We start from the raw sequence: 71,382 nt of genomic DNA on the forward strand, positions 1-71,382 counted from the left end.
ATAGACCAAGCTGGCCTTGAACTCACAGAGATCTGTTGCCTCTGCCTCTAGGATTAAAAGTGTGCACCACCACTGCCCAGCTAGAAGGCTAGACCACTTATTTTTTTTTTCTTGTTTCTTTTGAGATTTGAGGCTTTGCTTTGCACTCACTCTTGAGGATGGCCTTTAGATCCAGGTCCTCTTGGCTCTTCCTCTTGACAGAGAGGTTGCATGTCCTGTCACAGAGAGTCTCTGTAGAAATATCCTAACCACAGATGAAGGTACTAAGAGTCAAAGTAGTGAAACGCCTTACTCACGGTCCTCAAGACTAGGAAGATTGCTCTTATACCCCGGACCTTCCTACTCTGTGGACAGGGACTAATAGGATGGGATAGGCCCTTGATGGATACTTTAGCCCCTTCAGAGTGCCTGTGATGAACTTCTTTTTTTTTTTTCTTTTTTTTTTTTTTGGTGTTTCGAGACAGGGTTTCTCTGTAGCTTTGGAGCCTGTCCTGGAACTAGCTCTTGTAGACCAGGCTGGTCTCGAACTCACAGAGATCCGCCTGCCTCTGCCTCCCGAGTGCTGGGATTAAAGGCGTGCGCCACCGCCGCCCGGTTTGAACTTCTATGAGGATCTCAGGACAAGGGAACTCTATATTCACAAAATGTGTGGTCCCACAGCACAGACAGAAGCTGCAGCACAAGCTACGGTGTTATCCATGGTACCACCTGCTTTTCCTGGCTCTGCCTTGCTCTGACCTAGGTTCTACTTTCTCATTCTTTGGGTATCTCCTCAACAGTCCTAGGGGACTCATGTCTCCTGTTCCATTCCTCAGAACGGCCTTATTCGGCCTCTGAGCCTGTGCTGGGATCCCCTTCATTTATTTACACGTCTGCCCTTCTCTGTCCCAATCCTTTCCCCCTGGTCTCTCTCTGTCACTTTGACTCCATCTATTCAGGGTGCTGTTCCTTCCGTGCCTGCTACCTGTGTGTGTGCCTCTTTCCCTCCTGCTCTGCAGCTGCATTTCTGCCTCTGTGTTTCTCTGTCATTGTTTTTTCTGTTCTAGTATCCTTGCTGGTTACCCTCCCCCTTTTCATTCTGGATATTGAGAGAGGAACTCCTCCCACATATGACTCCAGGGTCCCCATCTCTGGCCCAACAGCAGACCTGGCTTCTAAACCTGCTACTGTAGCATGGCAGGGGGAGGGGTGCAGGGGACCCCAGGGCACCTTTCCCAGGACCTTTCCATCTGGGTGGCAGCACTAACAGACAAGATAGTAATCAGGCTCCGCTCTGCCCGGGCCTGAGCAAGGGGCATAGCAGGGCTATGTAGGGGTGTCTGAGCACTGCTCACCTTCACGTGCAAGCATGTCTGTGGCTGCTGCCAGCTCTCCCTGTGTGGGGTGGTCTGGTGTCTGGCTGAGTCTACATGGGAGCGTCTGGGTCTGTTTATGTCTGTCTGCAGGCATTTGGTCTGAATCTTCATGAGGTGCTGTCTGGGTAGAAACACCTTAGCTGGTGGATTTGTACTTCTAGGGTCCTCTGAGAATGTACCTATGTATGTATCCCTGGGGGTGATTGGAGTCACCGTGTCTGTGTGGCCACCCATTGGCCAGGCCCTCAGGTGGCATCCTCTACCTGGTAGAGAATGCATAGGTATAAAAGGTTATGCCCCTTGCCACTCTCTGTTCTTGCTTGCATGTGTAGCCATGAATGTGTGTTTACTTAAGTCTGAAGCTTGGGGTCTAGGACTGGCTGCGGGACCCTAAGCAAGTGAACTAATCTTGCTGAGTCTCCTTTGTTTATCAAAACCAAATAAAACTAATTAAAGGGCTGGAGATATGGCTCAGTGGCTAAGAGCATTGGCTGTTCTTCCAGAGGACTTGGGGTTCAATTTCCATCACCCACATGGAGGGCATCTGACAACCATCTATGACTCAGTCCCAGGTGATTCAACACCTTTTTTGACCTCTGTGGGCATCAGGCACATATATATTGCAAAGATACATATGCAGGCAAAATACCCATACATATACTATCAACAAATATATATTTTTAACAATTAAAAAACTAATCTCATGTGAGAAGTGGAAACGGGTGCTATCAGGAAGGAGTGATCAGGGAAGGGATCAACGGAGACTTGGGGTATGATAATGTCCCATGTTTTGGCAGCAACACGGGTGTGTTTACATGCAAAAAACATTAATCAACCTGTTTTGTTCAGGTGTATGCATGTTCTATTTCTAGAAGCCTCCCTAAACTTTATCAGATTCCTATTTGCTAGGTATTTAATAAAGGTACCAATAGTGATGTGTGTGCCTTTGATTTTGTTTGTTGTTTGGTTTTTTTGAGACAGGGTTTCATGCCTTTGGATGACCAAAGGAAGAGAGAGAGAGAGAGAGGAATGAGTCCTGGAAATACTCATCTGCCCCATGGCATCCACCTGTTCTGCAGTCACAGGCAGTGCCTGGATGCATGTACGCATTCCTGCTGCACCTGGCATCCAACACAAAGTGCTAAGACCTCACAACCGTCACATCTACCTCTGCTGTCGTCCAGCAGCCACCCGCCCGTCGTTCGCTGCGTTTTACAGCAGAAGAGACAGGATAGCTTTCTTTAGCTTACACAGCTCAGAGGACCTCGCTCCAAACCCCCATCCTTTGGGTGTCTCTTCACTGGATTTTTAAGGTTCCCTAAAGCTTTAGTAGAAAAACTAAATTTGCTTACTTTTGTGTTCTTGAGGTAATTTTGTAAATATTTTTTGTGGGATTTTTTGTTTCGTTTTGTTTTTTGAGATAGTTTCTGTGTAGCTCTGGCTGTCCTGGAACTCACTCTGTAGACCAGGCTGGGCCCAGACTCAGAGGTCTGCCTGCCTCTGCCTCCCGAGTGAAGATGTTACTTTTTAAATTTTATTAGATTGAATCATTTTATTTTGTTTTGCAGGCATCTATGGCTGAAGCACATGTGTACCTGGTGTTGGTTGAGGTCAGGAGAGGGCACGAATGATTGTGAGCCACCATGTGGTGCTTGGAATCAAATCCAGGTCTTCTGCAAGAGCAACAAATACTCCAAGCCACTGATGTATCTCTTTAGCTACTTTACTATTTTTAAATTACATGTATGTGTGTGAGAGAGTATAAATATGAGGGCAGGTTCCTGGTGGATTACCTGGAACTGGAGTTACAGGAAGTTGTGAACTGCCTGATGTGGATGCTGGGCACCAAATGCTGGTCCTCTGCGAGAGCAGCAAGTGCTCTTAACCATCGAGATGTCTCTCCAGTCCCATCTCTTTGGGGAAATTAAAAACAAAACAAAACTCTGAGAGAAGAGAAAGAGGAGAGAGAGAGAGAGAGAGAGAGAGGAGGAGAGAGAGAGGAGAGAGAGAGAGAGAGAGAGGGAGAGAGGAATAGAGAGAGAGAGAGGGGAGTGCAGGACGAGATGGAGGAGCGACGATAGACGGGAGAAGGAGGAGTTCGATGAGAGACGGAGAAGAGAGGAGAGAGAGAGAGAGAGAGAGAGAGAGAGAGAGAGAGAGAGAGAGAGAGAAGAGAATAGGAACATTGGGGCTTAGGTTGCTCTTGCGTGGCACAGCATTGACTTCTCCCAGGTAAAAGCTGCACATTTTCCATAGGTCTCTCCCAGCACTGAGTAACATTCCCATCCAATCCATGCTGGGGGCAGAAGAGGCAGGTGTGAGGGCCTCTGACCTCCAGCACCTACAAATAGAATAAACAGATGAATGGATGTTGAGACCCCACACACACATGCACACACGTGCATCACAGATTTAGCATGATGGCTTCTCTCTCCCTGCTGTCAGTTCTTTAAGTGCAAGACCTGGATGTCTTTGGAGTAACCAGCACACATCTTGACACAGAGAAAAGACCCCAAGAACATTTGGTAGGTGGGTGAACACCCTAACACTGGTCACTGGGCCTCAGAAAAGCTCTCCATCTCATTCATGAAACGGCACCAAGTCTTTTCCATAAGTGATTTTATTACTGGTTAGATTTTACAAATTCTGATATCCGAACAGACTTCCACCTTAAAATTCTAAAACAAGAAAGTGACCGTTGGAGGGGGGTTGATTTTTTTCTTATTTTTTTCTTTTTAGGGCTATTCAAAGTAACAAACGTTTTTGTTTTTGTTTTTTTGTTTTTACATTTTGCTCTGGTCATAAATATACAGAGAGAAAAAGAGGGAGAGAAAAAAAAAACAAACGAACAATTCATCCAAAGTATGAAGATAAAACAGTATTCCTAAGGCACGTGGCAGTCTTTGAAAATACGGAAGCTCTCAGCCAACTTAAATTATTTCTTGCTTCCTCGCTCGGTCCACAAAACTGTACAAGGACACAAATGTTGTGTTGCACATATATCTCCCAAGTAATTCCTCAGCACACACTGATGCGTTAGCCCGACGCACAAATCCTTTTTTTTTTCTCTGTTTCCAGGCGAGATCCTAAAACGTGGTTAGTTAGTTGCTCAAAGCCTCTATTTTTAAAATACACTTGGAATTCAACTAAAGATAATTTCTTTTTTAAAGAAATCGTGGGGGCTTGGGGAGAAGGAGGTGGCGAGTCATTAGAAAAGGCTGGTAAGAGTCGTTTGTGAAGGGCTGTGGGGCTCATGGCCCTCCAGGTTGCCAGGCACAGAAGTTAAGACTGACGTCACAGTCGGCAGGGTGGGGCTAGTCAAGTCTGTGAGGGTGGTAGGAGTGCTGGAGGGGCTGAGCGAGGCGTTGGACAGCTCCGAGGCGGGCCCCGACGGCGTCCCTGTCTGCAGCGCGGCTTCCGACGTCTTGTCCACGCCCGTGTTTTCCTGCCGTAAAAGGTTGCGTCTGAACTTGGCCCGGGCATTCTGAAACCAGACCTGTGTGGGAAGAGGGGAGGGCCAGTGAGGAGAAGTCGGGAGGGACTGGGGAAAGCAGCCGCTCTGGGCTGCTCAACCCTGCTCTCGGGTTTTGTGAGACTCAACCCAACTGTGGCCCAGCAGGAGGTCTAGAAAGTCCGTGCCACATTTTCTCCTTGCAAAAATAAAATTAAATTTTATTTTCCCTGGTGGCTATAATTGGGTCGCTCTTCCTGCCAGGAAATTTCAAAGCTAAGCCCCTTGCCATGGTACTGATACTGAAACCTCAAAATGCCACTAGGCAAATGTGGCCAGTGTAGAAAGGACAGCATGCAAAAGACTTAAAGATTTAGCAAGCAAGCAAGGAAGAATAAAACAAAGAAAGAAGGGAAAAGATTATTGACTTCATGTTTAGAAATGTTTTAGACACATTGGATTAAACAATAAATACTAAAATTCAATTTATCAGTTTCTTTGTACTTCTCAGTGTAACCACTAAAACTCTTTAAATACGTGGCTCTTGTCACATCTGTCATTGAAAATGCAAACCAGACAAATTTGGGCCATATGAAATTGAAAGACTGGGGTGGACAGTGTACCCTACAGGTTCCTATGAGTACATTTCTAACTGTTTCACAGTCAGTCTTCATAAACACTAAAATGGCCCGAAGAACATAGAAATGAAACAATAAAATAACTAGGAAGAAGGTGGCCCGAACCCTTTGCTCTCAGCCGGAGAAGCCCTAGAGTGCAGAGAACACCAGGTTTACTTTCACTTTTTCTTGGGCTCTCTCTGTCTCTCTCTGTCTCTCTCTCTGTCTCTCTCTCTCTCTCTCTCTCTCTCTCTCTCTCTCTCACACACACACACACACACACACACACCTGTATATATCAGTGAAGATGCACACAAAACTCACCCATATCCTCACCAGCCCTCTGTCCACAGCAATGCAGAGACCCTGAGGTACCCGGGGTCCACGCAGTGCTTAAGAGGAGGGGCAGGAAATCCAGGCCACTGTTGTGGAATAAGGTAGTTACTCCACCCAAAGGAAAAAGGTCCAAAAGGCAAGGCGGCTTCACTTCCTTCAGCGTAAGAGAACTCCTGGCCTGATGCTTCCCCATAAAACAAAGGGCCTTGTGGGTTCTGAAGGCTCCAGGATGTCCAGTTGCATGGTTCCAGATGTGTCTGCATCTGCCTGTCTTCCTAGTGTCTCCAGCAGGGGTGGGATGAGCCAGCTCCTGACTTCACCCTTAGGACCACCCCAGCTGCAAGAAGCCTGTGGCCTCAAGCCCCCCCTCAGACATCCTGACACAGTTTAGGCTCAATTAGCAGCCAAGTCCGGCAGGAAGAAGAGATGTTCCCCATGGCTCCCTAGAAGAGAGTCCTCTCAAGGAGAAAGCACATTTCTCAGCTCTCTGCCTAAAAGAAACTTATCAGTCTTTGGGGGGCTAGCAGAAGAGTGTGAGGTTTCAAAGACCACACTCGGCTTTGCCTATCTAGTCAGATCCTTCCCTGTTGGCTGGAGAGTCTGCAGTGGGAGACTGTTCATCTGGCCTTGGGGGAAGGGGGGCCATGGACAGAGACAGGCCTAAGACAGACTTCTTCATAGTCACATGAAGATCAAGCAATGAGAAAGGTCGGGGCCTGGTGCTGCTCCCCAGCCACTGCCCTGACCTGCACATGTGGGCGGGTCCTGGGAGTGAGTTCACTGTGCATCTCAGGAGCTCCAGGAAGCCCTTAGCTGCCCTTAGCCTGTTAGCTATTTCCCAGGCGTCATCCCAACAGCCCATGTGTAAACAATGACACCATCTTCACAGCTGCCTTCTCAGCTTTACAGGATCCCAAGCACTAGGAATCTGCTCAATGGAAATCTAAAGTCAACCCTAAACTTGATTACTCCATGTGGGTTTCACCAAAATTCAAACCAAAGAATGTAGAGAGCAAGGGATCCTGTCCAACCCTAAGTCTATGAGAGAGAAGATGAGGATTAAATCTTGGTAATATGCATAAATTGCTGCTGGGGCTCACATAAGAAATGATGATGCTAACATGACTTGTGTTGTGGATCAGGCACCTTGCCATCCTATACCCTCCCTGGTTAAAGGCTGAGATAAGCCAGGCATATGGTTTCTATTACTAGTCCAATTTTATAGATTTAAATGTTACCTATGATCACACAGGACTGTTTGCCATTAAAAAAAAAGTTCATGCTCTCCCTAGCATATAACCCTGAATGAATGGATGAATGAATAAATGGATGAATGAATGAATGAATGAAGCAACTTGGGCAGTAGAAAGAGCATTCATTCCAGGCCTAACTCTGACATTGACCAGCCTAGTGAATTTTGGCTAGTCCCTTTCATCTGGGCCTGCCTCAGTTTCCTACTTGTATGGAAAGAAGTTTGGAGCACACCACATTTCTGTGGCTTCTTGTGGTTTGGGTGGGCTTGGGATCTCAGAGCAGCTGCGAGTAGCACATAAATGATCTGCCCCACCTATCCACCCTCCTAACGCCAGAGCCCTGGCTGGTCTACTGACTCAAGTTCCACTCTACACATAGTGCCTCTGGGCTACACTCTAGGGACAGCAAGGTCAGGTTCAGGCATAGGATCATCAGGACACAACCAATGCCACCAACTGAGTACCTCAGCCTGGCACAGAATGGATCCTGGGAAGTGCGAGGAGAGTGAAGGTACACCACTGTGGTGTGCCTCTTGTCAGGCTCCAACTGTCCGAGGAGCTGTTTTTTGCTCACTAACCTCCTTCCTGCAGATTGCTTTCATCACAAAGGCCGAGAGAGACAGGCCTGATGGCACATGTCTGTAATCCCAGCACTTGGATGGCAAAAGCAAGATCATGAGTTGCATGAACAGCCTGGATGACAAAATGAGACCCACTGGACACCCCCAACAAATATTCTGGAACACTAAAGAATCCATCCAAAAGGTGAAGCCTCATACCCAAAGATACCCTGACATTTCTTAGCAGTCAGCGGTTGTATCCAGCGTCAATCAGATAGTCTGGGGAAACAGGACACAGCCACTCCACTGAGCTCTGGGAGAAATGTCTCACAACAGAAGAGAAGGAATGAAGAATTATAGCCTCTCAGGATGCAGGAAGCTGAGGAAAGAGGATTTCCATGGCTTTGAGGCCAGTCTGGGGTCTATGGGGTGAGTGCCAAGCTGGCCTGAGCTACAGAATAAGAAAGGACACACCCTAAAATCTGGGGACTAGCTCAGTTTACAGAGTACTTGCCTAGCATGCATTAAACCTGAGCTGGTTCCTCAGCATAGCATAAACAGATATCAAGGTCATCCTAGCTACGGATGGTGTTCAAGGCCAACCTGAACTAGATCACACCTCAAGCAGCAACAACAAAAATCTGCTTTGGAAATAAATAGTAACCCAATTACAGCCTCTGGTGTTACCATTCACGAAGATGATGAGAATGGTGGGCATTCTTACTTTGTAATAGTGTCAGGCACTGTCTGAGCAGAGCTCTAAGTGTTTGTGCCATCTTAACTCACACTTCTTGTAATACTCCTGTGAGGTGGGCTTACGATTAGTGCCAGTTTACAGGTATGGAGACTAAGGCACAACCAGGAAGAGGCAGAACTAAAGTGTGGATCCTTTTAAGCCCATCCTTGACCCTGACCGCAAAGCCTCAACATTATGGACCAGTGGGCCTGGGTTTCCACAGTGGCATTTCTCTCCTATTTGTCTTATGGGTTTGAATGGCGGTTCTATTATTTTGTGAACTTTTTTTTTTTTTTGAGTTTTCGAGACAGGGTTTCTCTGTGGCTTTGGAGCCTGTCCTGGAACTAGCTCTTGTAGACCAGGCTGGTCTCGAACTCACAGAGATCTGCCTGCCTCTGCCTCCCGAGTGCTGGGATTAAAGGCGCGCGCCACCACCGCCCGGCTTTTGTGAACTTTTAAAAAAGATTCTTCATCTGGGTGGCAGTGGCACATGTCTTTAATCCCAACACCCTGGAGGCAGAGGAAGGTGGATCTTTGTGAGATGGAGGCCAGCCTGGTCTACAAGAGCTAGTTCCAGGGCATGTTCCAAAGCTACAGAGAAACCCTGCCTCGAAAAACAAAACAAAAACTAACAAACAAACAAAAAAAAAGGATTCTTCAAGGAACTAAAAACTGTGAACATTGAGAGAACACAGGAACTCTTAGCTGTAGCCCCAGGTCTGTCCCTGGATGGCTGTGAGGCCTTGGAGAGTTTCTCCACCTCTTTGGGCAGAGGCCCTCTCCTTCACAGCTCAGTAGAAGAGCACTTGCCTACACGTGCAAGATCCTGGCTTGGATCCTTGTGATTGTAAGAAACAAAGCAAAAAATTCGAAGCAACCCTGTCTCGAAAAACCAAAAAAAAAAAAAAAAAAAAAAAAAAAAAAAAAAATTCGAAGCAAGTCACCTGTGAAACTCCCTCCCAGTGTGTCTGTGTCCATCCTGAAGTTGTCTAATGCCAGACAGAACAATCACCGCTTTATAAGTGAGGACCTGAGGCCCAAGAGATGAAGCACTCACCTCTCTTCAGGGAAGCCTTCACCACTTCCTGACTCGGCTCAGACCTCCCCGACCCCAACCATGCATGTTCTTACTGCACCACTCAGAATTACCCCTAACTAAGGATGGTTTGGAGCCATTGGCACTTAAATGTTCTTTAAAAGTCAGATTCCCCCATGTGTAAGTTTTTCTTCTTCACAGGTAGGGGCTCAGGATCAGAGAAGAAGAAATAAAGCACCAAACCCCAGGGCACATAACCTTGTGACCCTGAACCAGTCCACCACCCCTTACCAGTTGTCTCACCCCAAATCACTCCAACCCAGATCCCATGACGCCTGTGCCTAGATTCTGATCCCCACAGCAAGTCACTTCATCTTGCTAAAGTAGGCAGGGAAAGGTGCAGGAGAGACCGATGCACAACCATGAAGATGCTTTGCAGTCATGACCAGTTAGGCTCTTTTGGAATAGAAAGGATTTGTGCAGGAGATGGAAAGATGTCTAGAAGAAAGAGAGACCTTCCCCCAACCTGAGCGGGCCTGGGAGGCTCAGAGGAGAGGACAGTCACCAGCAAAGTGTGACTTTGGGGACCTTCATGTGCTCATCTGCACTATGCAGAGGGGAATCCTAACTGCTTGTCATGGAGTGCCTGGTGCCTCCCCCACCCCCACCGATTGTAATCAATGAGTAAGTACTTGTTTTTCTGTATCCAACAGGTAAACAACTTCAAGGCCAGTTTATCCAAGTGCCATAGCACCTAGCACCTGATTGTCAGATGCAAGAGTAAGAGATAGATAAACTGTAAATCCCACGTGTTCCTAAACCAGGGAATCCGGGCTCCTGCCTCCAAAGGCCAGCATGCTCAGACTCCTCTGTATTAAGAATGAACTGTGAACTTTCATTTAATCTGGACAGCTGGGAAAGAGTTGTGCCCTACTTGGTGACCTTTTTACAGATGAAAAAGCTATGGCTCAGAGAAGGTAACTGATTTGTCCAAGACACACAGCAGGTGCAATAAACCAGGGGGTCTCTCTGAGCCCAGGTTTTTCTGAATTCCAGATCTCTCCCCCTCCCCCCCCACCCCGTTTCCCAGCATCCCATAAAGGATCCGGAAAGAAAAAGTCTTTTGTTTTCAGGTTCAGGCTGGCCCTGAACTAAAGGAGGGAGGGCTTGGGGAGGGGAGGGGTGCCAAGAATGGTCCCTGACCTAGCCCAAGACCAGAAAGTCAGAAGGAACTTGAGTCATGACGGGAGCAGCAGAGGTTCCTTTGGAGTCCAGGCCTGGGGAACAAAAAGCTACAAAACACAGCCCAAACAGAGGGGACTCAGAAAGCAGCAGTGTGTCTTTGGAATTCTTTCAGCTCCCTTGCTAGGTCCATCTGAGAGCCCAATGCTAAAGGGTTGCCCAGACACTGCCCAGTGCCTACCTGGATGGACTCTAGGCTCCATGAAGATCCGCAGATCTACCCTCGTCACAATCACAGCCTGCCGCCACCGCCGCTGCCACCCAAGTTCTTTCATTTTATTTTCCTTTCTGACAGTTCGCTGAAACTTTCTTAGGAGAGGCTATGCAACCCTTCTGATTTTCACTTCCTCAGTGTCAACCCCTGGGGACCCGAGGCTGGACTGCAATCCCAGGACCTATCCTCTCTGTGATACCACATTCAGGTTACTCAGTCTCTCAGATTTTTGTTTGTTTGGGATTTTGGTTAAACTTCTTCTAAGGGTGGTGTTCTGCCTTGTATAATGAGGGAACTGAGGCCTAAAAGTCAGGACTGTTCTGAGAGGTGATCACATAACTTAGTTAATGTTCTTGTTAACTAGCATCCTTTGAGCATAAAGCGTATTAACTCAGTTGTCACCTACAAGACCTCAGCAGCACCTCCCACCTGTGGCATGGGTGAATGACTTCTTGTGTGTATTTTACATGGAGTGAACTGAGGCTCAGGAGACATTAGAGGTTTACCTAGCACTGGGGATGAGTATCAGAAGAGCAGAAAATTTGAAATTTGTTGTCCCACCACGTCCCAACATGGTGCAGCAAGTTTGGGCCCCAGACTAGAGTTTTCAACATCTTTGGGGATGTGGAAATCCCATGAAAATTCCAGGTCTTGTCTATCAAGAAAACACCCTTACACAAGTGTGATCCCATTGATCCCCAAGCACTAAGCTACTTCTCCCCATCTTATAAGGTGATGTCATTAGACAAGCCTCTACACCCAGTATATCTACAGGCATACCACGTCACTACCAAACCTTGTTTCCTGGAAAGTCTGAAGGACAGACAGCATAAAACAAACAACAACAACAACTACCCAGGAGACAAATTAGAGTTGCCAGAAGAAAATTCAATAAAGAATGAATGGAGGCCAAAGGAGATAGAGGAACAACTTGAGGCACTAATCATCCTTTGGGTGGGGACAAAGCAGGAGGGCTCTGGATTCATCTGAAACTCTTGAAACTCTTAAAACATGAGCAAGTTGAAGAGCTTTGACTAAGGAACGGTAACTAAGAATGGTTTACAACCATAAAGTGTGGAGACAGAGGATCACACAGAGAAAAAAAAAAGGATTAAAATAGGGAGTATGACAACAGGCGAAAGTGTTGACATTCTAAGACAGGCTACCAAAGTAGAAAAGGAAGACTGAAGGTAGACAGGCAGAAGGATCTTCCAAAGTCCTGCTCAGTGTGAGGTTCTGCCTCAGGCCCTGGCAGTTGCTCCCACCCGGCCCAGCTGACCTGGAGGACTCTCTTGGTGAGGCCGGTCTTTTGCGCTAGCTGCTTCAAGTCCTTGGCATCGGGATTGTGGTTAATGGCAAAGTAAGACTTCATTGTCCGAAGCTGGTGGTGCTTGAAGGAGGTGCGCATGCGCTTTGTCTTTTGGCTGCTGGGGTAGGGCTGGTCACGATCCAGGTGTTCTGCATCATTCTCGTTACAACTCAGCGCTGGGAAGGGGACACAAAAGCAGCAGGTAAATTTTCTGACTCTGTCTGGTCTGTCATTTCTGAGCTCCACACCCTCACTGCCCACTGACAAATGCATCTAGTCTGGGAACCCAGTTGTGTGCACACACAACGCTGAAAAAGGGATAGTAAACCCAATTTCGATGTAGAGAAAATGAAGCTCTCTAAAAATGTGACCTGCCTAGGAAACAGTGGATTCAAACCCAGGTCTTGGAAAAACAAAACAAAACACCCGGAAGTCATCCTATTGCCAGAGTAATTGAAAGGGCAGCAGCGGAGACTTGTTGATGGCTTTTAGGATTTCAGATGCACTAAAAGGCTTTCTCTTTATCTTTTTGTGTATTTATTTTGTGTGTGGGTTGGGGGGAAGGGGTTCTGAGATTGAACTCAGGTTCTACAAACTTGGCAACAAGCCCGTTGGCCCACTGAGCCAGTTTGTGGTCCCTGAAAGGATTTCTTTGCAAGTCCATAGCGGCTGGACACTTAAAGCAACTTTAAAAAAAAAAAAAAAAAAAAAAAAAAAAACAACAACAACAACAGATGTTGAGACTGTGGCTCACAAAGGCAAGTCCAGAAACAGCCTCTGAGTCTCTCTGATAGTGTTTGTGGGCCTGCACATTTTATTTCCCAAGCACCCACCAAGGACACCCCTTAGTAGTGAAAGGCACTAGCATCCAGAAGCTGTTGACTAAAGGCTTCCATCAACTCTCCCTCCCGAAGGACTGGGCGGGCTCCAGGCTTCCAGCATCAGGCTTACAGTTGAAAATTGCATTTTGTAGATTAATCTTCAGCACTGTCCTGTGAGCTGCTCCCAGTTTCACAGAGGCAAATGGGGTTCTGGGGAGTTAGGAGAAGCTTGGCCATCTCGGGGAGAGCGAGGAGGTAGACTCTTACCAGAAGGAGAGGAAGCCAAGATAGCAACACACATTAGATGCCTATCTTGCATTCTGACTTTATGTGTGTCACTGTTCCCATTTTAGAGGTGAAGAAACTCAGGCCAAGGAAAAGAAAGGAAGTCACACCCCCACACTAGTAAAGACTGAGCCCCGAGTCAACACTAGAGTCCCCCTGTTTCCTGCTGGAACACCTCCAGGGAAGGAGAGATAAAACCTGACTTCAGGAAGCCCACCCTATCCCAGGGCTTTATTGGGGTCTAGGGAGGGCTCTTGGTTGGGGAGCATCAGTAACTGCTCAGTTGATGAGGACACATGGGATCCCCCAGTAAGTCCCATTTCAATTCCCTCACCCCTTTAAGGAACCGGGAAAATATCTTTCACCATAGTGAAAGGCAACATAGTGCATGCCTAGAATAGAGGTGTCAAAACTAGCGAATAAATTGCAAATAGTGCCCAGTTAGATTTGAATTTCTGATAAACAGATAATTTTGATCATATGTCCCAAAGACTGCATGGGCCCAAAAGATATTAAAATTTTATCTAAGATTTATATGCTGCTTGGGACGTTTCTAAATTTTTGCCATAAATGCCGAATTAAGTTGCTATCCTGACAACACTACCTAGAACGCACCTTGAAGACCTCCCTCTCCTCTTGCCCAAATGCCACTGCCTCCCTGAAAAACTCAGACTATTTGGGTCCTACTTCTAAGTTTGAAGCTATAAACCAGGGGCAACACTATACCAGGGTTTATATCCACGTGTACCAAAGCATGAAAATGCCCCTTCTCCTCCAACCAGTGTTCCCATCTAGAACACCGAGAGTGAAGAATTTAAAAAGGATCAGACCATGACTCCCACTAGCCAGCAGCACTAACCTCACTCAGGGAATGGAACCTTTTCTTTCTCCCAGTCCTCAGTTCTGCCGGGGTGGGGCAGGCCTCCCCCATGGGGAATCTCTGGGCTCATCCCTCTGCCCAGCCCCCACCTAGGGCCTCACTGCAGTTAATGAGCTCCGTGGGGACCCTGGCGCCCTGCAGGCCCAAGGGAGGTGCCCTGAGCACGGCCTACCGTGTGTGGGGGGGGAGGTGGTATCCAGAGGAGGGAAAGAGGGAGGGAGGGAAGGAGGGAGGGAGTGGCAGAGATGACTGAGGTAGAAAGCTAGAGAAGGAGGAAGGGGGAGGGGCGGGAAGATGAACAGAGCCAAGGGAAAGAAGTAGGAAAATAGAGGGAGAAAATGAGAAAGCTCTGGTGACACGGGGGTAGGTGACTGGATGCGATAAATAGGGAGTCCCGGAAATAAGGGGGATATCCTCTGTGACGGGAAATTCTCCTGATAGAACTAATCCCGGGGCTCAAGGAGACAAGGACCCTAAGGAGAAGACTTTTCCAAACGGTTGTTGGCTAGGAAGTCGAGGCCAAGCCAAGGCCCTGCAAGCGGTGAAGGCTAGGAAGAAACAGTCGGACGCAGGATAGCAGAGGAGGCGCCCAAGCCCAGACCCTCCTCACTAGCACCCCGAAAGCCTCCAAGATTGTGTCTGGGGAGGAACGAGGGTCTGAGAGGAGGGAGAGGACCAGGGCCCCCCCCCCCCCCTTTTTTTCCTCTCAATTAGGCCTATTCAATGGAGCTAAAGAGCTCGTAAAATCATGAATAATTTACTCGTGATCTGTTATTAACCCATCGGGTTTCGAGCTCTTGTCGTTGGGACTGAACCTGTAATCAAATCTGACTTTGCCTCATTTTACTAAAGACGAGACTGTAGGTTCAATTGTCTAAATAATGGATTGGAATCAAATCAGTAATTACGCCGTCAGGCGCGAGCGCGCACGCACGTACACACACACACACACACACACACACACACACACACACACACAAGCGGGGTTTTGGGGAGGCATGGCCGGCCAGCGGATATGCTCGCAACTCCCGCGACCCTGAAGCGCGGAAAACGCGCCGCAAAGTGCAAGTCTGGGGCCCTACGCGGGCCCCGGCCGACCTGCAGCCCGGGTTCGGGGAGATTTGTGTACCGCCTCTGGGACGGGGGCAGCAGTCCAGGACCAGAGAGGGGCCTTGGGAGGAGGGCGGCCGCGGCTTCCGCCCCGGAAGGACTTTTCGACCCTGCGACCCGAAGCCTGGGTCGCCCTCCCACGGGCCCCAAACCCAGGGACTCTCGCTGCGCCCCTTCCCATCAAGTGCCCAGCTCCATCACCCTCGGCAAGACAGTCTACCCGAGCGTGGATTTGCAAAGTATCCATGTGTGTCTGGCCCCTGGCTGCGGGGCGTTTACAGAAGCAAACTGGTGTCCTCGCAATCAGAAGCACGCGTTCCCTTTCCACACGCACTTGCTCACACACACTACCCACAGCCTCACCCAACGGGTCCCTTGTTACAGCCCCAGCTGCCCCACGGCACACATTGCTGCCATTTCTCTCCTGCCAGCTCCAGGAGAAGAAGGAGGCAAAAGACAGATCTGAAAACTGGCTGCACTCAGCAAGCAAAAAGAATCACCCTCTCTTCCCAACTTAGTCCCGGTAGCTCCGAATAAGTAAGCCGCACAGCCAGCGCCTGTGAGCCGAACGCCGCTCCTCCCTGGACTGTGAGTCCGGGCGGGTCAAGGCCCAAGACCCCCGCACGCTAGAAGAGCTGACAAACTAGAAACACTTCGGCGGAAAGAAAAGAACAGAAAGGACAGACAGAAAAGAATGTGGGGGGGGGGGTCAAAGAGAAAAATGAGGTAACAGAGGGACCTCTCCGGAACCCAGCTACCAGTTATATCTTCCCGTTGCCTCCTGGGAAGAATAAGGCTGAGCAACAAAAAGCAAAATTAAATCTCGGAGCCTCTCATTCTTTTCGCACAATCACAACCGGGTGCTACCTGGTGTGTTAAAAAAAAAAAAAAAAAACAGACCACTCCACACACCATGTACCCTAGAGGCCGCTGGGTTTGGGTAGAAACGGGCCTGTGACGATTCTACTCTTTATTTTAGGGCTCTAAAGAACGGCTACTATAGCAGTGCTTCCGAGAAATTTCAGATCCCTGAACCAGTCACCGCTTTATCACTTAACCAACCCGGGTTTGCATTCCCCTCTCCCCGATCGGTCCCAGGACCAGCAATTTCGTTGGAGCGGAAAAAGGACCTACTCCACTTGTCCCCCATTTCCCTACCTAAGCAGTTCAGGCTATTTAAAATCATAAGGGACCTGACTTCTTCCTTTCCCGGCCGCAGGCACTCTACAGACTTGGTTGGTTTTGGTTTTGTGCACCCCCCGCCCAATATTGTGATTTAGACTAGAGGGAAAAGGAGGAAAAAAAAATCTCAGGATCCGATTTGTTGTTACAGACTTAAGAGAGGGTATAACTGCAAATAAACTAGTTCGGAAGCCAGGCATGTCCCTAAACCTTCCCGGGCCCTGAGGACTTCGGGCAGCTGTTGTGGGACTTTTAGAACCTCCACCACCTCCTTCTCCAGAGTCTGAATGGTGAGGGGGTGCAACAGGAAAGCGCCGCACTTCAAAGAAATGTGAATCGAGACCCCCGCAGCCCACTGTGAAGACCCGCCTGCCCCTGCTTCTTCGGTTGCTTGCTACAAGGGGAAGGGAAATCTCGGAGACCTGGTGGTGCCCCAGGATCCGGCTGGACAGAGGGACCCAGAGCCCTTGAAAGTAACAGCTTTAAGCCTGCCGCCCTGGGGACATTCATACGACCGGGCTGTAAGCCAAACCCAATGGTGCCCACGGCCACCACCAGACTTTTCTCTTGGGACCCTCGCAGCCTAGCTTTGGTAGCCTCCCTACCCTCAGCCATTCCGCAACTCTAAGCATGTTTGGTGTCGTTGCCGCCTTGCTTTCTTTCCCCGCACTTTCTGTACAGCAAAGCGCGCTAGACAAACCAAAAACAATTCCTAAACGATAAGATCCTGCATCTGAATCACCAATGAATTAATGCTTTATCACCTAGCACTTCAATCGAAGGAGCACCAACTGAAAGCCAGAAGGCTAACGTCCCTTCTACCAGGCACCCTGATGCAGTAGGGCCTGCAAGGCCAGGGGCCGGAGTACCCGCTGAAAGCCAAGCACACTGAAATCTTCCCCCCACACCCCCCAAGTAGCCAGGGTTTTCAGAAGGTCTTGCACTCACCAGCGTTGTAGGCTGCCAGATCCGCCCCAGGTCCTGGACTCTTGCGCTTTCTCGGCCTTCCTTTCTGCACAGTGCCCACACCGTTGTAGTAGGGAAGACCCAGAGGGTTAGCCCCGGCTGCGCCCAATCCTGAACTCTTAGCCGCTGCGGCTGCGGCTGCCGCTGCCGCCACGTCGGCATGATTGAAGTGTGCCGGGTATTCGCCCTGCAGCAGTGCCTCGAAGTGCAAGCGGCAATAGACCAGGCTGTCCTTCATGCCGAAGTGGTCGCCGGTGGTCAGCATCTTGTTACACGTGGTGCATGTGAAGCAATTGAGGTGATAAACCAAGTCCCGAGCACGCATCACCATCTCTGAAGCCGAGATGCCCAGGTGGCAGCGGGCGCAGCGCTGCACAGAGAAACGCCTGTGGGGACCATGGAGGGAGGGGCTGTGGGGACAAATAGTTGGACATCCCCCCCATATCTCTGTACTCCTCCTTCAGGTGCTGCTGCTACCGCTGGGGGTGGGGGCTCGTCAAGACGGACAGCCTGGACTTGACTGAGGATTAGTAGAGAGGGAACTAGATTTTAATCCAGGCCCGGCCTACCTGAAATAGTTTCCCTTTACTATTTTCACACCCACAAGAGATTCTACTTTATTCAGAACCTGAGCAAGTCTTAGCAAAGACTTTACTTAGAATGGGGAGAAACTCCCTCACTTACCCCTTCCTCAACTTTTGCCCCTGCCCTCCAGACCAGCACCTGGGAATCCTACACACCTCTGTAATTTGGAAGAAACAGAGATGGGGAAAGAGAGAAACAGAGACAGAGACACACAGAGAGAACACATACATAGGCCCTAACTCTAAAGCTGGGAGGAGAAAGAGGGACCTAGGCTCTTACTCTTCAACCCTGGCCAACTTTTATTATCACCCCCACCCCCAAAGACCCAGAACTCCTGCACCTGTCCTCTCTCACTCCCTCCAGCTTGGTTTCACATCAGCCAGGCTGCCAGAGTTTTGGGGTGTCTATTTCTATCACTTCTAGTTGAGTCAAGAAACTTCAAAAGAGAAAGGAGTGTGAAGACCTCCCTCACCCAAGCTGAGTTTTTAAGCGCCCTAAACTCAGAGAGGAGGGTTACAGCATTTCTGTTCTTATACTTCATGATTCTTTTCAAGAGTACCCCAAATTGCTAATGTAGAAAGTTGTTGTCAAATTTGGTAGGTGCTGGCTTGGAGAAAGAGGGTCTTGGGTAGGGCAACTTCTACTGGGAGCAAAAGAAAGGGAGATGGATGACTCAGTCCCTAAGGCCAGAGGGGTCTGGGCAGGATCTACCTGTAGTAGTCTTCTTTACAGTAGATGCTGCCGTCCTTGCTGAAGCAGGTGAGCTCTGACTCCAGGTTGAGCTTGCATTCACAGCACTTGAGGCAGCGCATGTGCCATTGCTTGTCCACTGCCAGCAGGTAGTATCTGTCAGAGATCTTGCCCCCACAGCCAGCACACAGCGCAGCTCGGTCACTGCTAATGGACGGCATGGTCTACAAAGGAAGAAGAGAGCCCTGTAAGCGGCAGTCCACAGCTGTGCTCCCACCGAGAAAACCGCCCCAGCTCCTTCCTTGGCCCAGACTAGACTAGCTTTGAAATTCACCTAGATGGCAGTATGGAAGGGCAGCCCATCTAACAGGCCTCATCTGAGCAGCTAAGGGCCCAAGCTATGCACTCAGCTCCAGGAAAGCACCGAGACAAACCGCAGCTCCAGTTTCCAGTTTTAAGTTGATCTCGGGCCTTAGGTCTCCCTATCCTTGCCCTCCAGCCTTTAGCCCCTCTATGTCCCTGCTGCTTTTAAATATTGGAATAGAGGGGGCTCTTCCCCCAACTTCTCCAAAGGAATTCCTCAAACTGTTTATTCACAGCGCTGGTTCCCAGGAAAGAGCTAAGGGTGAGTAAGTGAGGTGAGTATTAAAAGTCTTGCTGCACACACACATATACTCCTCTTCAGAGAGGCAGCAGGCAGGGTTCCTGGCCGCAAGCCTCGGTAGGCTCCGGATCCTTCAGCCAGGGCAGGTTCAGCAACTTCCGGCTCCTCTGCCACACTAGCTTTGGCCCGCTTGGGTTTTGGGAGGTTAAGAGGGACATAGGGCCACCTTCCAAGAGGGTGCAAGGCAGGCCCAATCCGAATCTACCTTCCTTTCTTTCTTTCTCTTTCTTTCTTTCTTTCTTTCTTTCTTTCTTTCTTTCTTTCTTTCTTTCTTTCTTTCACCAAACTGAGGAGCAGGGGCGTTTATCCAGAAAGAAGGGTTCAGGGGAAACCGGGAGGTCATTGAACTGTGGCTCTCCTCTAAAAGGGAGAAGCTCGGGCCAGGCTTCCCACCTCCTCTGTCTCTAAAGGTCACTCTGCAGCCGCTGCTGAGCGTCTGCTAGTCGGGCCCCGGGGGAGGCTATTTGGGGCCTGGACAGCGGAGCCAGGTACAGAGAACCCAGGCCAGAGCCTGAACTTCGAACTATTGCCTGGTCAAATTAAGCAGGCTAGGAGTACGAGGATGCGATCAACGAAAATTGCTAGCCCAGAAGTCCCAGAGCCCTGAAACTGAGCTAGGGAGAGAGCCCGACTGTCACGAGACTGAAAGCGACGCAAACCAGCCAGAGCCACAGGGCTCTCCCCTTTCCTGAGGCGCCAGCTGCAGCGCCAGCAGCCGAGTGGTGAAGGATTAGGACTGTGGACCGATGCGCCGGGCGAGGCGAGAAGAGAGTGGCCTTCGGCTCTCACTTCCAGAGCAATGTTCTGCTCTACCCTCTGGGTCCAGATTTGGGTTTCAACCTTGACTCCCTCCTCAGCTTCAGTAGCCAGGTTTCCTTTGAGCCTGGCCCCCGGGGCCTCGCACCCTGTCCAAGGATCCCCGGCATCAGTCCCGTGCGTCTCTAAGGAGTCTCCCCAAAGTTCGGGGAGAAGAGGTACTGGCCGACCCCGCTAGGTCCCAATTCTCAGTCCCAACTCCACAGCCGCGCGCGCCTACCGTCTCCGTGTCGCCGCGGTCGATGGCGGAGCTGATGGCCGGAGCCTCGCTCTTGGCTCTGCGGTCCATCTCGTCGATAACCCCGTGCACCTCGGGGCCCGACAGACTGTGGAACAGCATCGCGGCGGGACCGGGGTCGCGGCTGCCCCGAGGAAGGGCTTGCCCCCCGCCTCAGCTGCCTGGCGCTCCCGGCGTTAACCGGCCCGGTGCATCTCCACCGCGGCCCCGGCCCCGCCCGAGCTCGGCTGTGCCCCCAGGCCAGGCTCCGGGCCCCGGGCCCCCGCGGGCCAGGACGCCTCTAGCAGAGGCGTGGGGGCAGCTACATCGTGGGGTGCCTGAGCTGCGGCGCCAAAGCCAGGGTCACAAGGTCAGAGAGTGAGGTGGGGGCGGGAGACCAGGGCAGAGGTCGGCGCCCGCAGCGGGCGCTTTTACGCCGCGGGCATAGCTCACTAGGCTCCGGCGCCCACGGCGCAAATCAGGGGCGCTAACTCTGCCTCGGGAAGCGGCGACTGCAGTTGGGGTTCACCCAGGAGCAGTCAGGTGCTCGGGACGGCCAAGATGCCTGGACGTCTCTTTCCCTCGGGGTGTGTTCCCAACCAAAGGCGAATTGGAGTAGGGGTCTCTGCGAAGCCTGCGAGCTGAGCCGAGCCACCCAGAGAATTGAAGAAGAGGAGGAGGAGGAGAAGGAGGAGGAGGAGGCGGCAGAGGAGGAGGTGGAGGAGGAGAAAAAAGAGGAGGAGCAGAGTGGGAGGAGGAGCCGCGGGCCCTCTCCTAGCGCGCGCCGGGCTCAGCCTCAGTTCTGTAGTCCGCGCCAGCGCAAGCCTCCGCGCCTTTTCTACAGCCGCGCCTGACATCACGTCCTGCCGCTGTGCCATTGGTCGCGGGGAGCCCCAGGCCTTGGCAGCGCGTGCTCCGGGAAGGCGGGAGACCCAGAGGGAGGGGTGAGGCTAGAGGCGGAGAGGAACGGAGAGGAGGTGGTGGGAGCTGGTGGGCGAGGCTGGAGGAGGAAGCGGGAGGGGAAGGCGGGTGAGAGGGAGAAGGGAGAGCCCAGGGTTTGGAGTTTCTTAGCTGCTAACAGTTTCCTGTGTTTCTTCTGGAAGGAAAATTAAACCTTTCCTGTCGTCTCTATCCTAAGAAAGCGCAGCCAAAAAATGCTTGAGGAGGTCTCCTTTCTCCCCTTTTTCCTCTGGAACCAAGGGTGTAGGACCAGGGAAGTGTACAAGCCTAGAATACAGTTTCAAGAGCCTTAGACTGCTTCCCGCCCAGCTCCGCTTTGGGCGCTGCTCTCCAGACTATGTGGGGGCAGCGGCGCAGGCCTCCTAGGGACCAGGCTTATGAAACGCTCCTGCACTGACTCCCATGAGCAGAGGGCCAGCCAGCACATCCTTGCTCCAAGTGAGCTAGGGAATGTTCCGTCAGGTCAGGCTTGGAGCTTCTGGATTTCCCCTTGTCTCTCCAGTCTAGAAGAATAGGGGTAAAGAAGGTCTTTAGAAAGTCAGAAAGAGAAGCAAGGAGTACATAGTTATCCCATGTTTGTGCAATGTGATCTCAAAGTGACTGTTTGACTTTCTCAATGGGAAACAAGAACGTCCCCTCCTTTGGGGTGTTTGGGTGTCATGAAAGAAAGAAAAGTTCCGTGGAAAGTGCCTGGAACATAGTAGGTACTCAGCAAATTCCTTAATCTTTCCCTTTTCCCTCTCCTACTCAAAACTTTCTCACTCTGGGATACACTTGGCAAAGACCACAGATTCATTCTCTTTCTATGGTGCATTCTATTCCACTAGCACAGTCCGCCACCACCCCCCCCCACACTTTATGGTATCTGGGCCCATCCAGCCTCCTATCCTCCTGGTTGCCCAAGGACCAACAATAACGAGGCCTGCCCAGTAAATCACAACTGCCAGCCTGGACTGAGTCTCTTGGCTGAATATAAAACAATGGCCAGGTGTCTGGTGAACAGGGATTCAGGACATAAAAAGTGATTTTGAGTGGGGAAAAAAAAAGGAGAGGGCATGTCAGTTACAGAGACTCTTCTGGGTCCATTTGGCAAGCTGCTTTCATACCCTGTGATGGGTGGGGTGTCATAGAAGTGTAGTCTGAAATGTCTGCATGCCTGGCACAACCAAAGGCAAGCCAGGACCTCTGCAGTTTATCTCACAGGGCACACAGCTGGGGCAGCATGAAGCTACACTTTCCACAAACTGTGCAAAGCTTTTGCACATGAATACGTGTTACACTTGTGGTGCCCAAATTTGTGTCCATGTTCATCTCTTTTGACAAAAAGAAAGCCAGCACGAATTTTATTTTTGTTGGCAAAAACATAGGCAGCATTAATGCAGAGGGGATGTCTACAGGTGCACATCACACCCAAGAAGTCATCTGAACACCCAGTACTAACTCTTGTGTGCTCAGGAGAGCCTACTTAATCTTCTCGGAGTTCCTATCAGGCGTATTTGCAAAAATTCGTCAAGTTCTACATTTGTGTGCACACACTGCACGCATAATGATGTCCTAACTTGAGGCAAAGACCATCAGCATAAAGACAGGAATGTCCATTTCACACATTCAAATTCAGTGCCTGCATAGATTCTGAACCACACTCACCTCTAAGAATATACAAGCATGTTATACTGGGGTACCTGGTACACTTTTTTTTTAAGTAGGAAATGAAATTTGAATCTGGGATTCACAACGATTCATTAGGATGTTGCTCAAAGGGGTAGAAAACTTTTAAAAAACAAGCTTAGAGTGTATGTCCTTGGTGCTGGCTGGGTTCATGGGGCTGCTTCGCACCTTGGAAACTTGGAAGGGTGTACTCTGTGACTATCTTTATAGAGCTACCCAGGAAACAGGGATTTATACCCATAAACACCATTCGTTACCCATCTCTCTGACCAGCAATTCCCAAAAGTCCTTGGCCTGAACTCTCCGGCCGCCGTTGGGATCGCCACCCATGGCGCTTCTCTATTTATCCCTCCGCGTCCTAAAGGGACGCGAAAACGTCAGTTAGAGGCTCAAGCACATCTCCCGCAGCGGGGCGGCATCTGGGCATCCCGGCCCTGAGTTCAGAGGCCGATAACTTTGCTAATCACTAGGGGACATCGCGCAACTGCTTTGCCCTGTTCTCGGAGACTGAGCAAGGCGTGGAACAGGCTGTAAACACAGATCCTGACACGTGAATGACATTTACACAGTGCTAGGAGACGCAGCCTCGGGAGAGGCAGGAGGAATCAGGCGAGGACAGGTAACTGGGCTATTCACAGAGGCACGGAAGAGAGGCCCCTCGACCCCCTCCCTCGGTCAGGGGTAAGGCATCCTCAGCTTCCGGTACTCTAGGTACTCTCCGTTTCGTGGAAGGTGACAGGTGAACCGGATTCAGGTCTGGCCACAGTCGCTGCTGCCTACCTCGCCTCCATCTGCTTCCCCCGCAGACTAGCAGACCCAGCGCATAATGAGGTAGCAGCCTCCAGCCGGCCACCGTGACTAACTCAGAACAAAAGCTCTCCTTCCACGCCTTCTCCAACAAAAGGGCCACCAGCCCCGGCGCTCCCCAAAGGCTGCCGGGCTGCCGGCTGCCGGCTGCAGAGATGCCGCGCGCAAACTTCCCGGGGCTCCCGGGGCTGACGGCGCCACCAAGCCGGGGCCGCGGAGGGAGGTAGCGCCGAGCGCTGGGAGAAAGTGAGGCCAGGCCGGAGGAGGGGAGAAGGGGAGGAGGGCTCTGGCCGCAGCGGAACCAGGGTGATTGATCTGCTAGCTGTTCCCGGAGCTCCGTCCCGTTATTAGAGACGGCCAAAGCAGGGCCACGCAAATACCCTCCGAATCGCCAACTAATTGACGCTGCAGGCAACTATTTCATTGTGCGCGCTGGTTTTATGTCTTCATAGCCGGTGATTGACAAGGTGTAATTAGTCATCTCACTCGGTGATAAACATGGGCACCCTCCTCCTGCGGCATCAGGCCGAGTGTACCAGCAGAGGAAGCGATAGTTGACGCTGATATACCATTAAATCAAAATGAAGACGTTCAGAAGTGTGTGTTTGCTGTGACGCTCTCGTGGTTTATTTCTCAAATACGGCACCAACAGATTTACTTGATTTGCAAGTTAACTACAACATTAACTGGTTTTATTTATTTTGCCTCTTCCTTCCTCTTCCTAGGCAGGGATGTTACTCTTGGAGTATGTGAAGACAGTTTGCTTTTTGACAAGCGAGCAAGCGGCGCCCAGATTTCTGCAGCCTTTGGAGTCTCCCCGGAGGGAAAGGCAGATAGAGCAAACCTCGGACTAGGGAGCCGTCCCAGAAGGGCTCTGAGCAAGGGAACCGCCCCTCTTGGCCCCAGAGCCTCTCCAGCCTGGGGCTCAGGGCTTGGGTAGTACCAAAGGACTGCAGGAACTCTGAGGATGGAGCTGGGGTTTAGGGCTTCAGAAACCTTTTAAATGACAACTGTGGGGGAGAAAGAGGCTTTGCCAACATTTCTTCCCGGCCTTCCCAGCGGAAAAGACTGTTCTCTTAAAGCTGTTTGCGGCAGTCATAGGGCCAGTGGCCCATCGCTGTTGAGCCTGTTCCCTCTGTAAAGCATAACTTCTCCAGGCTGGCTTGTACCATTCAGCAAATTATACTCCTTACTAACTAAGATGGGTCTTGCTCAGGAAACATAGTTCTCTTTCTCTGTCTGTCTGTCTGTTACTGATACTGATGCTGGTTACGCATTTCAGAAACCTGAACGCTTACATTTTAAGAGGGAGGAGACCTGATCTGTTTTGAGAGCATCAACTAAACAAATTCACCAACATTTGAGAATCAGTCTCCAGGCTAAGCCCTGCGAACCCCTAGGAGACCCCAGTGGGGTAGGCTTCCTGCACTTTCCCTTCTTTCTAACCTCTGCTTCTTGCTTATGGAGTAGAGAAGTGAAATGATGATTTCCCCCACCAGGCAAAGGAATGTGGAGAGCAGGCAGCACCAGGAAATGGCGGGGTGAGGGTCACAGGGATGGTAGAAAAGCCCTGCACCTCAATGTCCTCTATTCTCAGGCTTGGAGGGGCGCTTGTTCTGGGAAGGGGGGAATCTGCTTTATGCTGATGGGCAAGGTTGTTTGCAGCCGCAAATCTGCTCAGGCATGGCTCTTTCTCTATGAAATCGGCTCATCGCTTGGGTCATACCACACTAGAGATCTGCTGATCACCAGTATTGACAATATAAGTCAATGAGACCTTCATTATTTCCAAGAGGAGCCCATGTCTGTGACATTAGAACAGAGAAGTAGCTTGGCCCATGATAAGCGGATAGGAGCCCAATTCTTCCTCCTCTTCTCCCTGTAACAACCTGAACAATTCTGAAATTGCCTCCCTGGGCATCAGCTAAGAAGGTTGGGGCACTAACCATTGTGCTCTCTCTCTCTCTCTCTCTCTCTCTCTCTCTCTCTCTCTCTCTCTCTGTTGGGTACTGTTAAATGCACTGAACTTAAAATGAAACACGAAGTGTGAATTTCAGGTTTGAACCTGATGCATTAGGAAACATGAAGGTTGGCAGCTCTGCCCCCCTCCCACCTTTCAGTAGCAGGTATTAATATTGTATTAAATGTTATGAGAAAGTAAGGACTGCGGAGAGGAATGTGCTCAGATGCAATTTTGTCAAGGTTTTTATCTATGATTATGGTTCCAGATGTAGAAACTCCCAGAGGAGGAAAATGAGGGGCTGCTGGCATGTGACATGTGTTTTAAGGTGTTTGGCAGTGTTTCTCAAAGTGGTGACAAAATGTTCAATTTTATTACAGGGAATTGGTAAGAGAAATAGGAATTCTAGGGTAGACATTGTTCACCTTCAGCAAAAACAATTTAACATTATTGATTAGGGTGTGGAAAGTTTTATCTGGGCCTTCCTCAAATCACACTGCCAACAATATAAATCTGTCAGATCAAACTATTCTTAAAGAATAATTGCAACAAAATACACAATAGTTAATTGCATTCCCACCCTCTCCAGCTAATTTCCACAAAAGATATACCCTGCCCTGAAATAAAAAGGAAAGTGAATATTGCAACAAGAGGTTTTCCTTGTATTTCATGTGCTACAACTATAGCTTGCACCTAGGTGGTCAGTTCTTTTTAATCTAGTCCAGAATAACAACCAGTTCTAGAAAGGACATTTTACTACCCCCTGCTCTTCAAATCTCTCTCTCTCTCTCTCTCTCTCTCTCTCTCTCTCTCTCTCTCTCACACACACACACACACACACACACACAGAGAGAGAGAGAGAGAGAGAGCGTGCTTTAAATTTTCTCACACAAGGAACCAAAGTTGCTTAAATGAGAAATCAGGAGTACTCTGCTGGAGAAAGTAGGGTGGTGGCAATGGGGGAGGAAGTAGATAAAGCACCAGGTGGCTGGCAACCCTTCTACTTCCACACACTTGATACTGGAAATATTTCCCACCAGCCTTTCTTTATTCAGAAGCATCTCTTCCTCCTTCTCAGAATGGAAGGCACCCTAAACTCCATTTTGAACACAAGTTTCTCTATAAATCTTTTATAGGCTTCACATACAGCAGCATTAATAGATTCTGGTGTCCAGCCATGGCTTACTAGCCTGAAGGTGGGGTTGGTAAATATTTCCATAGAACAGAAAGAGGCTTTGCTTCAAGATTCTGGGCCTGCTTTCTCCCTGGATACCCCCAACAAAGTCCAAGAGACTGTACCTACAAACTGACACCTCTGCTACTGTCATCCCACCCCTAGCACAGCAATTCAACCCACCCTTTCTGTCTTCCTAGCTGAGGAACTGCTTTGGGTTCTCCAGCTTCGAGATGGTTTTACCACCACAGATCATACTAGGCTTCAACCTAAATTACACCTTCCTTATGAATCCAGATACTTTTTCTTTTTAGTGTGGATCCAGGCATTTTTCCAACTGGAAAAGTGAATTTGGAAAAGAAAATGGCTAACATGACTATCATCTTATCCAGAGCTCTTAGCAAGACCCTTTCTCATCCCCAGCTCAACTTTCCCCAGGTCTGATTAGCTGTCCAGAGAAGTTGCCATTGTCTCTTTAGGTGAGAAATGAGTCATTTCCCACAGATGCTTCAGCAGAAGCCCAGCCCCTAGGCACCTCCCCCAGTATTTTTATTCTTTCATTAATTAAAACAACTAATGTCCCATTTTTTATCTTTGCATGAATGGAAATCATTAGAGCCCTTGCAGGTATATGGGAAATTCTGTTTGGTTAACTATTCACACTTTGATTTCCTATAGACTCATTTTTTCAAGCATAGAGATTCAAACAAAACAAAAACAAAATCTCTGACACCTTGCTATGAAATATCAAAACTAGTTTGCAATGAGCTCACAAGGATCTTTGGTTGGAAGAAATGTTCAGAGAGCCCTACACTAGCACCAAAGCTGACCCTTCAAAAAAGGGGTCCTAGACAGTTAAGACAGACATTCATAGGTTGGCAGACTCGGTTTTTTAATTTGTGCTTGTTTGGAGTTAGATGAGCTCATCCAAACTGACTTTCAAACCACTGTGTCACCCTCAAAAGTGAATAAGAAAAAAAGGCAGGGGACAATTGGGTCTGTTTGAAACTTCCCCATCAGTTGACCAGTTCAGCATACATCTCCATTTCTGGGAGCAGCCATAATTAGAGCGATCTATTTTGCATTTACTTCTCTTTGCAAGCAGTACATTATCCACTCTTCCCATGCTTATTAAACAGTGCCACCTGCACCAGATCCAGCACAGCTCTCCCATCAGTCAGGCCTCAGATAAGGGTCCCAGATCATATATTACCATTAACTAAAGCCCGGTTGAACCATTGATGGTGAGTAAAGGCAGCAGTTTCTAGGACCTGTTTATAAAAATCTTTTCAGCAAAAAAACTTAATTCCTCAAATTGTCATCTTTTATAAACCTGTTTCATTTTCTCTATATAGTAATTCAAGCAGCAATTAGCAAGTTGTTTAATTAATGAACTATCCTCTGCATGTCACCAAGGTGCCTCCAGCACAAACGTTCATAGGTACTAGCCAACGAAGTTAATATTTTGTCACTCAAAGCCTCTGAAGCTGACCACCTTGATAGCCCTAATGGCATAAAATAGGATCCAAGGAGTCCAAGACAAGGGTAAGAAGCAAAGAACAATTTTCAGGAAAACAAGCATGGATCCAGAGGAAGGGAAAGGCAGAAGACAGCAAGGCAAAAGCAGAGAAGAGAGTAGGGACAAATCTGGACATCAGTGGCTAAGAAAGGCACAGGAAGTTTCTAGCAAATAAAGGACCATTTCTGACATTCAAATCCAAAACTGATGATTTACATGGCTTTAAGAGCCTCAAACCTCATTGTGGCTCGTTCTTTTAAAAAGCTTCCTGCTTTGTTCCAAATACTGCTTATCGTTGGCATTGTCAACAGCTCTGCATCTGGGAGAGATTAATTAAGTGATAGGTCAGACACAATGAGGTGAAAGGGCATGTCCACCCAATCAGGGATGATTCAGCCATTTCAGGGTGGATCAACTTATTTTTTGGAGACACACACACACACACACACACACACACACAGAGAGAGAGAGAGAGAGAGAGAGAGAGAGAGAGAGAGAGAGAGAGACCAATTTTAGTTCCATCTCAAGGGGGATTTGTCCACAGGGATGTCTGAGCTCCTCTGGTGAGGGGTAGATAGCTGGAAAAGAATATTTTGCAGACAGAAAAAAAATCTAAAACTCTCCACTCTGTCTTTTTGAGGTATGAAATGAATCCCAACCATCAATCCTGTCTGCTGCTGAAGTTTTCCAGTCTGGGTGAGAGCATATTTTTGTAAATATGATTATCTTACAAAATGACTAATTGGATGGTTATAAATAAGATTGCTATATAACAATAAAAATTTAAAAGTTAATTTTCACTCTCTTCTCCTCTCCCTAAATGTTTGATGCAAGGCAACTCCTTCTCTCAAGCCCACTTTTAATTTCTAGAGGGCAAAATGAGAGAAAAACAGAGAAAAGAAAGAGACTAGGAGAGGCAGGAGAGGGAATAAAGGAGGAAAAGGGGGAGGGTCTGGGTATGGATGATATTGTTCCAAACCAACTAGAGATTATCTTTAAACCTTCATCCTCCACCCTTCCACACCTTTCTAAATAAATCTATAGATTAATGAGGAATTAGTTAATGGGGGAAATTCATGTGGTTAGTTAGCTTGGTTCCTAAGCAAAAGGGGTAGAGGACTTTAGATCCTACTCCCCAAAATGGTTCCCTCCCCATTTCTTCCTTGGTGCATCAGTGTGGGTCAAAACTGGTTGCAAAATTATGTGTGTGTGTGTGTGTGTGTGTGTGTGTGTGTGTGTGTAAAACAGAGAGATGGATTGACAGACAGACTGATGTAAACTCTGAGCCTGTGAACAAGGCTGGATCACATTAAAGTAAATTGCTCTGGGCAGACTCCAAATAAGAGAATTGGAATATTTTTACTTCATTCTTGAATATGTCTGCTAATAAAATTCCCATTTTCTAAGGTTTCTTTTCTTTTCTTTTCTTTTTTTTCCAGATGAGTGTTAAGCAGCCATAGGGATGTTATTCAATTGACTAGCCATTTCCCTTTGCCAGAGAAACTGAATGCTAATTTCTTAGTTATCCAATTATTTAAATCATCTGGGATCTATCTATAGTTCTAAAACTGAACAGAAATACTTAACAGCCTGATCAATAGCCATTGACCGTCAACATAACTCGCACCCTAACATGCACAGCTTGATCATGTATATTTGATCATTGTAAAATTCAAAGCGTCTTCAGCAGTAAGTATATCAAGCTTCCCATAAAACAGTTTGTCTCTTTCGGTGGTCTTAAAAAAGAGAGTGAGCTTCTCTCTCTCCTGCATCCATCTATCCATCCATTTACACACACACATTAAGAGAGAGAGAGAGAGAGAGAGAGAGAGAGAGAGAGAGAGAGAGAGAGAGAGAGAGAGAGAGAGAGAGAGAGAGAGCTCCTTTCTGGAGAATTTATGGCTCATATATTTGATGAAGAACATGGTGATTAACTGCAAGGCTGTACAACTGGGCAGCACTTCATATCCATTGCAATAATAAAACACTTTTTCCCCCCAGATTTTAGCAGAAGAAAGGCTTAGTCCTGCCCACAGATTCAGAGGACCCCAGAGTCTGTGTGTGAAACCTCCTTGTTATAAATCCTGCCTTCCTCTTAAGTGATGGCACACACAATTGCACCAAGGGGCACTAAGTTTACTGTGCAAAAGCATTGCAAGAAAAGCTGGTTCCTTCTCAAACCATGCAACGATTTGAAATATATACAGCTGGTTCTTCCACCTCCAATCTGCTTGGCAGCAAACTAGGGCAAGAGTCCAAGAGTCCTGTAAAGGGCCACAGGATCCTCAAGGCCGGTTTCCTGAATATGTGCCACTGTGATCTAGTTACCCTACAAGGAACCGTTTGCGTAGAATTTTCTCATATTCAGGGTTCAGAAAACTGTTTCCAAGTTTCTCCATAAGGGAACCCACAGATTCATTCAAATTACTTTGGAGATGTGACCCAGAGAATACATCTGGCAAAACTGCTTCGAGTTCCCCCGTACAAATTCTTAGAACCTCAACACCAGAGACCACCCCAACCCCCAACCTGGGAAAAAAATTACCTGCAAAACCTCCCATCTCTGGAGTCCCCTGCTCTGTATTGCAAACTGTGATCACCACAAATTATTCGGGGACCCTTCTTTCTAAAAGCAGCAGCATCTGGGCCAAGGCTCCCGCCTTTAAAGGAGGGGGGACTTCATATGATAATACGTGTAATATGATATGGAATGACAGAATGCATGACAGTTGCCCATAATACAGAGAAGTCAGTCAAAGGACAGAGGGGACATTTGGATAATTACCATCCATTGGCTAGTCAATCACTCGAACACAGAGAAACTGCACAAAACCCACAATGGAGTTGGGAAACAAAAGAGACCCGAGCCAGACTCAGGATTAACCGGTCTAAAGCGATCTAAATGCTTTTGTGTCTGAAGAACTGAGGATCCCGGGTTGTCCCCCCCCCCCCCACCTCATCCCAGGGAACTAATTGCTGGGATCAGAGATAAGGCTCTCTCCTTCCTTTCCGAGTTCTCTTTGTAGACTGCTCACCACGCAATGAAAAACAAATGATTTCTGTGTGTTCATTAAACTACTTTAAAGTTAAGGGGTGCTGGAGAGAATCTAGGTGTAGCCCACTGTCTTAAGGTTGAAAGGCTTCCCCCTTGGAAGGTGCTAGAACAGGCTCCCTTGGTCTTAATTCTTTGTTTGAGGGTAAAGTCTTTCCTTCTTGCCCCTTGGAAGCGAATGCTCCTGCACCTGACTGAGGCTGGGCAGCTGTCTTCGTTCTGGCCAGAGATGGACGGCTGGTACCCGGCTTTGAGTGAAAAGTCTCTCTGCGTTGCCCCCACACCAGAAAAACTCCAGGTCCCCTGTCCAGAGTTAAAGACTCGAACTGCATATCTAATTAAGTGGGGGCAAAGGGGTAACAGAAAAGAGCGTGTAGTCTTCAACATGGGAGGGTGCTGCCGACGGAGTGGTCAGAGAGAAATACTTTTTAAATTGAGGAGTGAGAAAGAAGGAACAAGCCTTTCTAAAGCGGGAAGGAGAGAAAATAGGCTTTTTTGGGAAAATGAATAGAGACCCACTTCTTGCTTAGGGAAAGGAGAAGAAACGGGGTGATTCCTCTAGAGACATCAGGAAATGGTGACTTCAGAGACCAAGAGATGGTAGAGAGAGAGAGGAAGAGAATTCCTTAAAAGATGTGGACACTAGGGCTCCCTACCGAAAGCCAGACACTTCACTCCCAGGACTGGTAACTATCACCCAGTTCTTTCCAGGGTCTCAATCCACAATTCATCTCCCTGGAAGGCCCTCGCAGGTTTCCGGCTGGTGGCAGCCGAAGATTCTATGCCGACCTGAGGGTGCCCGCGGTGACCCAGCCCAGCGCCTTGCAAGGAGCCCTCTCGGACCCTGCGCCTCTTACCTTGGTGAGCCCTCGGCAGCGGGTGTGGCAGACTCTGCGGGCAGCCCCGGGCCAGGGCCGGGGCGCGGGGGGTGGAGGTGCAGGACTTGGGGGCAGCAGCAGGGTGAGCACTGGCGGGACTGGCACGGTGCCCAGAGCGGGGACCGGGAGGAGGGCAGCCCCGGGACCTGGCGATGCCCGCAGGAGACCGGAGAGGGGCGCCGAGGAGCCAGCCGGGGGACCAGGGGCTCCCTCCTGGGGCCGGTGGGGCGCTCCAGCCTGAGGGGCCAGCCCGGGAGTCCAGGCGGCACAGCAATCGGAGAGGCTGCTGGCTCGCCTGGGCTGACAAATCAATCAGGGCCCGCGTAGCCCCGTGAGCTGCCACTGTGGCTGCGGCGCGCCGTCCCCGCGAGCCCCGCGCTGCCAGCTGACGGCCGCCTTGAGTGGGCTCGGATGGACCGCGGTCATTAGGCTGCGGTTTCTGGCCGGGCCTGCGGGGCTGGCGGGAGCGCCGGGAGGAGGCGACCGCGCCGCAGCGTCCTGGCCTGGGCGCGCCCCGCCCGCTGCCGTCCCGTGCCCGCTGGGCTCCTTGCTCCCCGCCCCCCTCTTCCCCCCCCCCCCCCCCCGCCCCGTCACCGGCTTTGCTGGCCCCGCTCCCCGTTTGGCTCGACCCGCCTCCCTCTGTCTCCATCCATCCCCAGCGGCGTCTGTAGATCTCTTGTCTAGTCTGTCCTCCCTGGAACCCTCCCTGTGTCCCCAGATCTTCTTCTCTGCCCCTCTCTTTCCCAAGGTAGGACTGCCTCTCTTACCCCTCGCCTCTTGCTCATTCTTACCATTTTCTCCCTCCCTCACATTTCTACGCCCCCCACCCCCAACTCGTTACCACTTTCTCCCTCTGCTCTGAAAGACTGGCTGTTCTTTCCTGTCCCTGTTTGGAACAGAGGTCCCCAGAATTCAACTCATTTTCCTGTCCTGGGACCCCAAACAAGTCATCCCAACCCCTCTGTTCAGTTTCATTATCTTTAATACAAGCTAATAAACGAGGGGCGGGGGAGAGTTGTGAAGCAGAGTATGGAAGCAGGATATTCCAGTGTCTCTGGATCCCCTCCTGAACCTCATACATTAGCAAATGCAGCAGCCACCGTGGCAGCTGCTTGGCGACCAGGGCACCCTGAGACCAATTTAGCGGAGCGTCAAGGGTTTTCTTCTGGGGTCTCCAAAACCCCTCCTGAATAGTAACTATGGTTTCTTAACCCCTGCTCCAGAATTTGGTTGGGCACACCCCAGAGCTGCCTCTGATATCCCAGGCTATGTTACCTGCTGGTTCTTTCTTACCAGGCCCTCTGATTGGCTTTTAAGTACCAAGGGGTGCTTCCTAAATGTGTGTCTTCAGAGTCAAACCGACGTGAGTTTGAGATGACTTACTTGGGCAGGACACACCTTCCCAAGCTTGTTTCCTCATCCTGAAAATAGAAACAATTACCACTTTTCTTTTTGGTGTTATGAGTTAGATTATTCGTCAATAATGTGCCAGTCTCTGGAAGGTTTCCATCCTGCCCTAGCTTTTATTCAGGTTCTGTGGAAGAGATGGCAGCTGACAAGGCAGGTGTGGTTTCTGCCTTTATGCACTGGCTCCTAACTGGTGAGGCAAACTGGAGTACAAAATACATATTGTGACAGCAGAAAGAGTGTGATGGGACCAAGTATCTTGGGAGGAGGGACTTTCTCAAGGTGTAGTCCTCAAAGCTGAGACCAGAAGGAGAGACCAGGGGATACAGTCAGCTAGAAGGGGATGCTAAAGTAATGAGTGAAGGATGTGTTCTAGGCATAGGCAGAAATGCCCTGGCCAGAAATGCATGTGTGGGAGGAGAATGAGGCAGAAAAGGTGGTCCAGGCTGAGAGGGTGGGTCCTATGGATCTTATGTAGGAATCTGAACCTCAGTGGTGAGAACTACCCACAATAATATTAATCTCCAACCACTTCAGTCCAGTTTCCTATTTCTGAACTGAAAGAAGCCAGGTCCAGCAAGACATGCCATTGCCATTTGCTTTTGGTCTTTTAAGGAGGTTACCATCTCTTGTCCTCCACCACCCTGCCCTAAGCACTGTCCACCTCAAAGTGTCATCTCTTTCTTCACCTAGGTGACCTGCCCAAGAGCACATAGCCAGGGTTAGTTCTCTTTGTCATCCCCTCAGGTACACAGAAGTTGTCCGCAAACACCTCTCTAACTTGGCCGACTGGGATCATCTACTGTGTGTGACAGGCTATGTGTTGGGCATTGTCCCAGCCCTTACAAGACAATGATAGACACTTTGGAACACAGGAAATCCATTACCATATATATGAGGGAGTCTCACGGGGTGCTTGAGACTGGAAGTTCTCTGAAGGTAGGCCAGCCTTGAATTGATTAACATATTAGTCCCACAGGGTGTGCTACTACTATTCCTGGCAAAAAGCAGACACTCAGTAACACATGCTGAGCGGATGGAAACAAAATAAAGCTTCCACACAGAGGGTTGAAAAGGAAGCAGGACTCAAATGAGCCACGGAGGAGACTTGCCTGCGAAGAAGTAGCCAGCAGCAGGCAAAAGGTCTTTAGAGAGCATGGAAGCTCTTCTTTAGTGCCAGGTAAGTAGGTTTCAGGCACTTTGTGCAGTAACCTCTGCCAGCCTTCAGGGCATCCCTGCCTCTTGGGCATGGTTACCTTCCCTTTTCTGATAAACTGCTAAGGTCCGGAAAGGTGAGCTCCCCTGACCCAGAGTCCTGCACGGCCTGTATTAGGGTTTGAACCCAGGCCTGCTGGTTCCTTTTCACTAAAAGGAAGAATCAAAAGAAAGAGAGGCAGAGTGAAGAAAGAGACAGCTGAGAACAAAAGAAAGACGGTGGTGAAGGAGTTAGCTCCGCAAGTAATATTTCTACTTAAAAACAATTCCCATTTCCCAGCCTTGCGGAGGCAGGCACGGCGGATCTGAGGCAAGGCCGGCCCTCTGACTCGCAGGAGCCTGCCGAGGGGCCCCCGAGAGCTGCTTCAAAGCCGGCCTCTTCGGCACAAGCGCTTTTAAACTTCACACGGGGAAACTTTCCAGGGCTGACTTTCTGCACTTTGTTTCCAAATCAAGAGATGGGGAAGTCCCTCTCAGCCCAGCGGGGAGGAGAGTTAACTTGCCCTGGGGTCTGGGCTTGGCTAGGGACTCCCCAGGCTGGGCGACCTGGCCCTCCCCCCCCCCAACACACAGATGGGGGCGGCGATCTGTCCTCTGTCTGTAGTAGTCTCCGGAAGAGAATCGGGACATGGACTGCCCCTGGTCTCTTAGGGGGTGATGAGGCCTCTCTTCCCCCCCCCCCCACATCTGTTTCTTTCCAGGTTCCTCTGGTGACAAAGTGGGACCTTCTCAGGAGGACCATAATGTCTTGCCTTCTTTACACGGCAGCAGCTTCAGAACTGGATCATTTTGCCTGCCATCCTCTGATTGCCACGTCCAGAGGCAACAAGGGTCTTTCTAAGCCCTGACTCCTTCTGATTTTTGGAATACAGATTTGGTTTTTGGATGTACATCAAGAGGCTGGCTCCGTGCATTTTAATTAAGCTGTCTTTTTTTTCATTTATTACTAATACACTCCTCTTAACTATGATTTATTTGTTAAACAAAGCACCATAAGCCGTCACTTATTCATCTTAATTTCAACAAAATTAAAGTAGTCGCTGTTAGATTGCACCTAATTGCACTTGCAATGAAAAGAACGGAGATGTTAATCAAAATAAATTGAAGACAAACAATAAAATCATTACATCTTTGCGATGGTAAGTGTAACTAATCAGTTTTGACTCGGAGCGACTGAACAGGAATAATGAATGTGTCACTGAAGGTTGGTTCATTAAGAGAAGCCACAGAGACCTGGTCCTTGGGGCAGCTGGCAGACACCCTGTCCATGTGGCCCCGAGGGTTCTTGCCCCTTGGGTTGGGCAAAGGGGCTCCAAGGAGCAATGGGAGCCAGTGGGTAGCTCTTAGGGTGGATGTCATGGGTGGAGGGGCTCTGAAGCTGTCCTGTCACAGAAAGGTTCTCTCATTCTGTTAAGGTAGCAAGAGATCCTAGAGCCATTCCTGGAAATACCGGATAGCATACCATACCATGCCAAGAAGGGAACAAATTGAGCTAGAAGACAGATAGGGAACAGCTATGCCAAGGGCACAAACAGGGAGACACACCCAGGCAATGCAGGAGAGAGGGCAGGTAGAAAGGGAAATGAGGATAGTAAGGGACCATGAAGAAGGAAGGAAAATCGAGGCAGCCTCTCCTCCCAGGGGTGAGGAAGAAAGAAGCAGGTGGCCGGCACAAATGGAGGCAAATGGAACAAGTGTTCAGGAAGTCTCAGAATCTCAGAATCTTCAGGAGTCCAGGAAGGAACATGACTGTGGTGATGGGACATGTAGGCTGTGCTCTGAAAGCCTGGGGGATGATGAGGAGTTCTGAGTGGGAGAGGCAGGTGCCACCTCGTGTCACAGGCTAACAGGTCCTTTCTCAGGGCATGTGGATCTAGCAGCAGAGCCAGAGAGGCCAGCTTCCAATGTATCCTCCAATGTTCCTTGACCACACCCTATTTTCAGACTCAGAAGTCCCAGAAGATGAGCTACCTTGGGAAACTGAAGATTTGGACACCTCCATGGGACTGGAAACAGCTAGGGGAAGCAACCCCAAAAAAGCATTAAAATGTTTGGATTTGAGTAGTGCTGGAATCAAACCTCGGACCTTGCACATGCTAGACACCATTCGACTATTGAGCCCTAAGGTTTGTCTTTTCAAAAAATATCTATCTTGTGCTTAGCCCTGAGCTTTTCATGGAAAATGCACAGATAAATTAGCTATGATGTCTCTGTGCCCCAGCTTCCTCATCTTTGTCCCATTTATTAACAGAACTGACTGCATTTGTTTACCATAAGAATTGCTTGCTTGCTTGATTTTATAGGGTCTTGCTGTGTAGCTCAGTTTGGCCTTGCACTCACAATCCTTCCTCATCCTTCTGAATACAGGCTTATAGGCATAGGCCCCCATGCCCAGCTTAAAACAGTGCATGTTTGTAAAGGCTCAGAATGCTGTTGAGCTCTTGGAATAGGATTTATGTTTGTTAAATATAGTTAAGTGAATTCATGCTCTGATAGGGTGTACGTCCCAGCAGAGGAGACTGAGTGATTAACAGTCAGTTTAGTCCAAGAAGTTAAGGATCATAATAGATGTTTTGAGGTCCAGAGTGGAAAAGAATACTCCTGTTGAGTAAATACTCTAAGAAATCAGAATTAATCAGATAAGGGTGAAGGGAAAGAAGAAAGAATGTAGTCAGAAGTAGCCATGTGGGCAAAGGCAGATGGCAAAACATAGCAATATGCTTGGGAGGTTGAGCAAATCAGAGTGGTTTAGTAGAGACCAAGGACTTGTATCTTGATCTCTTTGGCTGGGGTCACTAATGAGTATCAGAGAACTTCCGGGGAGACATTGTTGATTATTTTTAAACTTCATTGTTATTATTTGAAGTATTGCTTCCAATTAGTTTGTTATGCTTGAAAGGGAAGGTGAAACTTTCTGTGTCAAGCCTACTCCTTTTCTCCCTCCCTCCCTCAGTGCTTTTGGTAGAGGTAAATCCTTCTTGATAAGGGAAGGAACATGTGACCCAGACCTAAGCCAATCAGTGCATCCCATTCCAGTAGCTACAGTGATTGGAGGAGGGATGGTAATTCCACCCAATGGGAGCTGAGCCAGAGCTTTGGCTTGAGGACCTGGGAGAAGTCTTTAATCCTTTCTGCGGGTCTCTAATCTGACAGGATTTAGGCTTTGGAGCTGCTGTCACCATTTCAGGACCATGGGGATTCTGAGACCAAAGCCAGCACCGCAGAAGGCAGCGCATTGAAGCAAAAGGAGCCCCAGTGACATCGTTTGAGCCCTAGATCCAGCCAAGATGAAGGCAGCCCTAGCCCCTGGCCCTTTTGGTTTCACAAGCCAATAAATTCCTTTTTGTTCAAGCCAGTTTGGGTTAGGTTTTCTGTCACTTGGAACAGAGTGCAGGCTTCAGACAAGAACGTGACACAATCGTGTGTTTTAGTAACACGGCTCTGGCAGCCACGGCCACAGTTAGGCACAGGGGCCTAAGGGAGCAAGTTGTGAGGCAGTGAGACCATTCCAAAGAGGGCTTATGACAAAGAGTATGCAGAACCAGGAATGGCATAGCTTATCACCACAATGTGGGGTTCAAAACACGGGAACAAATTTTCCTGTTTCAGGTGCGTCCAAATGTCGCCCCCACCCCCGCCCGGGGGGGGGGAAGAAGGGAGTTGGAGCTCAAATATCTACCGCTGAGCTACATCTCCAGCTCTTGGTTCTATGTATCTCAAGCTGGTCTGGAACTCGAGATCCTCCTGTCTCACTCCACTGAGTGTTCATGGAGAGGTTTTCTATTTAATTTTGACAGCCAGGGCTCTGATTTGCTGTGCTTCAGGTGATCACCTTGAACTTTTGATTCCTCCTACCTCCACTTCCTGAGCTCTGAGATAACAGGCATGTGTTACCAAGCCTAGTATATGGGATGCTGGGAATTGAACACAGGGCATTGTGCATGCTAGACAATAACTCTACCAATTGAGCAATATCCCTAGCCCCAAGAGAGGGTTCCTTTTGTTTGTTTATTTGTTTTTTGTGTTTCTATTTATTTATTTATTTATTAAAAATTTCCACCTTCTCCCCTCCTCCCACTTCCCTCCTCCTTCCCCCCTCCCCCTCCCTCTCCAGTCCAAAGAGCAGTCAGGATTCCCAGCCCTGTGGGAAGTCCAAGGTCCTTCCCCCCTCCACCCAGGTCCAGGAAGGTGAGCATCCAAACAGACTAGGCTCCCACAAAGCCTGTCCATGCAGTAGAATCAAAACCCAGTGCCATTGTCCTTGGCTTCTCAGTCAGCCCCCACCATCAGCCACATTCTTAGAGTCCGGTTTGATCACATGCTCCATCATCCCCAGTCCAGCTGGCCTTGGCGAGCTCCCATTAGAGTGTTTTTTTTTTGTTGTTTTTTGTTTGTTTGTTTTTGTTTTTGTTTTTGTTTTTTTGAGACAGGGTTTCTCTATGTAGCCCTAGCTGTCTTGGAACTTGCTCTGTAGACCAGACTGGCCTCGAACTCATGGAGATTCACCTGGAGAGGGTTCTTTAAAAATAATTCCTCCTTCAGCTTCTGGAGTCTCGGGTGTAGCTTATACCTGGATAGCTTCTATTTCTGCCTCCATCCTCACATGACATTCACATTATGCATCTGTGTCTATCTCTGATAAGAATGCTTATTATCAGATTTATGATTTGCTTGTGTAATAGGATGATCCTATCTCAAGGTCTTAATTTAATTATATGTGCAATGACTCTTTATCTAATGATTTCTTATTCACAGATTCCACTTTCTTTGGTGGTGGGGGAGGCAGGGGTATCATATTTGATCAACCACAACTAGCATGGGCAATGGCTACTAGTTTCCAAAGGCCAGTGCAATGCTGTCCCATAGATACTTGCCTCCTAGGTAGTAAACCAGGCTGGCCTTGAACTCACAGAGCTCTGCGTGCCTTTGCCTCCCAAGTGCTGGGATTAAAGGAGAATGCCACCACTGCCAGGCCAGCTCAGCTTTTCTACTCAGAGTAGGCGACTGTTCCCTTTCATAGGTAAGGAAGTTGAGGATCTGGGAGAGCATGACTTTCGTCATGGGAGAGCTGCCAAAGTCAGGCTGTAGGATCAGATATGTCTGATCTCAAAACCTGTGCTTATATATAAGCTGTATCTACACCTAGGATACTGGCCTGCTTGGGAGCATTCTCTGGGGGTTGGGCAGTGGAAGTGGAAAGATGTTTTTGCCTGGGCCCCCAGGGTTAGTGGCAGGCAGAGGTAGTCACTGTAAACGGCATTCTCTAAGGAAGTGCTTCTGAGACATTTTCTGCTCCCTTTATACTAGAGAAAATTTTAATTAAAAATTTCACATTCACTTTTTATTTATTTATTTTGTGTGCATGTGCATGCAAATATTTGAAAGTCAGTGTCAGTTCTGAGTCTTGGTGATCAAACTCAGGTGGTTGAGCCTGGCAGCAAGCACCTTTATCCACTGGACTAACCCACTGACCTCACCTGAGAAAGTTTGATGGGATCCCATGTATATAGGTATATACATAGGTGTATAAGTCAAACATCAACTGATAATAAAACATAAGACATTTATTTTAAAATAGTTCTTCGCTATGTATGCAATGTTATCATTTATTAAAGAAGAAAGTAAAATTGCATTTATGAGTATGCTCATGTTTTTACTTAAAGAATCAATCTTAGTCAAATATTAGATACTGTGGGATGAAAACATTTTCAAAAATTTTCAGAATTGATTAATATTTTGATTTTATAATTGTTGGTGCTGAGAACATAGCTTCACATAAGCACATAGTACAAGATGACACAAATATCTTTAAGGTCACTTGAGAAGTCACTGGAAATTCTGTCCTAAATTCAAGCCAAATTTCATTAAATGTGTGTGTGTGTGTGTGTGTGTGTGTGTGTGTGTGTGTTTGTCTGTGTGTTGTATGTACAAAGAGGCCTGAGGTTGATGTTGGCGTCTTCCTCAATTACTCTTCATCTTAACTATTTTTAATTAATTAACTATGTGTGTATGGTTGTTTTGCTTACATAAAATGCTTGTGTACCACATGTGTGCCTGGTGCCACAGAGGCCAGAAAGGGCATCAGATCACCTGGAACTATGAACTTTCATATGGGTGCTGGGAACCAAACCTAGGTCTTGAGGAAGAGCTGCCAATGCTCTTAATCACTGAGTCATTTCTCCGGTTTATTTTTTGAGACAAGATCTCCCACTTGACCTGGAGCTTACCAATTGGCTAGGCGGCCTGGCTAGTGAGCTCTTGGGGTCTGCCTATCTCCATCCCCCAATGCTGAGGTTACAGCACACATGGCCAGACCTGGCTCTTTATATGTGTTATGGGGATTTGAACTCAGGTCTTTATGCTTGCAGAGCATATGCCCTTACTGAGCCATCTCCCCAGCCCTCAAATTACAATCTTTTATAAAAACCATAGCTTAAAATTTTGTTGTTAATGTGTATGAGTGCTTTGCCTACATGTATGTATGTACACCACAATCATGCCTGGTGCCTTTGGAGGTCAGATGAGGGTTTGTATACTAAGGAACTGGAATTATAGATGGCTGTGAACCAACATGGTGGGTTCTGGAAACAAAAGCCAGGTCATCTGCACAAGCAGCAGTGTCCTTAATGGCTGAGACATCATCTCACTAGCTCTCAAACAGCAATCTATGCATTTGTTTGTTTGTGTAGAGACAAGGTCTCACTGTGTAGTGCTGGCTGATCTACCCATTATGCAGAACAAGCAGCAATGAACTCTTTCTTTGCTTCCGGTATATTCTAATAGAAAACAAACCAAAGATACTTTCATGCTGCATAATGATGGTAGGAAAAATATCAGAAGTCTTTGTTTTCATAATTAATCATTATGTTTCTAATCATGCACATTATAGTAATAACACTGCAATCCATAACACACACTGTTCTCAGACCTGAGCTCTCGTATGATGTGGCAGTATGCACGGTGTACAAGCTATAGAAATCCACTTTCTTTTTTAAAATAATTTATTTTTATTTTTATGTGCATTGGTGTTTTGCCTGTGCATATGTCTGTATGAGGGTGCTGGGTCCCCTGGAATTGGAGTTACAGACAGTTGTGAGCTGCCATGTGGGCGCCGGAAATTGAACCTGGGTCTCCTGGAAGAGCAGTCAGTGCTCTTAATTACTGAGCCATCTCCCCAGCCCTAGAAATCCACTTTTTGTTTGTTTGTTTGTTTGTTTGTTTTTGTTTTTCGAGACAGGGTTTCTCTGTAGCTTTGGAGCCTGTCCTGGAACTAGCTCTTATAGACTAGGTTGGTCTCAAACTCACAGAGATCCACCTGCGTCTGCCACCCGAGTGCTGGGATTAAAGGCATGTGCCACGACCACTCGGCTGAAATCCACTTTCTAAGCAGGGCCGTGGTGGTGCACGCCTTTAATTCCATCATTTAGGAAGCAGAGGCAGATGGATCTCTGTGAGTTGGAGGCCAGCCTAGTCTACAGAGCAAGTTCCAGGACACGCTCCAAAGTTACACAGAGAAACCCTGTTTCAAAAAACCAAAATAGACAGACAGACAGACAGACAGACAGACAGACTCACTTTCTTACCTCCTAGTACTAAGGGGCACTGAGCACCGAGTCATTACAGATCTTTATGGTGACTTTGGGAAAGTTCATCGTGGAATTACCCATTCTTTCCCTCTAGAATCATCTCCTCCATTCTCCCCACTTCTGCCCCCAGCTCTGCTAGCCATGCTGTTTCTCACCCAGTCTTTGCATTTGAGCCTCCTCTACAAACTCACCACTATCTTGGTTGCTTTTTTATTCCTCAGGCCTCGGGCCCTAGCTTAAACATTGGTTGTGGCCACTTTAAGTTCTAAGTCTGTTCTATGGCCATATTAACCACACTCACCCAAAACTGGCCTTTGAGACCTTGCAGATACAGCTGGGCACTCCAGGATCCTTTTATTAAAGATATCCTTGGGAATGGCTTGAGGTGTCATCACCTGTGTCAATGTGGCTGCCCCAGGCAGTGACAGCCAGACTTTGTAGCTGCACATCAAAGGTGCCCATCCCTGGTCCAAGGTTTACGGCTGAGATGCTTAGGGAGCCATCCTTCCTGTCACCTGGATTGTCTGTCCTCCAGCTCACAGGAAGGACAGGCTTCTGGGTGAACTGAAGACACACGGGGTCCAGTTTTGAGGGACACTGTGATAGTTTCTCCCAACACTGTACTTGCACTTACCATTGCTCTTGCTCTCTGTGGTGTCACACTGAGTTTGTAAATAATCACATCTGTCACTCCAAGCTTTTCTGTGAATTTTCCTCATGAGGCGCTTCCCTTAGACCCTAAAGCTTAGAATATCTCCCTTTGCCACACTATGAAGTGCACACCACTGTCAGCCCCAAGTTATAGGTGAAGAAACTTAGGCCCAGGTCACATCATTTGTCAAAGTCATCTGGCTGAAACTAGTGGTCTGGCACTTCCCACAGTCAAACAAAGTTCCTCCCTCTACCCATGACCTCTGCTAAGCAGTTGCCTATTGACAATGGGACAAAGTCCAGATCCCTAAGGTGGTCCCTGCAGCCACTTTATGGTTGAGTGTTGGTGTCTCAGCTGACTCCTGCTACTCAGTAGCCTGAGGGCTTTGCATTTTGGGGAACCACAGGCCACTGTCCCCATTCATCTTGCCCATACAGTATCCTTTCTGCCTTACACAACTGAAGAACTCTGATGCAGTCTTTCTTCCCCTCCCTTTGGGTGGTGATGGGAACTAAACCCAGGGTCTCACACATGCTAGATAAGTGCTATACCCCAATTTCTCTTTTTAAAAAAATCTTTTAAAATTATGTGCATATTTGTGTGTGCCTGTGTGTAGGTTTGTATATGTATGCTGGTACCTACTAAGATCAGAGGCATTGGATCACTAGAACTAGAGTTATGGGAGGTTATGGGTTACCTTACATGGGGCACTAGAAACGGAACCCAGGTCCTCTGGAAGAGCAGACTGTGCTCTTAACCACTAAGCTATTTCTCAAACCCTCTCACCCTGCTTTTTTTTATCTTTCTGAAACAGAGTTTCACTATGTTGTCCAGACTAGCATTGAACTTTTTATTTCAGACTAGCCTTGAGCTTTTGATCTTCCTGCCTCAGCTTCTCAAGTAACTGGGATCACAGCCCTGTGCCCAAGGAACCCAGCCTCTAGTCCATTCCTCAGCATTTAGAGAAACTGGTTAAATCACTTTTAATGGAAGACCCCAGAGCATATGTATACATGTGCACACATGTTCTTTCATATTGCACAGTGTTATTTGTCTACATTGTTCTTTAGACTCTGAACTTCCTAAGACCAGGTGCTGAGTCTCATCTACCTTACTGAACACATCCCTGAGCACAAGACCCAGCACAGAAAAGTCTCAAGAAATGTTTGCCAATGAATGAATGATCTTATAGAATGAACAAAGACTGTAGGTGTGACAACAGGAAAGTCAAATGTGCTCCTGGGGAAAGAAAGAGAAACAGGGACAGGAGAGTGCTGTGGATAATGCTCTTGTACATTGTAAAGGTTTGTCACTTGTATTAGTTTAATAAAACACTGATTGGCCAGTAGCCTTTCAGGAAGTATAGGCAGGGTGACAAGACTAAGAGAATTTGGGGAAGAAAAAAGGCAGAGACACAGTCACCAGCCAGACACAGAGGAAGTAAGATGAGAATGCTGCACTGAGAAAAGGTACCAAGCCATGTGGCTAAACATAGACAAGAATTATGGGTTAATTTAAATTATAAGAGCTAGTTAATAATAAGCTGAGCTAATAGGCCAAACAGTTGATAATTAACATAAGCCTTTGGGACTGAACAGCTACAGGATTGGGTGGGACAGAAAATTCTGTCTACAAATGGCACTCAATACTCTGCAACTACATTCACATAAAACCTGAGAGAGCTTGGGAAGGGAGTCTAGGCACAAAAGAACAAAGCCAAGCACAGCTTCTTGATAGCAGCATTTTCTCAGGTGGGCTCTGTTTGCTAGAGGCAAGCAGAGGTGTGGCTCTTTTAAGAAAGGCTTCCTGACTCAGCATTAGTGGAAAAAACCACATGGTTCTTTAAAGAGGCCCTGCTACCAAACATTTTAATGGTGTTTACTTGAACACATTGGCACAGGAGACCTCTTCCTAAATATCACACCAGTAGCACAGATAGAAAGAAACAATTAGTAAATGGGACCTCCAAAACTGAGAAGCTTCTGTAAAGCACAGGACACAGTTGACAAGACAAAATGGCTGCCTACAAAATGGGAAAAGGTCTTTACCAACCCCACATCAGACAAAGGACTGATCTCCAAAATATACAAAAGAACTCAAGAAATTGGTCATCAAAAGAACAAATAATCTAATAAAAATAGTGGGGTACAGACCTAAACAGAGAACTCTCAACAGATGAATCTCAAATGGCTGAAAGACACTTAAGGAAATGCTCAACATCCTTAGTCATCAGAGAAATGCAAATCAAAACAACTCTGAGATTCCATCCTACATCTGTCAGAATGGCCAAGATCAAAACCACTGATGACAATTTATGCTGGAGAGGGTGTGGGGTAAAGGAAACCTTCCTGCATTGCTGGTGGGAATGCAAACTGGTATAGCTGCTTTGGAAATTAATATGGCGATTTCTCAGAAAATTAGGAAACAACCTACCTCAAGACCTAGCAGCACCACTTTTGGGTGTATACTCAAAGGATGCTTAATCATAGCACAAGGACATGTGCTCAACTGTGTTCATAGCAGCATTATTTGTCATAACCAGAACCTGAAAACAACCTAAATGCCCCTCGACTGAAGAATGAATAAAGACAATGTGGCACATTTACACAATGGAATACTACACAATGGAAAAAAAGACATCTTGAAATTTGCAGGCAAATGGATGGATCTAGAAAACATTACATTGCGTGAGATAACCCAGACACAGAAAGACAAATATCATATGTACTTACTCATAAGTGGCTTTTACACAAAGCAAAGAAAACCAGCCTCCAATTCACAATCCCATAGAACCTAGACAACAAAGAGGACCTTAAGAGAGACATAAATGGATCGAATCTACATGAGAAGTAGAAAAAGAGAAGATCTCCTGAGTAAATTGGGAGCATGGGGTTCATGGGAGAGGGTAAGGGGGGAGGTTGGAGGAAGGGAGGGGAGAGGAGAAAAATATATAGCTAAGAATAAATAAACATAAGAAAATGTAGTGGGAGTGGACAAAAGAGGACAGATGTAATCAGTGCATAGTATATGCAAGGACTGAAATATCACACTAAGCATCATTATTATATAAATCATTGCACATTAAAATAAAACAAAATAAAATAATAGTACTAAGATTTGGTGCACATAAGAAAATAAATGGTGTTTATGAGCAACTGTTGACATGCTTCTTGGTGGTGACATAGACCTAGAAACTCCACAGAGTTGTAGCAGTAAATGTGGCTCCTGCCAGAACCTCTGCCTTGAAGCTAGACTCTCAGGAAGCCAAGGGATGGGGTGGAGCCAGTCCCAAAGCCACTGCTTTACCTAGCCATGTTGTTTAGCAGATTAAAGACTCATGTGGTCAGCAAAGGATAGAGATATACAGTAAAGAAAAAACACTCGAAAGGTTTACAATGTGTTTAAAAATATACATAGGCTTGGGAGAGAAAAGAAAAAAGAGAGAGAAAGTTCTTTAAAAAAGAAAGAGACTGGTCAGGCAGTGGTGGTGCATGCCTTTAATTCTAGCACTTGGGAGGCAGAGGCAGGTGAATCTCAGTGAGTTCGAGGTCAGTCCGGTCTACAAAGCGAGGTTCAGGACATCCAAATATACAGAGAAATCCTATCTCAAAAGAACAAAAATTAAAAATAAATATAAAAGACAGAGTAAAAAAAGAAAAGCCACATAAAAATGGAAAATACACAGAGAATCTGGATATCGTATATCATTCTGTTGTCTTTGAATTGTTTGGATGTTGAGGAAGGAGCAACAACTGTTAAAAGAGATTTGATTATAAATGCTGCTGGATTAATCTAACATATATATTTTGAAAATGCCTTGTCTTCAAAATTTAAGTCAAAAGATATGTTACTTTGAAGAAGAAGTTTTGCTTTTGTTTCCACAGGAAATGAGAGGCCATGGACTCATTCTGGGTTAAGGAAAATAAGGTGTGATCAAAGGAAGACCCCCTTAGAAATCTCCGATAGGAGCAGATGGCACAGATGATTTAGCATTTTAGAGCACCTCTGTTGCTGCTTCTTCTGAGTTCTACATCCAGAACAGCCTCAAGACTGGTGGCTGAGATAATCCAGCCTCACAGAATATTTCAGTCAGGACTTGACCATAATCCTAAATTTTCTTTGGGTCCCCATAAGATTATCAGTGCTCCCAATCAACAGGAAGTGACCTAGAAAACTACGCCCATATTCCCAAAAATGGATTATGAATGTTTGTCTTTGTTTAGAGTGCTGGTTGCAAGTTATTATGAATAATGGTCAGAAAAAAACTAAGTGAAGGAGATTAGATTCAGGGTCTTGTTTTGAAAAGAAAAAAAGGGAAACTACTGTGGGATAATGCTCCTGTACATTGTAAAGATTTGTCACTTGTATTAGTTTAATAAAATGCTGATTGGCCAGTAACCAGTCAGGAAGTATAGGTGGGGTGACTAGACTAAGAGAATTTGGGGAAGAAAAAAGGCAGAGACAGTCACCAGCCAGACACAGAGGAAGTAAGAAGAGAGTGCTGCACCGAGAAAAGGTACCAAGCCATGTGGCTAAACATAGACAAGGAATGTCAGTTAATTTAAGTTATAAAAGCTAGTTAATAATAAGCCTGAGCTAATAGCCCAAACAGTTGATAATTAATATATACCTCTGTGTGTTTCTTTGGGACTGAATGACTGCAGGACCTGGCGGGACAGAAACTTCCGTCTACAGGAGAGAGGTCAGTATGTTGGGAGGACATAAAACCTCCCTGTGCCTGGTTGAATGAAGAGCATGCCCTAACATGTAGCCCAGGCTGGCCTCTGACTTTCTAAACAATCTAGATTGGCCTTGATCTTGAATTTTTATATATGGATATGTTTATATAAATAAAATATTTTTTTTGAGACAGGGTCTCATTGTGTATGTACCTCTGGCTGACTTGAACTTCTCATGTAGCTCAGGCTGGCCTGGAACTCAGCCTGTCTTCCCTCCAAAGTGCTGGGATTAAAAACATGTACCATCATACATGGTTTTCCTTTTCTTTCTTTCTTTCTTTCTTTCTTTCTTTCTTTCTTTCTTCCTTCCTTCCTTCCTTCCTTCCTTCCTTTCTTTCTTTCTTTCCTTTCTTTCTTTCTTTCTTTCTTTCTTTCTTTCTTTCTTTCTTTCTTTCGTCATGTTGTAGGTGGTGTGTGGATTTACACACATGCCAAGTGCACATATAGAAATCAGGATAAATTGAGGGAACTGGTTCTACCCTTCTACCATGAGAGTCCCAAGGATTGAATTAGGTCACCACGTTTGGGAGTTAGGCACTTTTACCCAATAAGGCATCTTCTTGCCCCTGGCCTTGGATTATCCAAAGTGTTAGGATAAAGACTTACTTTTTTTCTCTTTTGATAGGGTCTTATATAGCTAGGTTTTGGCTGGAACTCTTTGTGTAGCTGAGACTGACATTAAATTTTTGTCTATTCTCTTGCCTCTCTGTGTTCCTAGTGCTGGGATTATAGGTGTGTGTAGTCATCCATGGCTGGTTTATGTGGTACTGGTGAGTCGCCCCAGGGCTTCAAGTGTGACTGACTAAAGAGCATCTCCAGGCTTTCCTTTCTTTAACAAATTCATAATAAGTACCTCAGTATTCCTGTGTTATGCTCAGTGCTTGAAGGCACAGCCCACACATCATGTGTTCTTGGAAATCTTCCCTGGTCTTTCTCTTAGAATCAAACACTCCCTGCTCTGAGTTCTCAGTGTCCTTAATATCCCTCTGCTTGTAGCTTTGTACCTACTTAAATTGTATACCTACTCCATATCCAGTCACCTGGCTGTGAACATTTTGAGTGTGGGAACTGTGCCCTATTCACCTTTGTCCCAGTCCTTGTACTCAGAAGAGGGTTGGTAAGTGACTGGCCAATTGAGTATGTTAGTGAGCAGTGAATGGATGGTCAATGGTAATGTGAACACAGGTAGGTAATGATAAAAACCCAGTGTTCCCCACAGTCTACAGAGCCCTGCATGAGGGTACTTGTCTCTCTCTTGGTCTGGGACTTCAGGTCATCCCTTCTTTTTCCCATTCCCTATTTAATTTAGTTCGAAATATTTCTCATGGATGCCATTTGGTATATTTATTTGTTTATGCACTGATGCTTTTGCTTCTTTCACTTTTTTAAATTAAAAAATGTTGGGGGGAGGGTAGCATCATGATGCACTTGAGAGAATCAGAGGATAACTTAGTGTAATTGGTTCTTCCTTCTACCTTTATATGGTGTGCTGGTTTGAAAGAAAATGGATCCCAAAGGGAGTGGCACTATTGAGGAGGTGTGGCCTTGCTAGAGGAGGAAGTATGCTAGTGTGGGCGTGGATTTTGAGGTCTCCTATGCCCAAGTTATGTCTAGTGTCGCAGTTCACCTCCTGTTTCCTGAGGATCAAGATGTCGAACTCTCAGTTCCTTTTCCAGCACCTTGCCTGCCTGCATGTCACCACGTTTCCTGCCTTGATGATAATGGACTAAACCTCTGAAATTATAAATAACACAAATTAAATATTTTCCTTTATAAAAGTTCCTGAGATAATGGTGTCTTTCACAGCAATTGAAACCCTAGCTAAGACACATGGATTCTGGGTACTGAACTGTCACGAGGCTTGTACAGAAAGCAGCTTTCCCTACTGTCATTTTCTAGGCACTTGCCTCTTCTTCCTAAAATATAAATTCAGAAGAGTTCAGACATAGAGTACCTTTAGCTGCTAGAGCCCCAAGGAAGGTCTAGCGTGTAATAGTCTTCCAGCTCAAAGTTAATGAAGGAGTGAAGGAATACAGTTTACAAGTGCCCCCAACTGCCTGCCACTAAAACAAGCACTTGGGACCCTCATTTTCCCATTGTATTCAACCACTAGGGTTAGACGCCTGCAACACAGAACATGAGGTGCTTATACATCTAGAACTTTTCATTCTTGGCACACATATACTTATAAAACTTCATGAATTGATCCTTTGGGTGTCCAGACTGCACTTGGAATGGGAGCAGAGAGAACCCCTCTGGTACAACCCCTGGTTCCCCCGGCTTCTGCTCACACCAGACCTGGCTCAGGATCAGAATGTCCAGCCCTGTGCATGTGAAGCATTCCTTCCAGCATTTGGAGTCAGGATGGGTGTGGCTTCTGCTTTGCCTTCGAGGAGAGGGCAAGGGTGTCCACACTGAGGCTATTTAACTGCTGACTGACAGGCAGCTAAGAGGCCAATGGACCAGAGGCAAGGAGAAGTACAGCAGGGAGTGGGTAGCCATGTGTGGTCTGGGGAGGGACTTGGCATGTGCAGCTCTTCTTTCTCTCTGGAGCATGTGCGAACTCTATAAGGGCAAGGTGCAGGACAGTCATCCCTCTTTTCTCAACGTCCAGTACAGAACTAGATGGACCCTCCTGTTCTCCAAATTGTCTTTTTCGAGGTGTGAGATCAGTTCTCCCAGCCCTTCAGGCTGGCTCACTGTTTTCAAAAGATAAGTTGAAAGCTAAGGAACAAAAGAAGAGTTAGACAGTAGTGGTACACACCTTTAATCCCAACACTTGGGAGGCAAGGCAGTCAGATCGAGGCCATCTTGGTCTACAGAGTGAGTTCCAGGACAGCCTGAGCTACACAGTGAAATCCTGTCTCAAAAAAAAAGATAAAACAAAACTCAACCATCTCCAACATATATATCTTTTGATATAATATTTTTCCTTTTAGGAATGTGCCCTATATTCAGGAACATAAGTTTGCATAGATCTATCCATCAGTTAATTCCTTTAGTTGCTTGTGAAAAAAATGATCTATTAAAATCTAGTGAGTGAGTCTCTGAGATAGTCTCCTGAATACATAGATGTGGCTCCCTTGTGTCCCCCTAGAAACTGCAGAGTTGGTAGGAGGAATTATTTTGAATAGCCATTTATGGAACTCCTTAGTAGAAATTATGTTAAGTATTTTAAGTGAAGAACATTTGGGGTGAAGGGAACAGGGTAAAATATCTTTCTAGTTGGGGACTGGAGAGATGGTTTAGTGATTAATAGCACTTATTGTTCTTGTGGGGGGGACTCTGTTCCTAGCATCCATATAATAGCTAATTCCAGTTCCAGTGAATTGGACTCCTCTTCTGGCCTCCACAGGCACTGAAGTCATGTGGTGCACAAATGAACATGTATGCAAAACACCCATAAACATAAAATAAAAAGAATAAATCACAAGGGAAAAAGGCTTCTAGTGGTATTTGTTGACAAGGAAAATTAGGTGGTGTCCTGAATTCACCCAGAGAGGGGTGGTGAGAATGGCTTCTAGCCATGTGTTTGGTGAGTGTGTGCCTACTGAACAAGGTTGAGGATGTAGCTTAGGAGTAGAGGATTTGCCTAGCATATGTGAAGCCTTAGCTCCTCAGAACTTCAAAAAGCAAAAGCCAAACAACAAAACCCCCAGGGACTTATGGAGATGGCTCAGTAAGTAAAGCACCAGCTTCACAATCATAAGAACCTGAGTTTCGATCCTCAGCACCCATGTAAAAAGCTGGGTGTTATGAAATGAACCTGTAATCCTGGAGATGGAGAGGCCAGATACCTGGAAATGAAGCAGCAGAGACAGGAGGACCTCTAGGACCTGCTGGCCAACCAACTAGTCAGATTTGTGAGTTCTGGGTTCAGTGAGAAACACTGTCTTAAAAAAAAAATAAGGTAGAGAGTGCTTGAGCACACCTCAAGTCAACCTCTGGTCTTTACGTGCACCCGTACACACTTGCATGCACATCCATCCCAACATATGTGCACACACATTCCACAAGTAAATAATAAATAAATCCCTTAAAATAAAAAAGGCTATGTAGGTATGCGGCAAAAGACATCCTCAAGATAGCATTAGATTATTTTAAAAGTGTGTTGTGTGTTTGAATACTAACAAGTATTATAATTTTATGTGCATTACTAATATTTTCATAGCAAAAGACTGGGAGAATATGTCTCATATTGTTAGCAGCTGTTATTTTTGGGGAGGGCAATACCTGTGACTTTTATTTTTAAACATTCCAATAATGTTAGAATGGTTAAAAATAGACATGTATTACCTTAGTAAAGAGAAAAATAATAAAGGTATCAGGGGAAATATGTTGATTTATTTCTTTTGGTGCTAGGTAGAGATGGAATCGAGCAAGGTCTCTACCACTGAGTCAAGTCAAATAATAGTGTTTAAAACTATTATTGTTCTCACTGTATGTATATGCATGTGATGTTTTTTTCTGGGAGTGCATGGCGTGGTGCCCATGCTGAGGTCAGTGAATACCTTTGTGGCAAGAGATTTTACCTGTTGAGCCGTCTGGCTCATAAGATCCTACTCTGAAATAGCTATCACTAGTAAAGATTATCTTAGAGTAGGGCCTGTCTTCCTCACTTCCTCTCTCCTTTATTACCCCCCCCTCTCTCTCCTTCCCTTTTGTAGTGGCATTTCATTTGTATTTTAATAAATAAAGCTTGGCCGGGCGGTGGTGGCGCACGCCTTTAATCCCAGCACTTGGGAGGCAGAGGCAGGCGGATCTCTGAGTTCGAGGCCAGCCTGGTCTACAAGAGCTAGCTCCAGGACAGGCTCTAGAAACTACAGGGAAACCCTGCCTCGAAAAACCAAAAATAAATAAATAAATAAATAAATAAATAAATAAATAAATAAAGCTTGCCTGAAGATCAGAAAAGTAAAACAGCCACACTGGCGAGCCTTACAGACCAGGCAGCAATGATACACACATTTAATCCCAATAGCCACAATAACTTGTCATAGAAACCAGGTGGTAGTGATGTATGCACTTAATACCAGAACCAGAGAGGATTATAAAAGAGGAGACAGCTTTCATACACAGTCTCATTCTGAGGTTTCCTGGAGGCAGGATCACCATTTTTGGACTGAGGTCAAGGTAAGAGCCAGTGGCTGGCTGCTTTCCCTTTCTGGTCTTCAGGTTGATCCCAGGTTAAACTAGTCTTTGAGTTTCTATTAACCATGCATCACTCTTTCATATAACTCAGGATAGTTTTGAACTTACAATATAGCAAAGGATGGTCTTGAACTTCTGATTCTTTTGCCTGTACCTCTTGAGTGCTGGGGTTACATGCCTGAGCCACCACACCCAACTTGAGGGCCTCCTCTTCCTTGACCTCTTTGTCCTCTTCCTCTTTCTCCTCCTTTTTGGTTTTTTGAGACAGGGCTTCTCTGTTCCAGGACTGTCCTGGAACTCTCTCTGTAGACCAGGCTGCCATTTAACGCAGAGATCTGCCTCCCTCTGCCTCCAGAGTGCTGGGACTGAAGGTGTGCACTGTCTCTGCCCTGCTAGGTCTTCCTTCTTAAAGATAATCTCCACCAGTGCTAGAATGCCACAAGAGGAAAAAAAATCATGGTAAGCAGAGGATAGGGAGCTTGTGAATGTCAGCATGGCACACTATCAAGTGCCCTGCCCCTCCCTTCAGCGGTGATTTGGTTAGGTTGGAGGCTTTAGTCTCTGCCTTCAGGAAGGACATAGTACTTATTTCCCCACAGGGCTGTTTGCTACTTTAGAATTCTCTTGGAAAGCAACTACTTGGTGGTTCTAAACAGAGGGAATGCTTTTGCCAGACCTGGAAGCATCATATGGAATTGTTGGAAGAGGAGAAATAATTTTGTTCTTGGCTCTTCTCTCAGACACGTGAAGTTTGCTTATATCATCTACCTAGGAAAATCCAGTAAGGCGTCCACTGGCCAATAAGCAGCAGTGCTTTCTGCGTGCTTCCTTCAGCAGCCCTCTCTGGCACAGAGACAGCATCAGGGGTTGTTGAGGAGTAAAGGAATGGTTTAGTTTCACACAAAGTTCCTTCCAGGATCTTCAGGTGAACCCAACCCACAGCACAGGCACGCTTCAAAACTAATGCCAGGGCTAAAGGGAAAGTCAGTGAGGTCGGGTCAAGCTACACACCAGTTAACAAAGTTGAGATGTTGTTTCCAACTGAGGTTTGAAGGACACAGCAGAGTAAAAGCTGGAACAGAATCTGGCCCTAAGGTGGCCTTAAGAGGGCACAGCTGGCCTTGACCCTCAGACTATTTCCAAGACACACTGAGTCATGGCTCAAGGCATACTGGATCGTTAGGTCCAGGGTGGTGGGAAAGGAAAGTCAGAGGACAGACATCCAATGGAGGGTTCTCAGGTCCAAAGCAGTGTGATAAACCTCAGCTTGAGTCCAGCATGGTGGGGAGTCTGGTCAGCCATGAAGGCAAGAAGTAAAACAGTTTTTCATGGCAGGAGTTTAACTGAGGAGACTCAGTTCCACTAGGGGTAATTTGCCCACCATCATAAGAAGGGAGGAAGACTACCCAGGGCCCCTAGAGAACACAAGGGTGACAATGCCCACAAATGTCTGACTTTCAGTCAAACCCTTACATTATCTTGGGGGAAACATCCCAGGTCCCCAGGGCAAACTCCAGAACTTTGTGTTAAATGTGAGAACAAGTCACACTTACGTGACGGAAGGCAACGGTGCAGGACAGGAGCCTGGAACCTGCTGAGTTGGAAGCAGATGTGGAGGCCTTCCTAACTAGGATAACTCTCAGGCAGCACCTTAAATACCAAGTAGAAGGCCACTGGGGCTTGCCACTCTTCTCCAGACACATGGGTACCAGATGGGTGATAGGTCTACTTCTGGATCCTACCTGCCAGAGGAATGGTTTGTGCTCCTCCTCCACACCCCCACTCTGGTCAAGCCAGGACCAGATACCTAGAAGCTAAGGCTACATACAAGGAACAAAATGGCCAGATTGAAGCTGCCTCTCCCCAAGCTCTAAAGGTCTATATTGAGAAAGGAGTGCGTGTCTCACTCAGGTGACTGGCTGGTTCACATTGTCCTCAGAGAGAGGCAAGTACTCCTTGTGGCCTCCTGCCATTCCCTCTTGCTCCTATTTTAGCTTAAAAGTGTAAGGGTCATTAGAGAACACAACTAGACACTCAAAAACTATGGTGCGGGTCCTTAGTAACCCCTCATCCCTGCAGACCAAGGCCTTGGTGTTTGGCTTCCTTTTGACTTCCTGATATGACCTGGCTCTTGCCTTCCTCTCTAGCCTCATTTCTTATCCCTACTCTTTACTAACTACTTTACTCTCTCTCTGTCTCTCTCTGTCTCTGTCTCTCTCTCTCTCTCTCTCTCTCTCTCTCTCTCTCTCTCTCTCTCTCTCTTTCACATTGCCATAGCCATATTGAACATAGCTTTCTGGGTCTTATAGGCTCTTGGAAGCTTCAGGTCTTTGCACCTGTTATTTCTTTTGTATATAGTGTCCTGTCTTCATTCCTGCTTAGCTAGACCCTACTGACCTTTATGCTGACCCTCACAACTCAATTATGGAAATATCTCCTGGTCCAGGCTTTCCTGAGCCAAACTGGAATTACATGCCCACATGGTGCTGTACCCCACTCCCATCACTGCACGTGTCAGGCTGGATTGGAGGTGCCTTGCTGTGTGTCTCCCTTATTAAACTAGAAGCTTCCCATCTCAGGCTAGACCTTGCCTGCCTCACCTCTGCCTCTCTGAGCTCAGACAGGTCTTGCACAGGGCAAGTCAGGACTGGCCAGTAATGGCTGTGTGACTGGGTGAGAGAGTAGAAGGAATGACAAATGTTCTCTTTGCTCTCCCCTGTCTCTCTTTTCCAGACTGTACAGCTGGGAGTGGGGGTTAAGCATGGAGATGATCTAATGTCTCAGCAGCATGAGGACCAGGTGAAAACGAATGGTTACTAGCCTGCCTCACCACATCCGCCAGGTTTCTTGCCTATTCTTGGCACCACAGATGGCCTCCATGCCCATCTGGGAGAAAGCCTCAGCTGAGGATTCTTAGGGCTGAGGGCTCAGAGGGTGCACAAGATTGAGCTCTGTGGGGGATAGGGGTGGTGAAGAATTACATGCTCACATGCTGCTCTGCCCCACACCCATTACTGCACATGTCAGGCTGGGTTGGAGCGCTTTGCTGTGTGTCTCTGTTATTAGACTAGGAGCCTCCTGTCTCAGACGGGACCTTCTCTGCCTCAGCTCTGTTTCCCTGAGCTCAGCCAGTGCATGAGAAAAAGGAAAGAGAGACAGGGAAAGGGAATGTGTTCACTCCAGAGTCATTGTTCTGACTGTCTGTGGTTTGTGCATTTTGCTATCTGCATGTTAAAGTTACTTTAGTTAAAGTCAGACCTCATGATATAGGCTATATTGAGAAGCAAAGGCAGGAGAATGGAAATTTCCAGGTCTACCTTGAATTACAGAGTAAGTACAAGACCAACCTAATCAACTTATGCACATTATATCAAAATAAGGACTGGGGTGATGGCTGTGTGGGTGGGGAGTGAAGTGCTTGATCTGCTAGCATGAGGATTTGAGTTTGAATGCCCAGCACCCATGCAAATGTTGAGCCTCCTAGCATGTGATTATAATCCCAGTGCTGGGGAACTCATTTTGATAACCAGCCAATTCAGCTACTTTTCAAGCTTCAGGTTCAGTGAGGGACCTTGTCTCAAAAAGTAAGGTGGAGAGCAAAAGAGGAAGACACTGACATTGCTCCTCTGGGTTCTGAACATGCACGCACAAGGGTGTGCTCCTCTGCCACTTTCACATACATGTGCATATAAAATAGTAGTAGCAATTAATAATAATAATAATAGACTTGGAAATATAGTTCAGCAACAGAACAATTGCCTGGTGCACATAAAGCCCCAGGCTCAACTCCCAGTACTTAAAACCAAAAGTTTAGTTAAAAATGAAAGAAAATACTAATTAAAAAGTGGGGAAGAATAAACATTTCTCCCCCCCATAATACACAAAACACAGAAAATAACAAATTTTCTGATAAGACTGTACAAACCAGTGGGATGATGACATATTTTCAGTTTGGTGCTAATCTGGGCTACATAGTGAGACTTTGTTTCAAAAACAAACAAAAAATGGTATTTGGTCTTTTATATCTTTTATAAACTGAACATTTTGAATTTTAAGAAACATCCTAGATGGTCCATGGTGGCATACACCTTTAATTCCAGCACTTGGGAGGTAGAGGCAGTCGAATCTCAGTGAGTTCAAGGCCAGCCTGAAAAAGAAGCATCCTGTGCCAAGTCCCTGTCCTAAGCATGATGCACATGAGAATCAGAGGGCTGGGTATTTATTGATTGTCTCCAGTTGGGTGGAGCAGGAGAAAGGGAGGTGAGGCAGGTGACAGTTCAGCTTGAGTTTCCAACTGGGTGTGGATTAGCTGTGGTGACAAGGCAGGGCAGAACATTCCAGTTGGCTCAAGCAGGACTGAAAGGAAAGCTGCCTTATAGAGATGCAAGTGCTCAGTAGAGCAGCCTGAAGAAACCACAGCTGAGAGCCAGGCAAACACCAGAGCCCCTGTGATCCTACACACATAGTTGAGTTCCCAATCTGTCTTGCAGGTAATGTGGCCCCCCAGGTTCCAGTGGGGGAAGGACTAGATCAGATGACCACTGAAGGGAGGCGCAGGTGGGGTGGGTGAGACTCCAAGTATGTTGCTGAAATAGGAGCGGTTCTGCTTTTAGCCTCCCCCAATCAACCCAGACCACACATGGAAATGAGACTGCTTTGGCACGGTTTCCTTGGCACCACCCATCTTCTAGAGAAATGTATCTGTAAGAACCAATCGTGTCGTGGCAAGAAACCAACGAGGAAGCAGGCAAGTGTGGCTCTGAGGAGTTGGTAAACAAACTTCTGTGGGTAACCTCCAACCATGATTTCCTTTGCTGTCCCACGGCTTCTGGGACTTGGTGGCAGAGCTGGTCCAGCAGCCAGGCCTGGCCAAAGAGGGACCCGTGGCTCAGCTGCTCTTGTTCCCTGCTTCATGAAGGCTGTCACATGCTTTCGGCACCCATGTGTAGCCCAAACACACTGTTCACTTCTCAAGTTAGTTTCAGACTTTGCTCTTTTTATTCCTGTTTTTCGTTTAGGACTTTTTTTTTTGGCTAGTTCAAGTTCGAAAGGCAATTTCAACACGGAGATTGAAGGCAGCAAACACAGCCTGCAAAAGAGCAGAGGGTGTGTGCTTGCTGGCGTTGGTTTTGGGAAGGCAAATCCATACGTTGAATCTATCAGCCAAGTCATTGGTTTATGGCACCTGATGTCCCCATCTAGTCCCCTAGGTTTTTGTCTGGCTTTAATTCATAAACCTGGCCTTAATTCCAAAGCATCAGTTCTTTGTACCTAATGTGTGGACTTTCAATCATTCCTCTGTGCCTTTATTCACTGATAGGCAAATACAGCATGTAGCATTGCTTTCAGTAATTTGCAAAACTTGTGGACACATTCTCATGTTCTTCATATGTTTTTGTTTTTGTTTTTGTTTTACACAAGTAAAAACAAGCCACTCCCTTTGACTGGTGTTATATTTTTCATATACTTCCCATATTGTCTGTTGCCTTCCCTGTGGGTACTCTGGTTTGCTCCCAGGTCTTTGTTATTGTAACAGCAATGTAATGAGCATCTTTGTACTTGGCTGGACATAGCTCCACTATCAAATGAGTCTGGGATGGAATTGGGTTTCCACTGTGGGTTCACTGTATGGCATTAAGCCTCTGATGATCCAATATCCATTAGGAGAGGAGGAGGCAGAGGAGGAGGAAGAAGATGAGAAGAGAAGAGGCAAAGGAGTGGAAGAACAGATAGAGAGGAGGAGGAAGTGATACCCGTGGCATAGACTTTTAATACCAACTCTCAGGAGGGGACAACAGGAAGATGAAGTTGAGGTCATTTCTGGCTACATGGTAAATTCAAGGCTAGCCCAGGTTTCATGAGACCCTCTCCCAAAAAATGGGTGCGGCAGAGAAAATGGCATTTCTCTCATTACTGCTAAACACCATGCCTTGAAAGCAGGCTTAATCTGTCTTTATCTCTACTATATCTTCAAGCTGGAACCAAAATAACTATCATAAAGATCATCTGAGATATTGTGTAGGAAAGAGCCCTGGAAATGCTCAGTGTGCATATGGAAATATGAGGGCTCTTATTTATTGTTATTTAAATCAAGTTAACAATGTATAATAGCAATAAAATTAACTATATGTAAATGGTGATAACAACAGGGCTTACATTTTTGTCTGTATCTATCTCCAGGTCTTCTCCTTCCAGGGCCTGCTTTGGCATCAGGAAACACTTTCTGAAGATTAATACAGACGGTCTGGTTTGAGGTTGGGAAATACGGGACCTGCCTGCCAGGCTGAGGTGGGCAGCTTAATTGTTCCTTTTGAGTCAAGTGTCCAGGGGTCATTCGCCATTCTCAAACCTTCTCTGGGATACCTTGGCCTATAAAACCGGGTAATGTTGTGCACCCAGCTCCCTTAGGTGTTGTGAAGATTAATTATGGCTTGTAAAGGGCTTTGAAGATGAAAAACCCTTGTTATGAAAATGAATGGCTTCAGACACAAGTTTTCTTCAAGCCTTCAGTACCTGGTGTCTTCTATCTGCTGTTCTGGACTTCCAAGGATCCTGGGTGAGCTCAGAGGTGAGGATGGCTTTATCCTCACCCTCATGAGAAACAGGACACAGGCCCCTGTGACTCTTTGCTGTCAGTTTTAAACTCCTGAAGGCTTTCCTAACTAGATGAGTTAAGTTGGCTCAAAACACATTAAACAGATTCAGAAATGATGTGGTGAAATGAATTTCTGGTATTGAGTTTTTGCTGTCAAATTTAATTATTCCGATTGGTTTTAAAACTTGGACTATTCCCTTCCCTGTGACCTCCCAAATATAAAAGTATTTAAAGCGGAGAAATATGAACCAAATGGGAATTGGTGGAAACTGTGTGCTAGTTCAGCCTTTCACCAGCTGTGGGCCTCAATCTCCCTGTCAACTGAGGATAATGAGAACCCACTAGGGTATCACCTCTTTTTGGCAGGTAGGGAATCTAAGCCAAGAGGGTTGACATGGTCATACTTAACCAGAGGGAAGGTGATGTGCCAGGATGTAAACCTGGGTCTGGGGCTGGTAAGATGGCTCAGTGGGTAGATTCACTTGTGGCATAAGCCTGATGACTTGAATTCAATCTCCAGAAGCTGTGTAAGGACTGAGGACAGAATCAACGCTCCAAACTTACCCTCTGCCCTCCACATGCATGGTGAGGCAAGAGTGCTTCTTCCCAAACAAAACAAGACAAAACCCTAAACCCTGGATCTGCCCGACTCTGTTACAGCTACCCACATATGGCCTCACCTCTGAGTAGAAGTTGGGTTTCCGAGCATTTAATTAATTTATTTATTTTGTTGTTGTTGTTTTCTTCTTTTTAAACATGTGCATATGTGTGAGTACATGTGCCAACAGCACATGGAGGCCTGAAGTTGACATGTGGTTGTCTTCCTCAGTCACTCTCCACTTTATGTACTGAGGAAGAGTCTCTCAATTGAACCTGGAGTGTACTAGTCCCACTAGTTTAAGCTAGTCAGCTTGTCCTGCGGATCCCCTATGTCTTCCAGGTGTTGGGATTACAGGCAACTACAACTGCTTGATTTTTACATGCATGGTAGTCCTCATGCTTGTGTGACGGGCACTTTACCCACTGAGCCATTTCCGCAGCCTGAAGATTAATTTATTTTTTATTTGAGACAGGGTTTGCTTTCAACCATACTGACCTTGAACTTGATATCTAGCCTAAGATGACCATAGACTCCCATCCATGTCACAGAGCTGGAATTACAGGTGAGTGCCACCATAGCATTTATGGAGTGTACTGGGACAAAACCCATGACTCTGTACATATGAGACAGATACTCTACCAATTGAGCTATGGCTCTAACCTGTTTTTATTTTATTTTATTTAGTTTTTGCGATAGGGTCTCTCTTTTTATTCCTGGCTCTCCTGAAACTTACTATGTGGACAAGAGTGTCCTTGAACTTAAATAGATCTGCTTGCCTTTTCCTCCCAAGTACTGGAATTCAAGGTGTGTACTATCACATCTGGCCCCCATTTTTATTTTTATATTTTGGTGCTGGGACTCAAGGACTTGCACATAATAAATACATGATGGAACACTGAGCTATTGCCCCAGTCTGGGAGCTTGTTTTCTAGAAATAAAACGTAGAGCAAATTCCACTTTGAGCATACAGAGAAAGCCACTGTCCTGCAGGGATGTTTGTTTCTATGCTCTGCATCATATAGCCATTGCACACGCTGTCTTCTCACTACTGAGCCAATGCTAATGCTTGCTTGTCCGTGTGAGGACTGCTAGCTAGGAGAAGCATGCCTTCTAATACTACAGGGAGGGACCAAAACACCTCTGTGGCTTCAAGATCTCCAGACCCTTGGGGACTTTCTACAGATGAAGGGGGTTGGGGCTAAACTCAGCAGTCTCACCCTCACTCCTATCAAGGTCAGCCTGGCTAGAACCTCCTTCCTTTTTCCATACATCTTCCTATCCGTTGAGCAAAGCATTTCTAGAGCTCCTACTACGCCTGGAATGCAGATCAACTGCAATGGCCCTGTTTGACATCTACTGCCCACCAGGAACTGCACTTGCCAGGCATCACCTCATTTAAACCTCACAGTGGTACTTTGAGGCAAACATTGATACCATCACCATGGATCTTCAGGGTAAAAGCAAGTGCCCAAACAGAGTGGAACCCAGAGTCTTTGAATGCCACCACATGCTCTTTCCTATGATGTTGCTTTCTTGACAGTACACAGAACAGCATATTCATTCCTATTATCTCCAGTCCCAAGTCTAGTATACAGAAAACGCCCAGTAAATGTCTGCTGTTGAATACATAAGTAAAGTACTAGAAACTCGATAATCTGTGTCCACAATGCTACAGTATTGGCAAAAGGCTTTTAACTTATTCCTGTCTTTTGGGTTAGACATGGGAAGTTGGTTTTACCATCCCATCTCAAATAAAATTTATAACAATAAATAGCATTATTTGGGGCTATGGAAAGAATAAGATGTAGAAATTGGATAAGACTCTAAAGTAAACTCACAGAGAAGACACAACACTCAGTAGAGCTGCAGGGCAGAGAAGTTGGAAAAAAATCAGATCTTACAAAGCGCTAGAGCTTAAGCTAAGATCATGTGCCCAGCACATGTTTCCTGAAAACATCCACATCACTTACATGGTTGGTGTGAGGTTTCTGATATTAAGATTATGAAAAAGCAAAGCAAGATGTGAGAGGCAGAGATGGAAAGAGAACAAAGTAAGCCGGTCTTGTCACCACTTCCCTCCAGCACGGCGCCATCCCAGAAATCTCTCAAAGTTGCCAACCTGACTCCATTTTAACTGGAGCAGCTTGTGGCTCAAAGCCATGCAGTAAATAAGCAGACTGGGTTAAAGTTTGGACTCAGTTGCTTCCAGTGTGTGACTTTAGGTAAATGTACTTGATCTCATGAAATGGAAATAAGGCACAGTCTTATTAGGATGACAGATGTATTACTTTTTAAAGTTCCTTTTAGAATTGTAGAAGGTAAATATTTTTTTTTTTTTGGTTTTTCGAGACAGGGTTTCTCTGCAGCTTTAGAGCCTGTCCTGGAGCTAGCTCTTGTAGACCAGGCTGGTCTCGAACTTCCAGAGATCCGCCTGCCTCTGCCTCCCGAGTGCTGGGATTAAAGGCGTGCGCCACCACCGCCCGGCTTAGAAGGTAAAATTTTTAATTGCTCTTAAGTTCAACTGCTGTTTTGCTGCAATACAAGCAACCTATAACTTCAGCTATTTACACAAGAGTTTACTTTACCCCTATGTCATGCTCATGTGATCACAAGCGGATTCTGACTGAGGGAGCAGAGTCATCTCGTTTGTGGTCATTGTGTCCAATGGGCTGGAGGAGATATGACCCATGCCACTTTAATGTTTTTATTTATATATTCTTTGAGAATTTCATATACGTATCCAATGTACTTTGGTCATATCCACCCACACCCCTGCCCTCCACCAATTTTTTCCAGAACCTACTCCCCCTCCCCATACACTCCTTGCAACCTCATATCTTCTTTTTTCTCTTGAGACTGGCTAGTAGTGTTTGTATTCATTACATATCTATGACAAAGACATGTCATACAACCTCTCCAAGTACTAAGAGACCAGGAGGTGCAGTCCGACTGTGTTCCTAGAAGAATATTCAGAAATACTCATTAAGAACTTAGCATATGCCAGGCATTGAGGGTTTTTCAGATATATTCCTTAAAGCCCTCAGAATTTCCTAAAGCAAAAATTGTACATGTGCATGTTCATGACATGTTAGCATACTGTGCATGTATGTGTGGCTAGATGTTAACCTTAGATGTCCTTCAGGTGCTAAACATCCTGCTACTGACTGAGCTGGCTTCCCCAGCCCCGGGATTACAAATGTATACTGCCTAGATGAACTTTTTAATGTTGTGAGGCTAAAACATTGCTTTTCATAATTGCATAGTAAGCACTTTCCCCACCCAGCCCATAAAGCAGGGAGCCTGACTCTGATGGATACAATGTGACTTGTCTGGGGGATGGTAAAGCAGTGGGCAGTCATCAGATACAGTGAAAGACGACATTGCTGCAAGGATTAGCATTGACTGAGGCTTTCTTATGTGTTATCCCTTTACTGGCTCAGTTATGCATGAGGGCTCCCTTCCAAATAAGTAATAAAAGACAAAGACTTCTTGGGGTTCAGTGACTTCCAAGGGTCTATGGCAGAAGTAGCACTTGAGCTCAAGAATTTCCAGGTCTCAATTCTCTGTTTCGTACCCTTCTTTCCTTTCTTGCTATCTATCATCCCTTGTTAGGGTCAGAGTGATGGCCTCAAGTAGTGGGAGGTAGAGAGTGTGTGAGTGTGGGCATTAGAGTTCAGTTGCAGCGGGGTTTGAATTTGGACCCTGCTTTTTGTTGTGTCTTTTCTTCTAAGCCTGCCTGCCACCTAGGGTTGACAACTGAGCTATCTCTTGGGGTTGTTATATGGAATAAAAAAGATCATCATTGTGATGAAAGTAATAACTTACATTTAAAAGAAATTAACTAGGTCTAGATACCAAGCTTAGAGTTTTACATGCACAATTGCCCTCGCTCTTTTACTTTGGATATTTAGGTAACACAGGTAACACAAAGAGATCCCATCTAGACTCTACCTAGCTTTCCTTAAGATGAATACCTGGCATTGTAACCAAAGTACATTTACCAAAAGAAATTAGTATTTTTAAAAATTTCATCTGTTTTCTTACTAGCATCCTCTTGTTTTGTCCCATAGCTCATTCTGAATTGCAACACTACGTCTGGTTAGCACGTCTCCCTGGTCGCTTCTGATTTTCTTTTTGTAGTGGTGATGAAGCCAGGGCCATCTCCCCCTAAGCAAGCCAGGCAAACCCTGTTGGTGAGCCACCTCCCCCGACCCCACCCCAATCTTCATATTCATTCTTTTATTTCCATTTACTGTTGAGGAAATGGAGACTCAAGTGATTAAGTCACACAGAGTTAGAATTCAACTCCAGATCTGTCTGGCTCAAAGCTCAAGACTTTTATCATTTGTGAGGAAATGATCAGCACGGAATCCGATGTTCGAAGGAAGAGTAAGAGGCTCATGGGACAGACCCTGACACACAGAGAACTGGCTTTGCAGCTTTAGAATCCTAACTCAGCATGATCAGCTACTACTTCAGCCAAGCCCAGGTAATCTGCTCTGAGAGGAGAGCACACCTGGGGAAACATGTGGGGGAAGCAAGCTAAGCTTGAGCTTACCCATTGGCAGAAAGGCCAAGCAGTGCTCCTTAGCAGCAAAGCCAGACACAACATCCTGGGCCAGGTTGGGGGTCAGCTGCATGGGACATCAAGACAGGACCAGAATCCACTTACTAGGGCCTTCCAAGCAGCTCCCTCTGCTCTGACACACAGCAGGGTCATTGTAACCAAACCAGCCATTAAAGAGTTAACCCTATCAATACTCAGCATGCCTTATTCAACGTGCCTGTCATTTTACTGTCCAAGCATCGGAGAGAGAGAAACAAGAACAAGGAGGGGATCAGGGATCAGGCAGGGAAGTACATTCCTATAATCATAGCATTTGAGAGGCAGGGGCTGGAGGACTGTCTCAATCAAGGCCAGCTGGGGCTGCATAGCAAGATTGTAACAACAAAACCAAACAGGTTCTTTAGCCACCTTTCCTGGAGAAGTATAACTACTACCCCTCATCAAAGAAACCTCTCACTACAACAAATGGAGCTGACCACAGAAAACCACAACTGGACACACAATGAACCAGAGAACCCAGCCCCAACAGATACGCCTATATCCTAGCTCCTGCATCTATGACTCAGAAAATGTTCAGGAAGAGTGGGGCAAAAAGATTTTAAGAGCCAGAACACCAGGAAGCCAAGTGTGGAACAGTCTCTACTAGGAATGGTTTCATGAAGAAGACTGAACAATGGCAGCGTCAATGAAAATGCCAATGTGGAAGGCGGAAATTTGTGGGGTTCACCTCTAGGCAAAGAACTACAGGCAACCAATGACAACTGGGAAAAGGCGAAGTAGTCTCTGTAATGGTAAAAGTAAAATGCTGCAGGATCCCAGGTGGCTGCAGTGGGCAGCGGGCCATGAGACCATGCAGCTCCCTGAGTGGGAGCAGGCAGTGGACAGGGAGTGCCCAGAGCAGCCAGTCCCAGGCAGGGACGGTGCAGTTCCCCGAGTGGCTGCAGTGGGCCATGAGTCCCAGGAAGGGAGCCACGTCTCACGAGGGCAGCCAGTCTCGTGGGATAGACAGATGGGCATGCCACGAAACCACGTGGCAGGTCTCTGAAGGCAGCTGGTCCCCGGGCTGGGAGCCACGTGGTGGGCGAGAGACAGAGATATGGATAGGCACGCCATGCAGAGTGATGTTGGATATTTATTTAGTGGGTTATGGAAGGGAAGAGGGAGAAGGGGTAAGGGAAGAAGGAGGAAGAGCAGAAAGAAACACAGAGAGAGACGGGGGTTGGGGGAGAAGGGGAGAAGTGGGGAGAATGGAGGGAAGCTGCTTCTTCGGGGGAGAGATGGAAAAGGAAGGTACTCAGGCTGCAAGCAGGATGGAAAATCTGCCTGCCTGCCTCAGCAGACAGGGGAGGAGGGAGTGGGAGGGGCTTGTCTCTTAAAGGGACAGGATAGATCATTACAGTCTCTTCTAGGGATGAGCCCCTTTATTGATTGTCTAATGCAGAGTGGCTAGCCCGAAAACCATATACATACAATTCATAAAAGTGGAGTCAATGGGTTGTATTTATATATTCGTATACACACACACACACACACTCACAGATACATACACAGATGCATATATGTGTGTGTGTATAACAATAACAATCAAGGAAAAAGAGGATATCTACTTAAGAGTGGAGGAAGGAGACTTGGAATGAATGTATGAGGGAGGAGCTATAGGGAGGAAAGAGAGGGAGGGCAGTGATACAATTTTATTTCAATTAAAATACATTTAAAATTTAAATTAATAAAAAGCAAAGCAAAACAACCACCCCCACACACACAGTGCTCCTGTAATTCCAGCATTCAGGAGGCAGAGGCGGGTGGACCTCTGTGAGTTCAAAGCCAGCCTGGTCGAGAGAGAGAGAGAGAGAGAGAGAGAGAGAGAGAGAGAGAGAGGGAGGGAGGGAGAGAATGGATGAATGTATGACAATCCATTGACCTGGAATTTAGCTCAGTTTTATAGCTGAGTCTAACTTATAGCAAGCATTCACAGGATTAGCTAATATAGCAAAACTTCCCTCTGCCTCCCTTCTCTTCCAGCACCAATGCTGACTTAAATACCCCTATAAATAATGCACAGGCATATGCACATAAACACCCCCAACACACAATTGCCCCAAGAGGAAAGGCTGAAGAGACTTCCTTGAGCAGAGTAGAGGTCGTGCTTACTACAGAAGTGCCACAGCATCTTCTCTCTTAGATCTCTGTTGTTGGGCTGCCTCCTGCAGGAAGGCTTTTCTTCCTTGCACAGTACCTTCCAGGTCTATGTTTATATAGACCGAGCAGAACTTAGCCTGGTGCTGTCCTGGGATTAATACATGCTTTACCTCACATCAGCTTCCCCATCAGCGTGTGAGCTTGGTTCTCAAACAGGGACCATCTCCTGGAACCTTCCTAGAGATGTGTGTTCCCATTCCAGACCCGTAGAAACAAATTGTGTGGCCTGAATTTCACCAAGACTTCTAGGTCATTCCAGTGGCATCTCTAGTTTGTCAGTTACTACTATATGTGGAAGTCACTTTTCTTTGGAGAAATTGAGGCTCAGAGAAAGAAAGTGACTTCCAAGATGCTAAGATTCTGTGTCATCAGGGTATCACACATGGTTAAGTATTCATTCTTCTTACTAGACAATGAGTCCTCAGCAGTGTACAAAACTGATGTATTTTTATTTTACTTTCTACTTTTAAGTTAATTACTTTAAAAAATTGTGTGTATGTGTGTGTCTTCATGTAGTATGTGTTTAAGTGTGTATGTGCTTATACATGTATGCATTCCCATGGAAGTCAACCTTAGGCATCATTCCTCAGGAGGCATCTACCCTCTTTTGTGATCACATTTGTTTATTTGTTCATTATTTATTATTTCTGTGTGTGTGTGTGTGTGTGCGCGCGTGTGCGTGTGTGTGTGTATTTGGCAGGGCTGTGTGCCACAGCACACCTATGAAGGCCAGAGGACACCTTTCAGGAGCTGGTTCTCTCCTTCCACCCTTAGTCCTGCAGATTGAACTCAGGTCATCAGGCTTGGCAGCAACAACTGAGACATCTTTTTTTTTTTTTTGGTTTTTCGAGACAGGGTTTCTCTGTAGCTTTGAAGCCTATCCTGGAACTAGCTCTTGTAGACCAGGCTGGTCTCGAACTCACAGAGATCCGCCTGCCTCTGCCTCCTGAGTGCTGGGATTAAAGGCGTGCGCCACCACCGCCCGGCTCAACTGAGACATCTTGCTGGTCCCCATCCACCTTATCTTTTGAGACAGGGTCTCTCACTGGCCTGGAGCCCACTAAGTAGGTCAGACTGACTTTCCAATGATCTCTGCCACTCTAGCTCTGGAATTATAAGTGCGTATCACCAAGCCTGGCTTTTAAACGCTGATTCTGAGGTCTGAACTTAGGTTCTGTTTTTAACTGCTTCCCCAGCTCTCCTTTCTATCTTTTAGGTCGAACCTCATGTACAAAAGCTCTGTGACCTCTGCTGATTGGGCAAAAAATAATCACAGACATTAAGATTCGGCCAGGTGATTTATTGGTTCAGATGAGAAAAAAGTCCTAAGTGGGTATTGGGTCTGGGAACCAGGAAATGGTTAACAATTTGAAAAATTAAAAGAAAACATCATCTACTGGTTGTGAGACTTGCCAATAATGAGAAGTCAACACAATTAGACAAGGCACTAAATTTTTGTGCAGACTGCCAGCTGTCATTCTTCTTGAGTAGCTCAGATCAAAGGAATGTATTTTATCTCCTAAGTTATTAGACATGACAGGGCCATTAAGTGGAGATACTGTCATAAGAAATATGTTGTTTGCTTTGAAAATAAACATCTCACCTTTGCCTCTTTTTCTCTGTGAAAAACTGAAAGAAATCAAACTATTTAACTTGGGACTTTACAACATGCTGATGCCCTAACAGCTTTTCCAGGATTTCAGCCACTCCCTTTCCTCCAGTCCTAAGACAACTATGTAAATTGGAACTCTGGGACCAGGGCTGTGGAAGCTGTAGGGCGTCGTCCAGCTTGCCTTCCCCAGTCAACACCAAACAGAATGCTGTTCCCAAGCTTGTTTTGTGCCTCTGTTGTGGAACACTGTCAACCAGGTATAGCATGATGTGGGAGAGTCTTCTGTTTGAGTTGATTTCATTGGCTAATAAAGAAACTGCCTGGCCCATTTGATAGACCGCCCCTTAGGTGGGTGGAGTAGACAGAACAGGAAGAGGAAGTGAGGTAGAAGGATCAGTCAGATGCTACACCTCTCCTAAGTTAGACAGACCGCTGTGCCTCTCCTCAGACAGAGAAGCCAGACGCAATGAAGCTCCAGCCCAAGATGGACGTACGCTAGAATCTTCCCCGGTAAGACACCACTCGTGGTGTTACAAAGATTATTAGATATGGGTTAGTCAAGATGTGAGTAAGAGGCTGGAAGTAATGGGCCAGGCAGTATTTAAAAGAATACAATTTGTGAGTTGTGATTTCAGGGCATAAGCTAGCTGGTGGCTGGGAGCCTGGCGGCGGGAAGCCGGCCCGCAGCCCCTCCACTACAATAGCATAACTGTATACACACACACACACACACACACACACACACACCGTCATGGAAGTCAGAGAACAACTTGCGGAAGTCAGTTCTCTCCTTCTACTTTGCTGGGTCCCAGGGACTGAACTCAGGGCCTCAGGCTTGCAGAACAAGCACTTTACATATTGAGTAATCTTTCTGGCCCCATAAGGTGGGTATTCTGGTCTCATTTTACAAAGGTAGACTCAGTTCAGAGAAAGCGTTCCAGGCAGCCTTAGAACTCTCCCTCTCCTAGGCCTTTCCTCATTCCATCTGCTTCCATCACACCATATTAACTAGGGCACTCCAACTTCACATTTGCTCCTGAAACTTGCTATGCCTGCTCTTCCTGATGCCTGAGTGTTCTCCCATCAGCTACTTCATCATTTCTTCCTTCTACTTGTTAAGTGCAACCTCCTCAGAAACCCTCCCCTGAGCACGTGACCTAAGGTACTACTTCCCCAACTATCTTGTCTAGGTATTTACTCTGAGTTACCTGTATCACTGGCTGAAATCATTCTGTCTATTTTGACTGATGTTTATTTATTTACCTGTTGCAAGGAGCTGTTAGTGTATTCTTGGTAGCTCAGCCCCAAAATAATCACACAGAAACTATATTATTTAAAACACTGCTTGGGCCATTAGCTCTAGCTTCTTATTGGCTAATTCTTATATCTTAATTTAACCCATCTCCATTAATCTGTGCATCACCACAAGGTCATGGCCTACCAGCCAAATTTCAGCATGTCTGTCTCCAGTGGCGGCTCTATGGCTTCTTGATGGCTCCGCCTTTCTTTCTCCCAGCATTCAGTTTAGTTTTCCCCACCTACCTCTATTCCCTGCGCAGGCACAAGACAGTTCTTTATTAACCAATGGTATTTACAGCATACAGAAGGGAATCCCACATCACTTACTGATTCTAAATAGTGGTGAATTAAGATTTAAAATTGGAATAAAATTTATCTAACCCAGGATGAACCATTTTAAAGTATACCATTTAGTGAAATTTACCACCTTGACCCTTCTTAGTTTCTTGTGCCCATGAAGAATTTATCCTCTCTATACTTGCCCCCCACCATTCTCTCCTACCCTAAGCACTAATATTCTTTCTCTCTCTCTGGATTTCCCACAATCTGAACATTTTATGCAAATTTAATAATATCGTCAATACATGGTCATTTGTGTCTGGTTTATTCACATTGCATAATATATATGAGATTCTTCTACAATATAGCACTTATCTGTACTTAATTCTTTTTTATAGCAGGTTAATATTCCATATATATGTTCATCAGCTGATGGGCATGTTCCCATCTTTTGGATACTATGGATGATGTGGTAAGAATATTTATGTATAAGTGATTGTTTAAATTCTTGTTTTCAATTATTTGGAGGACACATATATATGTAACAAATTACTAGGTCATATAGTAATTCTATACTTACACATAGGAGCTTTTAAATAAATATCTGTATAATGAATGAACAACTGAAAAAGAGACAGCATGGATAACATATGCAGGTAGAAGCTGGGAATGTAGCTCAGTGGCAGAGTACATGCTCAGCATGAACGAGGTCCTGGGCATGATCCCCAGTACTAAAGAGAGAAATGCAAATGTTAAAATGTAGTTCTCTATAATTCCCAGGCCCCTGCTATTCTGTCATATCAACTCCCTGAAAGGATAGGGTTTGGCTATCTCTTGATATCCTGAGGTCTGGTTTTTTTTAGGACAATGCTATGCCATGTGTGAAATGCAGGTGATCAATGAAATTGAGACATACACTAAGTTAAATCACTACCTTTTGCATTTATTTACATTTTGAGACAGGGTCTCCTGTATCCCAGGCTGACCTTGGATTCTTTATATAGCCAATGATGACTTTGAACTTCTTATCTGTTTACTGAGGTTTCTGTCCTGCCCAGTTCCCACAGTTGTTAAGTCCCAAAGAAATCACACAGGTCTACATTAATTCTAAACTGATTGGCCTATTAGCTCAGGCTT

General features: G+C 46.5%; 1 protein-coding gene across 3 annotated transcripts; it reads right to left on the reverse strand.

Annotated features, from left to right (window-relative positions):
- Nucleotides 1-3,957: 3,957 nt before the first annotated feature.
- On the reverse strand, nt 3,958-32,464 carry Lhx2 (LIM homeobox 2). Of its 3 annotated transcripts, none has more exons than XM_038336984.1 (5): nt 32,323-32,464; nt 18,650-18,852; nt 17,336-17,763; nt 12,080-12,285; nt 3,958-4,851 (listed from the first exon to the last, which is right to left on the reverse strand). In XM_038336984.1, the coding sequence occupies exons 2-5, from the start codon at nt 18,847-18,849 to the stop codon at nt 4,564-4,566; spliced, it is 1,122 nt and encodes a 373-aa protein (XP_038192912.1). In that variant the 5' UTR covers nt 18,850-18,852; nt 32,323-32,464; the 3' UTR covers nt 3,958-4,563. The 3 variants fall into 3 exon arrangements, with proteins under 3 accessions (XP_038192912.1, XP_038192911.1, XP_038192910.1); XM_038336983.1 differs by lacking the exon at nt 32,323-32,464 and adding an exon at nt 20,329-21,113 and having other exon boundaries at nt 17,336-17,739; XM_038336982.1 differs by lacking the exon at nt 32,323-32,464 and adding an exon at nt 20,329-21,113.
- Nucleotides 32,465-71,382: the final 38,918 nt, after the last annotated feature.

This window comes from Arvicola amphibius, chromosome 7 (assembly GCF_903992535.2).
Source record: "Arvicola amphibius chromosome 7, mArvAmp1.2, whole genome shotgun sequence".
NCBI lineage: Eukaryota > Metazoa > Chordata > Mammalia > Rodentia > Cricetidae > Arvicola > Arvicola amphibius.

What these genes read in the sequence shown, in the direction of transcription:
- Lhx2 (XM_038336982.1), bottom strand. Translation starts at nt 20,448, where the DNA reads ATGCTGTTCCACAGTCTGTCGGGCCCCGAGGTGCACGGGGTTATCGAC. An exon ending in TGTAAAGAAGACTACTACAG is followed by an intron (nt 17,764 to 18,649) that starts GTAGATCCTGCC and finishes TTGTCCCCACAG; the next exon opens with CCCCTCCCTCCATGGTCCCC. An exon ending in TCTGGCAGCCTACAACGCTG is followed by an intron (nt 12,286 to 17,335) that starts GTGAGTGCAAGA and finishes TCCCCTTCCCAG; the next exon opens with CGCTGAGTTGTAACGAGAAT.